Source organism: Chroicocephalus ridibundus, chromosome 14 (genome assembly GCF_963924245.1).
Source record: "Chroicocephalus ridibundus chromosome 14, bChrRid1.1, whole genome shotgun sequence".
NCBI classification, from domain to species: domain Eukaryota; kingdom Metazoa; phylum Chordata; class Aves; order Charadriiformes; family Laridae; genus Chroicocephalus; species Chroicocephalus ridibundus.
In genome coordinates, this window is record NC_086297.1 from 11468156 (window position 1) to 11538987 (window position 70832).

General features: G+C 48.9%; 3 long non-coding RNA genes across 3 annotated transcripts; 2 read left to right on the top strand and 1 right to left on the bottom strand.

The window, feature by feature from the left end:
* Positions 1-18664: 18664 nt before the first annotated feature.
* Positions 18665-27677, bottom strand: LOC134523416 (uncharacterized). The gene is made up of 3 exons (XR_010073318.1): positions 27554-27677; positions 21277-25338; positions 18665-21160 (listed from the first exon to the last, which is right to left on the bottom strand). It is a non-coding gene; the product is annotated as an uncharacterized LOC134523416 (long non-coding RNA).
* Positions 27678-27942: 265 nt separating this feature from the next.
* LOC134523418 (uncharacterized) lies at positions 27943-36081 on the top strand. Its single transcript, XR_010073319.1, has 3 exons — positions 27943-28066; positions 29430-29562; positions 35916-36081. It is a non-coding gene; the product is annotated as an uncharacterized LOC134523418 (long non-coding RNA).
* A 1534-nt stretch (positions 36082-37615) lies between these two features.
* Positions 37616-46072, top strand: LOC134523415 (uncharacterized). Its single transcript, XR_010073317.1, has 4 exons — positions 37616-38214; positions 40837-41031; positions 41497-41574; positions 43024-46072. It is a non-coding gene; the product is annotated as an uncharacterized LOC134523415 (long non-coding RNA).
* Positions 46073-70832: the final 24760 nt, after the last annotated feature.

Here is a 70832-nt window from a genome sequence, read left to right on the forward strand (position 1 = left end):
TAGCTCTGCAGGGTCCTTGGACGAGCTGAGCACAGACCCATGGGGGCTGCATAAACTGGGAGAGTTACACCCATGGAACAACTGGCAGCAAAGACAACCGTGAACCAGAGCATCCCGTCCATCAGTAATTCCAGCTTTCTTTAAACATTGATAAAGGCTCTGGGTGGCTGCAGTAGCTGGGGCGACAGTCTGCGCTTGGCCTTTAACAAGAAGGTCTGTGTTCAAGGAAACAGCAGGAAGAGGGGTGTTGAGTTCCAAAGTGGAACTTGGGTGGCAAAGCCAAGGTGGGTCAGGAGTTGTAGGACTGGAAAGGGTCAGTGCCTTGGGTAAAATATGGGCTCTTCTGATTCCTTGGAGTGTAGTAGCAATTACAGACCCCGTGATGGGTCAGGGTATTGCTGTGCTGTGCTAACGCCTGTCCCCCATATTGCAGGTGTTTTCTGCTGAAAAGCTCATGCCTGCTTTACAGGATGGACATATCTAATTTTGTTCTTCCCCCTGGATTATGAAGGCGTTAGTGACAACTGGAGGATCAATCCTGTCCCAGACTGATGTCTCAAAGGCCTTCCTCTGTCCTTCAGCTGGACACAGTGGTATAGCCGGCACAGCCTGATGTGAATGTGACTTTGCTCCTATGCTCACCCAGGCTGTGACAGACCCCAGCACCGCTTGTTTTGGGCCAGGGAGCAATCCAGAGCCGAGCTGGGACCAGCTCTTCTCATGACTGTGGGGACCGAGATCCTCACTTGCCCTCCAACTTCAAAATGAAGCCTCTTTACCTGGGTCTCCCCAGGTTCTGGAGACATCCCAAACCCGCCTGGAGGCGTTCCTGTGCCACCTGCTCTGGGTGACCCTGCTCTGGCAGGGGGTTGGACTGGGTGATCTCCAGAGGGCCCTTCCAATCCCTGCTATTTGCTATTCTGTGGGTCAGAATAGGTAGTCTTGCCACAATGCTGAGCACAAATCCCACGTTGAAAACTGTTGGTGGTACAGATGCAACTTAGGTTTTCGACACTACAGTTTAATTTATTTAAATGCTATCGTAGATGTCCCTGCTGTGGTCTATCTAGCACCAGCAGCTCTGTAAAGACAAAGGCATCAAAAACCCCTGCGAATTCCTGTGACCAGTTATGCTTGGGGGAAGGCAGAAAAAGCGGAGAGAAACTGCAGAACTTAACCCAGGTTAACTAAACAGACTTTTAAACTCTGTTTCAACATAAGACTTCTAACATTACCTGCTTGGCATGTCGTAGCCAGGGATAAGAGCCACCACACAGCGCACAGTTAATCACAGAGCCAGCTGCCACCAGATACGCTGGGACATAAAGCTTGTGAGGGAGAGCGCTTTCTCTGACATCCTTCATGACACAAGCAGAAAAATGAATAAAGGATGGGAAATCTCAGATGACAGGGCATACGCCAGCCACTAAATGAGGCTGAAGTACAGATTCTCCTGCGGAATGGCATTGGTTTTGCCACCCTGACTTTCTATAAAAGTGAAAAGGGTAGTGGTGAACTTAGTCCTCAGTTCTTTTGATTCTGCTCAAGACAGGTCCCGCTGTCTTTTTAATATATCATTCTTTCTGGGGGGTGTGGAACTAAACTAAGCATCTTCTCCGTGCCCTTGTGCTGCCATTGACATGCTGAAGGCAGATCGATTGAGGCAGTTACATCCTCCCCTCCTGCCTCCGGTTGTTACCTGATTTTTTTTTTTTCCTTGCCCTTACTGCTTGCAGGGTGAATTCTTGACCACAGCACCCCACTTTTCTCTGCTGACATGGACACTGAGGATCAGCTCTGGGGCTGGGCCAGCCCTGCCTGCTCTCCTCTGAGATTTGAGCGTTCTTAGCAGTCAAGTCCAGACTTGGGACTTGTGGTGCCTGCTTTTGGACTTAGCTTTGGTCAAACTCCTGTTGTTTCCACCAGATCCCCTTTCATAAGTTCCTCCTGAAAACTGAGCATCTCTGAAACTCTGCAGTGATTCCTTAGAGCTCCCTTTTCTGGGTGTCTCTGTAGGGACCTGAATGAAACACTGGAGGAAATACAGAGTTTTTTTGGACAGCTTTGTGGTTAAATACACTTGACAGGGACTTGAGAGTGTTCTTTCCCCAGCTCTGTGTCCCTGACCTCCAACAGACCATTTTATCTTTCCGTTTCCTATCTGTGACAACGATAGAAATGTTCCCTTTCTTTCTCCCTTTGTCTGTCTTATCTATTTATATTTTAAGGTCTTTGGGGCAAGGACTGTCTCTTGACTGTACAAAGGCTGACAGACAAAGGCATTGACCTTTTCTTGGGATCTCTAAGTGTTAATGTGATAGCGGTACCAGAACAGTGGATGAGAGCAAAATAAGCAACGCAGTCTATTTTGGAACGGAAAGCAAAGCATTTTCCCTTCCTTGTAATAGCTTTTGGGATGCAAGAATTAAGGCACCAAACAGAAAGCACGTAGGACTGCGTGAAGAACTGCATGTTCTACACAGACGCTCTGAAAAAAAGAAAAAAAAGTTTTGTCAAAATTGAGGTTATCTGCCTAGACTTCCTGGGTTTGGGTTATTGGCTTGTTGGTTTGGGGTTTTTTTGACTTAAACCAAAACCCAACCCCTGAGAAGGGGAAGACCTGGGACATAATATGTTTGTAGCTTCCCAAAGCTTTTAGGTCACTTGGGGTGTTGGGGACTTGGGTAACAGCAGCTTTGACGCTGCTGAAAGTTGGTCCACGACCCCTTGCTCGAGCCAGCGCAACTGTGTGTGGGGCTGACTTATCTGGCACTAGTGAAATGTCCCAGACTATTTTTAACAGTACAACAAGGTTTTGGTGGAGTTCTGCCTCCCAAAAGAGGTTTTCTTTCTGTTGCAATGCGGAGGAAAAACTTGCAAATCTTGCTAGCAAATGGTGTTCTTCCCCTTGAGAAGGGGAATGTCCTCTCATCTCTGCAGGTAACCTGCCTTTTCACACAAGATGGGGGGAAAGTGTTAATATGCTGTTCGTTAGGAATCTGAAATTTCTGCTATAGCCTCCCGCATCCTAATCTAAACACATTTCATCTCTCCCTGATGCAGAGATTCAAACAAAAATAAAAATGCTGATTTTTTTTTTTTAAAGGTAAACTCAGCAGGAAAGCCTGTGTTCTCTCTTCAGTAGTAGATGTCTTTTTGACCTCTTAAGACGTGACTTTTTGTGTTAATTTAATACTAAACTCCCATTAGATTAAGCACAATCTGAAGACGCGATAGGAGAATGGCAGAGGAGGGGAATCCAAGCAGCACTTAATGTCGTCTTTACTTGTGTTTCATGCTGAAAGATCAGATCAGGTAGTGAATTATTAATGCCGCAGTCTGGCACAATCATAGGCGTGCAGCCTGCCAAAATGTAAAAAGTCCATTGCGAAGGCAGGATATTGGATCCCATCGGTGCAAACAGGCGTGCTTCCCTGTTTGAAAGTTCGCAGTGGGAGAATTCAAATCAACTTCTGAGATTGGCTGCAGATTAAACTCCTCCATTTTTAATTAGTTGCTGCACAGAGGACCTCATGTCAGGAAAAAGTAACACTAAACCCATGGAAATATCCATAATAATTGTCCTCCAGATTCAGTCATTGTTGGTGGGGTAAAACATTAACATCCTTTTATTGTGCTAAAGCATTTGCATGGTTTGGGTGTGGGGTTTTTTTTGTTTTTTTTTTATTTTTTTTCTGCAGTCCAACAACTTTAAAGCCTAATGAGTTAAGAATTGCCCAGGATGATAATGGAGCTACTAAGACTCTTTAATGATTGGCATTGGCTCAGGAAGGGGAGAAACAAAACTGAAGGAGGCTCCCTGGGGAAGGGTGTAAGGCCACAAAGGGTTGAGTGGGCAACTTGGAGAAAGGGGCCGTTGCTTTCACACAGTTAGGTGTTTAAAGGAAGACAAACCCTGGCCACAGCTGACTAATTTTGGCTAATTGGAACCTGCATGGGTCAAGGCCTGGAGGCCTCGCTGCTGTTAGGTCAGGGCAGCATCCATCACTGGCCTCTCCTCCGAACGGCAGCCCATCCGCAGCCTGCGACAACAGATACAAGATGGAAAATTGGCAGAAAACTGTTCCTTGGGGAAGATCACGTTGCAGCCATTTCTCTTGGTGCTGCTTTCCTCTAGCTGGGGTACACGATCAAGAAAGTGCCTGGGTGAAGGAATCTCATGGGATGTCCTCGCTTTTCCTCTTTCTTCAGGGACGATTTATCACCATGGAGCCTAATCTCTTTCCCTTCTCTGCTGACTGATTAGCTACTGTTCAACCACCGCCCATCTTCTAACTGAAATTCTAGTTAAAAAACTTTCAGCCTGATGCTGGTGGGTACGTGGGCTTTGATCCTTGGCAGGGGTAGCTCCAGTTTGGGGCTTTGCCATGGGAGCAGGTTCTGCAGCCGAGTGATTCGAATCGCCTGGTTGGATTTTTTGCTTGCAAACCCTGAATATAAAAGAGTCTTTCTTGTGTAGCAACACTTGCACAAATGTGGAACCCTTCTACAAAAGGATGGAGGCCTTTGTGGTGGGCGCGCGCAGGGATGTGTGGGCTGAGCTATGGTGAGAAGTGTGAGCTGATACCACGTCTGCTCACTCCTACCATCTACTGCAGCGTGGAGGGCTGGGCTGGTTTTGGGATTTGTCACTCAAATACATTCTGCCCAAAAACACTTCAGGCAAAAGCATAATTTTGATAACCTCTCTGCCCTTTTCCCTCCAAGAACCTGATCGCACTGAACACCTGTTTGACACAATTGTTATTCCTGGTAAACAAAATGCATTGACTTGGACACAAGGCTCTTTAAAGCCTGGTATGTATTTTTTTTTAAAAATAATAATATTATTTTGACTGAAGTGCAGGACGGGGGAGGAAGGATGGTTCAAGTGTTCCTAATATAAATCTCATGGTACCCTGAGAATTATGGTTAATAGAGAGTTTCAGCCTGTCTCTTTTTCAGTAGTACGGAAGGAGCAGCTGAAGAGGGTTTTTTAATTGTTGTTGGTAGGGGGTTTTTGGTTGTTTGCTTTGCTTTTTAAAAAGAAATGCCAGAGGGACCTGTGAATCTCTGCAACAAACTTTGAACCAAACTCAGTATTCCGCTCCGTTTATCGTACAACTCCAGAAAAGGGGGAGGCTATCTGATGCTCTGGGGCTCAAAATACGAGGGACATCTAAATCTGGTAGTTTCCACCAGCACCTTGCTGGCATTCAGTACAACGTGGGATTGGGTAGTGATGATAAATCAGCCTTTCTTCAAAATAAACATACATATGAGGTAAACCTAGAAGAATTTGGATGAAGGGTGTAAGACCTTTCGAGATTGTTGGTGCCCGCTGTTTCCCTTTTCTACACTTGGTTTCTGCTAGGGTGTTGTTGCCCTTTGACGTTTGCTAAAACCAGCAAGTGAAGGAAACGACACCATGGCATTTATTAACCTGCAGCGTGGCTGTTGAAGAGAAGAGGTTTCCCTGAGAGTGGGATATAGCTCTTCTGTGAGAAATAGCCCTCTAGAGCTTACCTGGATGTAAAATACTATAAACCAGGCTTATTATGAAAATAATACCGAGCTGCAATGCAGTTGTGATTACAACATACTACAGCAGGTCTTTAGCCATAAAAGTCTTGCACGCTCTGCAAGGCGAGGTCTGCTTTATTCAGGGTTTCAGCTGCAGCTATCTCATTTCCTTGCAGCTGACAACCAGCCTGTAGGTGAGGATCGTGGCTTCCAGCGCCAATCGCACAAGCAATCTGATGTCTTTGAAATGGGGTGGTCAAGGTGCACTTGTAAAGAGATATAGCTTTCCCTTGAGCTGAGCTTTACTCGGTGCTCTCCATTGCATGTTGGTTTTGTAATGCATTTCGTCCAAGATCAAAGCAGCAAAAGTGAAGGGGGAAACAGTTCTGGCTTCAGTTATGCATTTTAAAAATAAAACAAAATGCTTATATATCTTTTGGGAGCTAAGTCAATGGTGTCATTAAAAAGGAAGGAGAGGTGTGCTGCCTTTGGTGTACCAGCTCTTTGGATGTCCAAGACAAAAAAAGCATCAAGGTGGACCTGTTTCTCCTGTTCCTTTCTTTGAGGAGGACAGAGATAAATATGTTCCCATGGGATGCGCTACAGGAGAGGGCCAGGGTGGAGAAATACATTCATGTCTCTTTCTCCTCATCCTCTGGGCAGCGAGGTCCCACGCTGGGGAAGTTCTCGGTGCCAAAAAATGTCTGCAGCTGAGCACCTTCTGGGCAGCCTTTAGGCCATAGGACTGATGTCTGCCACGTGTGTTCTCTCATTCCCCTCCAAGTGTGAGACTTTGAGATTTTCAAACAATTGCCCTCTTCAATCGTACTAAGAAAAGTTAAAGAAACACACCTTATGCTTGAGGTGCAAGGGCTCCATGAAATCCTGCGCAGCCAGGACAGACCTGGAATCCCGTAAGCGTAAGGGTAGGATGATCCCAGGCGATGTCAGGGAGGTATTACATGTGAGAGTGATGCACGTGCTTCTCTTGTCTCATCCACCCGGCATGGTGAAGACCTGCAGGGAGACTGCCGGAGGAGGAAGCGGGAGGGAGCGGCAGTTTGCTTCATGGTGTTTCTGTTAAAAGACCTTTTCCTAGAGAAGTTTGTCCTCTGCAGAGCACCCTGGTAACTTGCAGGCAGGGACGGCACCGCTCACGTGCTGCCATCCAAACTGATGAGAATTTGAAATCCCAGTGGGCTTCTTGAACAGCATCAGCAGTTCCTGTGGGCTTTACAAATGAATATTTGTGCAGACTCGTGAGTTAATCTGGTTAATAGAGGTGTGAGAACAGCCTTTTTCACAAAGTGTGGAGGTCAGTAAAACAGCACATGGCAGGAATGAAGGGCTCAGTTCTCCAGAAATACAGGCTGGATTCCTCCCCCTCTCCCAGGCCAAAACATTACTTTTGGTTTGCAGTTTGGTCTATTAATTCCCTTTCTCCTCTTAAGCTGATTTTTTTTTTTTTCCTTTATTTGTTTTCAAGACTACTTTTGCACTTGACATTTAATAAAGCTTGGGTTTTTTTTTTTCCTGTGTTACCTATCCTTTTGGTCATTATTAGTTTTGTATGTATGTAAGCCGAACACAAAAAGTATTTCATACTTCTTGAGCGTGTAGTCACTCATGGAATACATATATAATATATGAACTGCTGCTTATGACATTGATGTATGGGAATAGGGATGTATGATGTATGGGAATAGGAAGGGGACTGATCACTTAAAAGGAAATTTGAACGAAGTTTCAACTTTTCTTGAGGTTCAAAAAAAAAAGTCAGTCAATTTTAAAGCTGCCTGTTGCTCGTGTCACTGCACTTTTCCTTTCTTTGAGGGGAGAACAACTGGATGCTCCAGCGCTTGTGGTGGGCACATCCACCTTGTGCAATGCAGCATGGGGCTGGGGTCGATGAGAAGGACCAAACTGTCTCTGGGATTGGAAAGAACACAGTAGCAGGAGGATCCTCCTGTGTCTGGATGACTTCATGGTGCTGAGAAGAGGGGCTTCTTCATGTGCAAGAGCAATCATAGAATCATTTAGGTTGGAAAAGACCCTTGGGATCATCGAGTCCAACCATCATCTCCACTCTACAAAGTTCTCCCTTACACCATATCCCCCAACACCACATCTAAATGAGTCTTAAACACATTCAGGGATGGTGACTCCACCACCTCCCTGGGCAGCCTATTCCAGTGTCCGACCACTCTTTCTGTGAAGAATTTTTTCCTAATGTCCAGCCTAAACCTCTCCTGCTGCAGCTTGAAGCCATTCCCTCTTGTTCTATCGCTAATGACCTGTGAGAAGAGACCAGCACCAACCTCTCTACAAGTTCCTTTCAATGTTGTGTTAAGGAAACTTTATTGCGTTTGGGACCTGAATTGGGCTCCTTGAGCTCCTTGCTCTGCACACCGAGCTTGTACCAGCACAGCTCTCATGGTGCTTTGTCCACCGTGCAACAAGCTTGCCCAAATTGCACTTTGACCTGGCTCATTCGTTATATCTAGTCCTGTAATTAAGTAAAAATAATCCTCTGACGACTGTAGTATAGCTGGAGAAAGCATTGCACCAAACGGGGATGGAAAAGCTGCTTTCTGTGGCCGTGGCTCTTCAGTCTGGAGATGAAAAAGTGGAGATGCAGTATGGGAGAGGTTTGCAAAATGACAGAGGTGGTGAGTCAGCAGGTTCAAAGGGGGATTTTACAAAGTCATAGTAACGGACAGTAAAATGACGGGGCAGGGATGTAACTCTAGTATCCTGTGTTCAGCAGATGTGGATGCTTGATGGGTACTAAAGGAAGGAGCTGCAGAAAGTGGCCAAGCTCATGTCCTCTCTCTAAATAGCAACTCCTGCTGCCAGAGTCGGGGACAGACAACCAGCCAGGACAAGACCGCTTGAGCCAGCAGAGCGTTTTTACGTGTTCTAAAGCAGCTTCGAGAGTTGCGGAGAAGCAAAACAGGTCTGCAGTTAGGACCTGTGCTAGGGGCAAGGGCTTTGCTGGCAAATCTAGTTTAGCTCAGCCCAAACTCCTTGGCTACAGAGCCGGCAGGTAGATCTCTTTTCCATATGGAGAGCTGGAGGGAAAGGGCAGATGTCATGCTGGTGTCAACTGTTTTATACATTTGGAAACATTCAGGGTTTATATTGAATCAGAACTTTAATTGGCTGGTTTTTAATCACGCCGCACACTTGGAAAAATTCACCTTTTTATTAGGTTGGCTTTTGTAATTTCTCAGCCCTAGTTGAGGTAGGGGAACCTGTAGCATTGCTTTAGTCTTTCAAATTCCCTGGCTCTTCTCACACAGCCAGAAAATGTGTGTTCCGTATTTGCTGATTGAGGAGTTGCAGTGGCTAGCAGAGGAAGAGAGCAAAACAAAGCAGAGCCTCAAGGTTCATCATTTATCTGAAGAGATGCACATTTATCTCTTTGCTAGAAGTAGCAGTATTTTAAAAGACTCGGAGCATGAAATGATTAATCAAACAGAAAGAAAAGGGTGTTCCAGAGAGTTTGGCAAGACACAGTTGAGAAACGATGCTTTCCATCCCATTGAAATGCAAATACTCCCAAACGCAATCCCTTCAAAAGCCCAGCATTATTTGTTTCTGGGGACCCCTGTTATGTGCTTATTACCTTTTTTTCCTACGATAGGGAGTGTTTCTGCCTAAGCCTTGGCAGTAAGAGAATTAAACTGATGTCCCACAACCAACGACACTGTGGCTCAATTTACAAACGATTTGCCCCCTTATCGTTGGGGATTTTTATGTTATGTCTCTTTCTGCAGACCCCGCCTTCTGACACCGAAGTGGCAAAATCTGTTTCAAATGTGACAGCCGTAAACAGCCTGGAGTCAAAATGATTTCATTTTGTAGAAACACTTAAAAATTTGGGGCTGGGGGAAAAAAAGGGGAAGAAAAAAAAAAAGCTCAAAGCGTAGTTATGATATACTTATGTTCCCCATCCTTGAGCCGTGGTCTGCTGAGTGTTAGGAAAGGTTTGCCCCGGGTGCTGGTTCAATGGGCTGGGCTTTTGCTGGCTCCACGGTGGCTTCCAGGGAAGCCCAGCTGTTGGCACATCCGCGGGTCCTGCCGAAGCCGGGTTCTGGAGGTGTAAGAGCAGGGCGGGTGGTCAAGAGCAGGGCTAATGGGCCAGAAAGGCTTTTAGAACAAATATCAGCCCCTTGGAGAGTGGTCGTGTTTGTCGCAGCAGGGGTTAAATTAGCTCGGAGTAAAATCCTGGGTTCCCCAAAAACTCAGGGCCAAGTGTGTTTTGGACAACGTGGTGCCAGAGAGGAGGACACGGGAGCCGTTGTCTCTCTGCTCTTGGTGGAGGAGAGACATAGGGTTTTAGGGGATCTCGGCTGAGTCCCCTCGTACATGCCAGGTCTGGCCCACAGCTCCGTCAGCGGGGTGGGGACCGGGGAGCTGGTTCCTGGGGTTTTCTGTTGGAAACTGGATGTTTGCACGGCCTTGCACCGCCGTCCGTGCCCCCTGATCTCACCGGGGTTTGTTTTTAGTGGGACTCGCTGAAGCTGGATTGGATGGATCTGAAATTTTGGGGGGCATGGAAAGAGGGAAACGAAGGCGATGGGTTTGATTTGGGTTTTTTTGGTTTTTCCATTTGACCATCTGGTCCTGAGTCAGTCAGAAAATATTCTGTTGGCTTTAAGTTCTTAATTCTTTCTAGAAATTAAGTTTGTTCTCCCTGCAAAAATAAGGACGTTACTTCAAAGTAAAGCTCAAGTATTTTGCTTTGAAAACACCAATATTTTTATGTTATGGATTTTTATTTTTTTTTTTTGCAACCAAACTTCAAATTTATTTCAAATTTAAACAATTTGAGTTTGCAGAAAAGTGTGCTTTTTGATGGACGATGCGTCCATTTGAAATGCTTGCCCAGCTCCAGATGGCAAATAACACCTCTGGGAGGTAGCTACGATGATATACCTTGAAATCACCCACAGAGCTGGCTGGGGGAAGCTGGGGGACGTTCAGGGCAAGAGCTTGGGTTCACCCGAGCCCTGTTAACCAGCGCTGAGAGTTAACATATGGACAGGAGACTGGAGGGGCCAGATGCAGAGACGCGTAATTTACTGCCTTGCCTGGGGAGATCGGCCTAACGGGGACTGTGGTTGTACAGCAGGGGCCAAATTAAAATCTTTTGTGATGAGAAGTCTGAATTTGATGCGAGGGAGCAGCAGATCCCCATTTTCGCCCCTGGCTCCGAGCTGCCTTTTTTTCCCTCCCCTGATTGAAGCTCGTAGCCTGTCTACGTGTGGGTAGGCTTTAGTCCCAAGCAGGCTTTTATTTCTTTGGGTAAAAGGCCAAAATTAATACCGTTTTGTAATAATTTACAGGGACCCGGGGAGGTCTGTCATGCCAAAGGCAACAGCGTTCACCCCCTAACCACCGCGAGTGAGATCCCGGCCCCGCCAATGGGAACGGCAGCAGTTCTGTAACTTTTATGGCGTTGGGCTTTCACCCTCCGCCTCCGTGGATGGAGCTCGGGCATCTGCATAGGAGCTGGTTCTGGGATTAGCACCAAAACTTTTGGGTCCTCCTCCCTGTACTAGTTAGGAAACTTTGATTTGGAAGTCCATCGGTGACTGTTCTTAGCAGAAAGGCTCAAACATTTCTCGCTGGTTGGAACGGTAGTTAGCTCCTTCTTTGTTTCTTTGGTTTTTTTGTCTTTCTTCCCCGTTAGGAAAAAAAGCAACTGTATAAACTCTGCACAGTTAGAAATCTTCCCATGAGCAAAGCCCTGAAGCGGACTTTATGGTTTTGATCAGGAATAAATTGCATATAAAAAGGCTGGTAATCCAGAGATCTGGGTGATAATCCTAATTCTCTTGTAGGATTTCTGTGTGATATTTTAGATAAATCGCGTAATGACTCTCCGCCTCCCTTTCCCCGGCTGCGAAACTGCGATGAATAATACTCAGCCCATCCACGCAAGGCTGGCGAGGCTTAGCCGTGTAACATTTGCTAACGTGAAATGGTACGTAAGTGCTCGAACAGCTTTGCCTGTGTAAAGAGCTCTGGGCGACGGATGCTGGCAAAGCAAGAGGTTAATATAGCGCTGTGCGGCTGCAGAGAGGAGGAGGACGGGGTTCAGCAGGCAGGTTGGGTCATTTTCGGGACTTGTTTGGATGGGCTTGTGTTTAGCTTTGTCTGGGGCCGGAGGGGGCTCTTCTTCCTCTCGCGCGGCGTAAGATCAGCGTTTGTGCTGCCTTTCTCCACGGGGTAACGCTCAGAGGCGAGGTGACATTAGCAAAACCTGCGCCTGGTCCTGCCGCGCCGGCGGGGAGCTCGTGTCCATAGTCTCACTTTCACAGTGATGCTCAGTCCTTGCAAACAGAGCCGGGAACGCAATAACAGCAAAACATGCTCCTTTAACCTGCTCGGCACCAGCGTGTAAAATAATACCCCAGATAGGTACTCGGAATGCTTTTATAATTTATTCATTCAACAATTTCTTTTGATGTAGTTAATGTTGTATTTCCCTGGCCGGGGCTGGCACATGAAGCGTGAGAAATCCTTATGGACAGATTGCTTTGCCTTTCCGAAAACAAACTCGTGTTGTCTGCCGAGTGGCCTAAATGAGCCAAATCCTCTGGGACGTGGTGCTGGGCGGCGGGGGGATGCCCCGGCTGCCTGCCGGAGTGCGTTTAACCGGGGAAGGGGTAAAAGAGAGGCCAGCATCCAGGGGATCCTCATCAGTTTTATTCAGGCCAGTCAGCACCTGGAGCGTTTTCCTTCTCTCCTCCCGGGTTTTGAATTTATGTAAATATCAACAAATGAGGGGAGGAAAAAAAAAAACAAAACAAAAAGGCATGATCGATGCACAAGTCTTCGCTAGGTTGTATCCGTGAAAACCTTCCTGTGTTCTTCCACCTATTTACCCCGCTAAGAGACATCGCTTCCTTGCACAAAACTTCACTTCTGTCCTTCATCGCGGTTTGTGCCTGCGTTAGTCCTCCTGCAACAGCGAAGATGCAGCAACGGGCGGTTTCCTCCAGTTAAATCTGATGAACTAGACTTTCACGATTTGGGCCAAATCCTGAAAGTGCCAAGCTAGAGGAAACAAAAGGGATGAAAGTAAGTCAATGTTTTTGCTTTTCGAGGGAGATTTTTATTCTTTGACTTTTCATGGCCTGGAGATCTCAAATTCCCAATTCACCCCAGCCCACTGAAGAAACTCGAGGTGGTTTTAAACAGAGGGGTCCCTGAAGCTATATTTTACCCCCAGGCTGAGAACTCCGAGGGCAAGTGTTAATCTCAATCTGATTTCATGTGCAAAACAGCTGCTTGGATCTCTCGCCTTGCATCTGTCTCAGACGGGGCTGTTTTCTACCACTCTGTTTAGCGCAGCCAGAAAGTTAATTTAGTGCATATTGGGAAATTCCTCAAACGCCATGAGACTTAACACCATTTTTTTCCATCAAACCCTTGGAGTTTGTGTTGATATTTAGAGGTGTGAGACTGCAGCGCTGGGGAGTGGAATGTTTCACTAATTTATTGTAGGGAGCTGATCTGGGGTGTTATCTCCATAGACCGAGCTGTGATTGTTTCACTTACGGGCTAAGTGCAATATAACTCAAAGTCACAATGCATTCCCTGTAACGCGAAACCCATAATACTCTCCCGTGGCTGACACCTGAAGTAAAGTATGTGTCTGCCAGCCTCCTTGAATAATTTGCCAGTGTATTCTAATTGGGTTTATATAAGGCCCAAGTTTATTTATAGATGCGCTTTTAAGCGCGTTATCCAGTGGTGAGGGTGCGAGTTTGGGAATCGTGGCATGTGAGCTCCTGTGCGGACTTTGCTCCTGCCTCTGCCGGGATTTTGGGCGAGTCTTTGAGGGCAGAAGCGCCTGTGGGTCGAGCAGCCCAGCATTACCCAGCACGGTCCCCATCGCAGCGGGTGGGATATGCCAGCCGGTTTAAACGCGAGTAACATAATCAGAATTACGGAAACACCAACGTTCCTTCAAGTGCAAGGTCTGGGAAGTCTGGCGGTGAGAGAATCGCTCTCTTCGGCTCAGCAGAGGAAACGAGGGTCAAAAAGCACAGAGCTGTTGCTTTTTGGGTTTCCGGGGCTCCGTGCAGGGGAGGTTTCCAGGAGGAAAGCGGGAGAGCTCAGCGGAAGGGAGAGGACACAGCTGGCCCCCTGCGAAAGAACGGCTCGTCGGTAGGAAGGGATTAGGGTTGAGTTTAGCACAGTGCGGGGAGCTGTGCGCCATCTCAGTATCCCTGAGCGAGTACTTGAGGGAGACGTCACGCGAGCTCAGGTTATCTCCTGCCAGCCCCGGGGCTCCCCATCACACCCAGTTTTGGGGCACAGGCTGGGTCTGCATCAGAAAGCGCCACAGAAAATGCGCAACTGGAGCGACAGCCCGTAACGGGGCTTCGGAGCTCGGTGCACATCGGTGTCTCCATTATGGCTAACCCATGCAAAAAAATACGGCTAGTGCAGAAATGGAGAAAACTGGGTAGGAGGTAGCCCAGGGGAGACGGCAGATGGGAAAGCAGCAGGAAAAGGGGCAGCCTTCGAGCGTTCAGATGTGCTCGGTGCGGGCACATCTGCCGGGCAGGGTCCAGAGTCTGGTACTTAGCGCAGCTTTGGCTCCTCTCCAGTGGGTTTGCAGGTGATTGAGAAATGTTCCTGTGATAAACGGTCACGTCAAGGCCCTAAACAGTCAAGTACTGGGTGGCTGGCGGAGGGCAGGGAAGGGCTAAGGGGTTATGTCCACCCTCCCACCTTGCTGCTGGCCCAGTCAGCAGCTGCGCGGTGCCCCGATAGCACCCGTATCATTGAACCCCTCCAACCGCCGTGGGCTGGAAGAAGGTCAAGTTTTGACCTCGAGGTTGTTAACTAGGATATCTCCTGCCAGCGGATGAGCTGCAGCATAACGACACGTACACGTGGGTTGTGTTTTCTCCCTCCTTCTTCCCTTGTCATAGGATGGCTTTGCTTTTTTTTTTTTTTTTTAATAAAAAAAACCCCAAAACAACAACAAACCCTGACTTGTTTCCTCATTGGCCCCCCAGGGCAGCATGGAGCGGGTGTAATGCACCCAAAGGTGGGTGGGCTTGGGTGTTCCAGGGGTCTGATTGCTCCTTGCCCTACACTGCAAGATCTCAGACCCCTTTGTCTTGGGACCCAAAAGCTGTTTGAGGGCTCGGTCCCACTGAAACTCTGCTCTGAGGATGGCTGAGAGCAAGGCAGACAAGATGTGGGGACACGAAAGGGAACCTCAAGATGGCACATAAACCAGATCTTATTTTAAAAGAAGAAAAAAAAAAAAAAAGCTCGATCCCGCTTCCTGCTTTTTATGGGAATGGAGGAGGTTATTCAGTAACCTGCGTGTTCACAAAGGCACTTTTGTTCCTAATAGGCCCTGAAATGTTACGACCTAATGTGTAACTTCATCGTTTACCCGTGTAGCAGCATCGAGGTTACTGTGTAAGGACACGAAATAGCTGCTTCTTAATGACGCTGCAAACCAGCGGCCCCGGCACCTGCAGCGGGGAGGAGCCGACGTGCCAACCTGAGCGTGGAAGCGGCGGCTCCGCCGAGCTCGGGGCAGGGCGGAATCGAGCGTCGTGCTTGTCGTCGGGGAGGGCTGGCTCGGGAAAAACATCCTCTTGCGCGGTGGGCTGGGACGGAAGCGTTCAGCACCCAAAAAGCTGTGATGAAGCCGCCTGAAGGCGCCTGGGAGGTGCTGGAATTGGACTGTCCCCGCGGCCGGAGGTGTTGGCCTCTTCAGAAAAATGCAGGCTCCTTAAAGTGCTTTATATTTTTTAAGGTGCTTTCTATTTTTTTATTTTTTTTTTAAGGTGCTTTGTATTTTCTAAGCAGTCGGCTTTAAGCGAAGGAGAGGCATCCCTGTTAGAGAAAGGCTTCCTCTACACTGTAGGGGAAACACGATGGGCAAAATAAACCCGTCCGTGGGAAAAGACGCAAGCAAAACTAATGCTTTGTCTCCTTCCCCAGCCAGCCTCTGGCAGCATCGCTTGAGCCCTCCTTATTACCTGAAGTTGTGAGCGTCGCTGATACTGAGATACTGTTTGCTTTTCTAATCCCAGCAGGAGATTAGTTTGAAGCAGGAGGACCGGGAGCCTCCATAATACTAGACCGAGGCAGCGAAACTGCAGCTGATGCTGTTATTCAACTCGGTAACCGAGTCTTTGAGGAATTATTCTGCATTATTTGCTTCTCTTGTATCGCATGGCGGGAAGCGCCACAGGATAATTACTCACATTAGAAATGCTTCCTTTGGTCTGTTTTGAACATTTCGCGTTTCATCTTCCCGGGTGCCCTGTGTCGGAGGAGCGTCCCGTGGACTGCAGGGCTCTTGCGGGGTGTTAGCAGGGAGGGGTGTCCCGGAAAGAGCCGAGATAACCCCAAAATGCTGGTGACAACAGGGCAAAGACCACTAAAGATGGACACAAGATGACGCCGTCTGGTCTATTGCAGGGTTTTGTGCTTCCTTGTATTTTACGGAAAATGTTTAATAATGGCCGGACTCTTGGTGTAAAATTTATTTTCTTAAAGAAGGTGAATTAGGATATAAATGAAACAGGGACAGGGCAGGGCACAAAACTGCGGGGGAAAAAAATAATTTGGGGGGCATTGTTTTCTTTCTTTTCCCGGACATACTTTCAATGCTTTTTATGATTTTTATTTTACCAAATCCGAGTTTAGAGGAACCGCGTATTCTCTTAGCTCATTTCCACTCCTGCCCATCCAAAGGGGGCCGCGCGGGCCGGCCTGGCCTGGCGACGGGTGGTCACGTAGCGCCCGTCCAGTGCCCTGGGTGTCTGGAGACCTTGTGTTAATTCAACATGAGTTTGCTCATCCCTAAGGCAAATTGCTGAATAACAGCAAGCGGCGATTTAACCCCAAGTGCAAACTCCAGCAAATGGGATGAGGTGAAACATCCCCTTTTTGGCAGCAGCAGCAGTTTTCCAGCCGCGTGTTTCATGGGTTTGTTTCACACGGACGCTGCTGACCTTGTTTACTTTTCCCTTTATCTGCCCGGCCTTTCCGCAAATATTCTTGCGTTTGTCAGAACAGGCCAATTAAGTGGCCCAAGCCCTTAATGAAAACCTTGACTTTTCTTTAACCTTCCTGGGGAATTGCTCGTTAGCGGGAAACGGTGCCGCTGGCTTGTACAGGCAGGCAGGAACTCCCCCAAAACCACGGTCGGGTGGGACGGTCCCAGCAGTGGGAATCACACTTGTCCCTTTCTTACGGAGGCTGATACCTCAGAAATGGCAAAAATAGACCTTTGGCGCCCTGCAAATGATGTACACCTGTGAGATCTTTCTAAGAAATAGCTTAAAATAAGTCCTTTGCTGAGCAATGGCATCCCTGGGTTTCAGTCCTTTAGCGATAAAGGGATCTCAGTGATGCACAGGGAAAGGGGGGAAAAAAACCCTTTTGCTTCTCCCCCTTCCTCCCGCTCTGCACCTCAGTGCGAAAACGGGTCGTTTTGTCCTGTGCCACCTGTGAAATGATAAGAAAAGCCATTTTTTTTTTTCTGCTGCCCAATTTTAGGCTTGGTAGTGCCTTGAACATGAGTTTCCTTTACCCTCCGCATCCCCAGTTGCTTTAATTCCTCACACGGGCAGAGGGCTCGCGCTCTCTCTCTCCCCCCCTCCCAGTGGCGCTATCACCAAAATCACCAGATTTCAGCTATTTCTAGCCCCACCCCAACCAAAGGCATGAGGAGCAATGGCAAAACTCAGCCCCCACGCGGCAGGTCTTGCCATGCTGCGTTGTGTTGGTGGCACCCGTGGCACCGGGGGGCAATGAGGCACGGCTACCGCTCTGAGATAACGCGTGGTCCAGCCAGCTGGTTTTTTTTAGGAAAAAGTGGTATCCAAGCACACGCGCGCCCACTCCGGTGCCTTTCTGTGCTCTTACCCTCGGTGTCCTTCGCACGTTCCCTCTGCCGTGAGGTCCAGCCCTGTGTAATACCTGGAATACGCTGACTCTTTAGGCCTGTCTTTAGCAGACTTGGATTCTGCCGATATTTACGTGTGTGTGGATGCGCCTGCGCCCAGCGCCGAGCCTGCGCCTGGCTGACGCCGCCACCAGGATCTCCGGCTCTAAGATCGTAACTCCTCCTTGGCGCCTACAGGAAAGCTGGAGAGGGACTTTCTATAAGGGCATGAAGTGAGAGGATGAGGTGTAATGGCTTCAAACTGGAAGAGGGGAGATTTAGATGAGATATTGGAAAGAAATTTATCACTGTGAGGGGGGTGAGCCCCTGGCCCAGGGTGCCCAGAGAAGCTGTGGCTGCCCCATCCCTGGAGGGGTTCAAGGCCAGGTTGGACGGGGCTTGGAGCAACCTGGGCTGGTGGGAGGTGTCCCTGCCCAGGGCAGGGGGTGGACCTGGGTGGGCTTTAAGGTCCCTTCCAACCCGAACCATTCCATGATTCTTTTTGGTACCCGGGTTTGTGTAACACTGGCCACTCGCAGCCCCTGAGTTTGATTGTCATTGCATTATTTACCAAAAAAAGTAATTACAACCCACACACACACATCTCACTAGAGTCTAAGCGTCTGCGTGAGGATCCTGGAAGTGCTTCTGACTAAGTACTGTTTGTAGTGCTGAGTTTTTAAAATGAAGCTTTTTATTTAAAAAAAAAAAATAAAAATTCATTAATACTTGAGAAAATATTTCTCATCTTCCAAATTGTTTTGATATCGTTCGAAAACAAATGGGTTTGCAAACCTATGGAAGACAAGCCTTGGAATAATTAGAATAAATGGAACTGAAGCACACAGCTTCATAAGGCTTTTTCTTTTCTTTTTTTCCTTCCTTTCTCTCCTTATGCTCTACACAGCAATTGTTCCAGTGGGAAACAGGTGGAAGAAAAATTGAGTTTTCACTGCATTCATTTCTAATTATTGCTTTTTATCTCTAATGGGCGTGGAACACTTAATCTTTGAACTAGAGTGTCAAAATATATTTGTAAGATAGAACAAATTAAAATAATCCCTCCCCTTTTTTTTCTTCCAGCATCGTAATTGCTCTGTTTTATTTTTATATCACGAGCAGATTAACATTTAACCTCTTGTGTTGCATTCACATCCCAAATGACCGTGCGCTGGGTAGGAGGAGGGGATGAAGCAGTGGAAGGTGTGTTGCGTTTCTGGGTTTGGTGACGCTCTCCGGTACCTGCAAGAGATGACGAATGAGCGGTGTGGGCCGGGTTGACCGTACTGACGTTTGCTGGGTGCTCCGCTCACATAGCGCCGCTGCCTTACGTGGCGTCAAACAAAAAACCGATGTCACCGGGGGGGGCGGATTTTGTTAACAGACAAACTGCAAACTTGAAACACCGCCAGAATTGGCCCAAACTCTGTTACTGAGGTGCAGGGTGCTGCTAATAACTGGAGACGGACCCAAAAAATGTACATGTTAACCTTTACCGTCTGATTTATTGGCATTCACGTCTGGGATCTCAGTTCAAATCTTACATGGGAATAAGCCAAAGTCAAATCTAGGTGTGGTCTCGAGTTGGACCTTAAACGTTTAGATCAAATTCAGAGACAGGTGCCTGGACCATGGGACAGTGTTTAAGCACAGTTACAAGCAAAAAGCGGAGGTTTAAGAGGTTTGCTTGTAAGACTGGTACAGTCTTGGCCTGACCGTGCCCTTCCCAAGAGCCCAGTGGCCCAGGCAGGACACGGCTTTGGAAATTAAAATATTTTTTCATGCGAGGTGGGGGCTGTGTTGAGGGACAGTAGATCTCCTGTGAGCTTGGTTTTCTGGATGTAGATCCAAAGAGCCTCCTTCTCCATTTCTCTTTCCTAGAACCTTTTTGGGTTTTCTTGATTTAATTTCTGGGGCTCTGACCTGCTGCTTTCAGGCTGCGTTTGGGATGTCTCCTAGGTGTTTCTCTGAGAAGATTGGCTTTTTATTTCCTGTTCCAGCCCCAAAGGGAGCATTTGGTCAAAGGGCCCAAGAAGTGTCCACCCTCTGTTACTGCTGCCCTCCAAGGCCCCTCAGTAACCACTGCCAGAGAAAGCTGGCCCCCAAGGCTTGAATTACAGTGAAGCCATGGATAGAAAATACACCATGAAATTTTATGGCTCCTGCAAAGGGGCTGCCATCTGCTTTTTCTTTTTTCCCCTTTCTTTTTTTTTTTTTTTTTTTTTTTATAGCCATTCCACAGTCTATTAAACCATTACTGTCTGCTCCCCCACTTCCCGCCAAGGTCTGTGTCCATTTCAAAATACAACACGTTGGGTTTCAAAGCAGCCCTTGGGAATTCCCCAGACCATTCATGCCCACAGACCTTTAGCGATCCTATTTTCTTATTTTTTTTTCGTTGAAATCTATTTGCTCACATACGTGGGGACACGTTGCTCTCAGCCCCCTTGGCCCCTCCCCTCTGCTTGCAGTTTCTTCATGGAAAAAATGAAGAATGTTGCTGAGATGAGTCTAAGCAAGGATCACTGTGTCTGATTGTGCCTTGCTGGTCCTTCATGGAGAGACAGTCTGAAGTTGCAGCCTGAACGATGCTCGTCGCTGCTATGGGAGGCGAAGGCTGCGGGCACTGGGCTGCTTTGCAAAATAACCTGCAAGGTTAAGAGCTCTTTCCACCCGAAGACTTTGCTGGCCCCAAACATCAAGCGCGAGCCCCGCGTCCTCTGTCTCCTCTTGCTTTCCCGTGCTGCTGCTCTTGTATCCCCTCGCTGTCGTCGTATAAAAAGGGAACTGGATTCCACTTGTTTCTGGAAATCGCTTTTGCACATGTTGCGAGGCTTGCCATTTCTTGTGACGGGAGGGGTTTTTCCTTTCCTTTAAACATTTGGGTAGGTTTCATATCTCCCTTCCCCCCAGTTTTTTGTTGTTTTTTTTTCTTGCTGGAAGGTGGAACAAAACCCCTTCAGCTGTGGCAGGTGGGCCCGCCAGCCACGAACGCACGGAGACCGCCGGGTGCCCGGCATCGCTCTGCAGGGACCGTGTGGGGCCGCATCCTGCCGCAAGGCGACGCTGAGAGTTCCCTCCTTAAACCGATCCATCTCGAAACCAAAACAGCTTTCCATAGTGAATGCGTCTCTGCGACTTATGGATCTATTGCAAGGGGATTGCGGGTGCCAGGGCGTGTGACTTTTCGCCTTTGATTACAAAATAGCTCTCCTGTGGTCACTGACCAGCTGGTAAAAAGCAGGAATTTTTCTCAAGGTGATTTTTCACCCCACCCCTGTCTCCCTTTCCTGCTAGTCCTGTGTTGCACAATGAGCCGTAGGTGTCCGGCCAACCTGGAATGGCCCAGGGCAGCACCGATGCTGTGGCTACAACACGAGTAACGTTGCTGACTGCTCTGTAACGCGGCGCGGATGGCTCAGGGAATTACGCTCTGCGGTTGTTTCGAGGTGCTGCACGATGGTTTAGGGCCACCCGCGGCATCTCGGGGAGGAGGAGAGTTTCGGCGCTTAGCCAGCCAAATTGAAATGCTGCGAGCGTTTAATCTCCAAGCCCTGCACACAGGGCTCTGTACGAGCGTCTTCTTGCAAAACCCGCTTCCTCCGAGGCTCCTCCTTTCCATCCGCAATTCTTCTCCGAAAGCCTTTTTGCAGCACAGATCCCACGTCTAGGGTCCGGAGAGCTGAGTAACCGCTAGAGGGAGATGATAATGGCTCTTAATATTTGTAATTCTCATGTTATCTGTTAACAAATAACAATTAGCCTTTGCTGAAACAAGGCTAAAGTGGCTCTCCGGAACCTTGCCGTACCTGGAGAGAGGAGCTGAGCCAGCACTGCTGGGTCCTTGTTTTGGGGATCATCTTGGGGTTTTTATTAATAAAAATCACGCGGCCTCACTTATAGCACTCCGTGCTTGAACCCCAAATGCAAAACTTGTTTGATGCCTCCATTTAGACTAAATGGGAGTTTTCCATCTTGTCTTCTGAAAAGTTATAGGATAGATGGGACTAATTCGCTCTTCTTCAGCTTTTCCACCTGGGACAAAACCAGTTGTGGGGGCTTCTATAGTCACAGGCAGAGTACAAGGGTGTCTATGTTTCCTCATCCCTGATTCAAGCCAGAACTCAGGGTTTATCTGTAAGGTAAAGCCTAGTCTGTGACGCCAGTGGTTAACTGGTAATTTGAAAAGTTAAACTGGAATGGTAAACACTTCCCACCCCAAAATGTGGATCCTGCTTGGTAGTACACGGAAAACGCACACAAAATTGGTTTGAAATAAGTCCATATGATTAAATGAAGAAAATAATTGTTTCCAGCGTGTTGCGCTCAAAGGTATTTTTTCTTTTCTTTCCTTTTTTTCCATCTTTCTCCTGTGATTAAAAAAAAAAAGGGAAGGGATGAAAAGCTCAGAGCAACTGAATGTGTGTGCGTGTGAGGGAGGGATCGCTGAAAACTGAGACGCAGTTTCTTAGTTTGAAACAATGTGAGAATTTTCATTACTTGAATTGAAAAAAAAAACAAATTGAACAAAAAACCAAAAAAAAAAACCAACCAAAAAACCAAACCCAAACCCTGAGCAAACTGAAACCTCATGTGCGAACTGTCAGATTCTTTCAGAAGCTGTTTTTCACTTGAAAGCACTTGCTCAGAGAAAGCATTTTGCCCGGCCTTATTACGAACACAAAAGCTGCACCTAATTGGTTTATATGTTGACAGGCATCTTATTACCCAGAATAACAGTGCGTGCGCACCCCACCCTCGGCCGCGCGGGGACGGCCCCGGCCACCGTGCAGGAGGGAACCAATGGCCCCCGTCACCCACCAGCCGCGGGGATTCGCCGCTGGGAGAGGTGGCAGCAGCTTTGGTGGCTTCATTTCTCTTTTTTTTTTTTTTTCCATCGCAAATCGGCTGCTTGCAAACGTAACCTGGGTGCTGGGAAGTGCGACGTTCGTCTGGTGTGACGGTGGTTCGTGCCTGCGTCTTCAGGGATCGCGGTCCGGCTGGGACACCAGGTGTCCTGCTGGACACCGGACCTGTGAAACGGGGCAGGTTTGGGGCTGAACTGAGCCAAACTGGGGTTTGTTTTAGGAGCCCATCCTGGAGCTGTGGTCTGGAGGTGTGTAGAGCCCGGAGGCACCACGCTGCCCTCATGCTCCTGGCTTCCTCTCTCTTTAGGTGGTCAGAGTTGACACCTTGGATACTTCAATCCTCACTACAGATGGCATGTAATTGTGTTGACTGAGGGGAGCGTCTTTTTGTGCCGGCTGAGGTTTTACCTGGGGATCTCAGGAGACACCAAAGGAAGGTTTCTTGCTCACCAAGCACCGGCATGTAGCTCACGCACTTAATTAAACATTAAGGGGGATTTCTAGAAGTGCCCGCGTAAGGAAGGCAGCTGAGATCTCAACAGCTTTGGTGTTTTCAAAAGCCTCTTGGCACCTCTGTGAATCCCTGCTCTCTGCTGGGGTCTGGCAACCCCCACTTGGTGGCCACCTGGTGGCCCAGTGCAACCTCCAGCTCAGAGTAAATTAGAGCTGGTGTAAACCCACGACAGAAATCACATGAGGGCTGGCTCGTGAGCACCAGGGCTCTTCTCCAAGGCCTTCAAAGGACTTGCTCCCTGGAGGGTTTTGCTGGCCACGCGAGCCTCCTCTGCCAGCTCCGTGCCTTTCCAGCTGGTGCAGAATTGCTGCCTCCTGGTTCACCTCGTGTCCCCCCCCCAGCTCCAAATGATGAACACCTTGGGGGGAAATGGAGGGCTACATGGTAGTTAACAGCATCAACAGCCCATTGAGTGGCTGAGAGGTGGATGACAAATGTGTTTGTGCCAAATGTTATTGCCATTGCACAGTTCTCCTTCTTGGGCCCTATTTCCAGAATCCCAAGAGCTGCTGCGGATTTAATGTACACGGGAAATCTGAAAAACCAGAGACCAATGTAGAGTCAGTTGCGGGAGTTACAGATAAACTCGGGGCCTTCTTTGCACTGGAGATTTGCTCCAACCTTGACTCCTGGCACGTGAAAGCCTCAGGGGTAGGAAAGGAAAAGTAAAGGTTACACCAATCAAGCTTGCCCTTGCTAGAAGCTGTAGTGTAAACTATGCATTCGGGTTAATCTCAAAGTGATGGAAAAAGGAATTCGGAGTCTGTTCATTAGCCAGAGGGATTGGGCATTTTTAATTAAAACCTGGTATCTGATTTTTCACTGTGAGGGTGGTGAGCCCCTGGCCCAGGTTGCCCAGAGAAGCTGTGGCTGCCCCATCCTTGGAGGGGTTCAAGGCCAGGTTGGCCAGGGCTTGGAGCAACCTGGTCTGGTGGGAGGTGTCCCTGCCCGGGGCAGGGGGTGGCACTGGGTGGCCTTTAAGGTCCCTTCCATCCCAAACCATTCTATGATTCTATGGTATGAGACAAAGCCTTTGATGTTTCTTTGGTGGAGAAAAATGCCTGGCATTGATGGTGAGCCGTGGCAGCAGGGCGTCTCGGTGAGTTAACGAACCGGCTGTGCCTGCGCTGCCCGTGGGAATGGCCACCAAACCTGCACGGCTGGGACAAAGCCAAGTGACTTTTTTGGCTGAGCCCCCCGCCCTGCTCGCAGGGCCGGAGCTCAAGGGTGGGCTGAGCTGGTCCCCCATGTGGGTGGGTTTCCCCACCGGGGGAGCTGGAGGCTGGTTCTCTTCAGACAAGGCTCAGCAGGTCTGAGTTTCCATCAGGGCACAGATAGAGCCGTGACGCAGAGCCCTGCTCCGGCCCCTCCTTCGGCTCCTCGGCTCTCTGAAGTCGGCAGATGCAGAGCTCTCTCCTCTGCACCTCGCATCTGCCCACGTTGCTGTTTCCACGGCTGGGTTGCATGTTACTAACATCTGTCAACCCCGGTTAGTCTTTAATTGCTCTTGGGGCTCTGTGTCGGAAGGAAAAACACGGCGAAATGGCATGTGAAGTGACTGCGGGGCTGAGCAGGGGAGTCGACTCACTCCAAGATAAAGGAGCTGAGCTTTGCGGCTGGGAGGAACGCTCCAACTCCTTCTCTCTTATAGAGAATTTAGCAGGTAGTAGGTTCCTAGGTTATATTCCTTCTTGCTCAGTCTTGCTCCTTTGGCCCGGATGCCCGGGGTGGTCCCCCCTGCACAGACTGGGAATGTTACAGGGCAAAGCCAAATCCCTTGTTTAGGCACTGGTTTTTCTTTTTTTTTTTTCCTTTTCTTTTAAACCGAAGCATCTGTCTCTTTTCGTGATGTCCTGCCCCGTTAATACCATCCAGAACTGACACTGAAAATCTGCAGCCCCACCAGGCACTAAGGAACAAACGGGTTGTGTGAGAAGAGGGACCGAAGCCACCAAAGGATTGTCACGTTCCCCCGAGAGCTCGGGCAAAACGCGGGGCTTTCTAGCAAAGCTGGGGGGTGCTGGGAAAGCCTCCTGCTTTGCGAAAGAAAACTTGCCCCATCTCCTAATGTGGGAGAGGGAAATGTCTCCTAGGGCAGAGAGGAATGACTTTCTGAAAGCAAAAAATAAAAAAAAAAACAAAAAAAAGGGATTTATTTAGAAAGGGCTGGAAAATGTCACAAGACATAACAGTATTTACAGCCGGGAAGTTCTCAGCTTCCCAAGACCAGGGACTGGAGGCAGATGAATTAAGATGCTCTGTGCGTGGCCGTCTTTGCTGTGTTTGTAAATGAGAGGAATCGGCAGAGAATCTTACCTGGAAGCGTGCGCTGGCACGGCCTGAAGCCCCCGATGCGAAATTCAGATGAGCAGCGGAAGGGGCTGTCGAAACACGTAGGTGTTTCTGCATCTTGGTGAAGACTGACATTGTCCAGCTCCAAAGCCAAAACCCATCCAGGGGGGCCGTGAACCTACGACCGCCTGGACTTTCTGCAACGTGGAGACTCTTTTTGTGCAAAAAACATGCCTTTTGTTTGTAAAATATATATATATACACACACATATGCTGGCATATGCTCCGCTGCGCAACGAAGATGTGTTGTGCTACTTACGTCTATTATCCTTTAAGCCCCCGAGCGTGGCCACTGCCAGTCACACATCTCTCCGAGCAGGAGCGAACACGGGCTGGCAGAGCACTTACAATTTAATAAAGCGATGCGTTTTTCGCACCGGGCTCACACGCGCTTGTCAGCCTTTCCGCAGCGCTGGAGCGCGCGCGTGCCTGGTGCTGCGAATGCCATGTGGCGTTCCCAAGGCTGTGGCATCTTTTCAAATCAGTCAAACGTGGCCTTGATATAATAGCCAGCAGCGACGCTTGCCAAGGATTTTGCTGCTGAAGGGGTTTCAGTAGGAAAAAAAAAAAACACAAAAAACCCCCCCAAAACCCCACGCTTCCCACAAAACCAGAACTTTGATTAAAAAACAGATTCCCGCCGGGAAAAACATACCGGCGTCTTTCACTCGGGGTTTAGGGAAACATTTCGTTTCTCAAATGGAATGGCAACACTTTGTTTCAAGCGTAGCCCACGTTTACCGCCTGCGAGCTGCCCCCTGACCTGAAATACGTCCCTGAGGCCGTGCCTTGGCTGCGCTGCCGAGAGAGCGGCCGGGGCACGGCCCGGGCAGGACACCCGGCTCGAGGAGGACGCGACACAGGAGGCACCATCACCTGTATGAGCGCAATTCCAGGCCGAACTGGACCGAAACAGGCAGCGAAATGGAAATTCGGATTTTTTGAGCAGGCTCCGGGGTCAGCAAAGCCTCAAACACATTTGCAGCAGAGTAATAATTTCAGACTCCCAGGCGGAGAAGCTGGTGTTGAATTAGAATTATTTGCTCGCAGAGGTGGGTGCGTGTGTGTGCGGGCATGAGTTTATGGTGGTAAAGAGAGCCCTTAACGCCGCAGGAGAGCTACGCTACAAGGGCCTTGCAGTCTCTGGTAGGATTTCTCACCTAACGCTAACCTCTAGGACTGAAACAAGAGGATGTTTTCCTTCAGGCTGCTAAGGGGAACGCTACCCTGGAAAATTTTTAATTTTAGGTGTTGAAATTCAGCTATTTCCTGCGCTATACATTTGTGTGACACACACATGACATAATTGAAACTTCTGGAAACTCTTATAAAATTAACCCCCCCTCCCCCCGATGTCAAGCAAATTGGAAAGCTGTTTGGAAAGCGGTTTTAAATAGCGTGTGGGATGTGAGAATAATGTATGCGCGTATAAAATCCTTGTCGGGGAAGCCGAGGGGTTAGGTGTTCCTTGGCTTGGCTGTTTCTTGCTATGGTCAAATACTGCTTTACACCAAGGCCCTATTTGTGTGGCTCAGACCTTGCCTATAAATCAGCAATAAAACAAGGCCTTTGCTGCAAACGAGCGTTTCTTCTTTGCTCGTTCCTGCTGACGAAATATTCGCTGCAATTCTTGCCTGACTGTGCTCTCCAATTAGCCTGCTAATTAGAGCCCCGGTATCTGTTTAGATTATTAATGGAGCCGAAAGACTTTTTAAAGGAACATTAGATATAGCTGAAAAGATAGCTCTGAGGGGGATGGAAGATCCTGTAAGCGTGGGTCACGTTTTCTGCTTTGCTGGGATGAGTTGTGGAGATATTTGTTCAGAAATCTGCTGTGCCGGGGGTCTGGTGGGGTGAAACGACTCCCCAGGTGCATGGTACTGGTGCTGGTGGGAGGGGGATTTGATGGGAGACGTAGTTTTTGGGGGGGATCAGTCCTAGTTGGAAAAGAGGAGCACGTGGGAGAAGGAACGTTCCATTAGGTAATACGCTAACAAGGAAACGGAGCTGGATTCTTTTATTTTTTTATTATTTTTTTTTAGAGCCCCGTTTTAAAATAGAACATTTCAGGTAATTCCAACAAAATGAAGCATTCCTTTTTGGCTTAAACTAGTCCAAAAGGAAATGTTTCGTTTTGATTTGCTGGATGCAAAATTCAATTTGGTTGGGGGCGGGGGGGGGGGAGGGGAGGAAAGAGAGCGTTTCTCATGACGTAGTTTAGCTTTGTAGAAATGTTACTTTCTATCAGGGAAAAAACCCAAACCCAACGCCAGTAGAAAGTTTCCGGGTGTAACCTGTTCTGGCTGCTGGGGAGGATCAGCGGGACTGGCTTTCGCATCGTTCAAGGCTTACCCTTTCCCTTTGATCAACGCTGATTCACTTCCTACCAGTGGGTGCTCTGCCGCCCGGAACGCTCAATTCTATGCGCTTTCACTCGTCGCCGCTTTTTGTTTTGGGGGAAGTTGCTGTAAGCTGTGAGCATCCCAGTGGGCATGGAGAAAAGCTCTTTTTACAGCTTCCCGCTTGGCCTGAAACAAGCCTGCCTCTTCTTTTACAGGGGCTCACCCCGAAGGAAAAAAATACAGCGTTTTGTGACCTGATGCCCCCGGAGTTATCTTTGTTTGGACTGCACAGTGTGCCTTTATCAGGCTTCGGGCAGACTGTGCCACCCCTGCTCGCGCACGTGACACCGGGCAGCGGGAGGCACATTCTGTGCTGAGCAAGGACAAACTGCCTGTTCATCGCCAACAAAAAAGGACCTTCTTTCTCAGTGACCCTTAAAGAAAAACATGGCTTTACCCCTGGTACAGCTGCCACGTGGGTGGCATTTTCTCTCAGCACCCTGGGGCTGCCATGGGATCTCAGGTGGGTTTGGGTGGTGGGCACCACGCTCACAGGCAGTAGAAGAAAGGGGTTGGACATCAGCAGAAAGTCTTCGGCATGTTTGCCCAGAGAAGCTGTGGTTGCCCCATCCCTGGAGGGGTTCAAGGCCAGGTTGGACGGGGCTTGGAGCAACCTGGGCTGGTGGGAGGTGTCCCTGCCCAGGGCAGGGGGTGGCACGGGGTGGGATGGAACTTTAAGGTCCCTTCCAACTCTAACCATTCTATGATTCTCTGATTCTATGTTTGACACCTGCCACTGCCTTGTCTTGTTCATGTCTTCATGTGCTTGCGCTTGCGATGGGTGCAAGCACCTGTACCCTCACGCTGTGGTGGGTGCAGACCAAAGTCAATCACAGCCCCCAGCTTCGGGCTCCACCATGAAGACCCCACAGCCCTATGCTGTAGTTGTGGAGGTTGTCTTCAAAGGTCCTTTTGGAAGCAAATGGCCAAATGGGTTCTGCCCAGCCCATAGCTATGGACATCAGCGGGTTGGCAGAGCAAGCAGTAACCTGGGTCCAGTGCTGGAGTGAGAAGCGAGTCGGCAGCTGGAGCAATGGTGTGGATGACAAACACATGATCTTGCCCAGCATAAGACCTCTCTCAAGGCAGCATTGGCAGCCCAGCAGGAATATTTAAGGTCCATAGGGTACCGCTGGCTCTCCACAGCCCCATAAACATGGCACAGGGATAACGGGGGATGCGTTGGGCGCAGTTCTAAGCTACATTTAGCAAGTTGTCTGCGGCTTTTCTAACTGAGGGGTCCAAACCATGTGGATGCAATCCCAAATTGAGCAACAAAGGAAAACGTAGCAAAGGCTCTTTTCAATGGTTCCCAGTGACAGGACAAGGGGCAATGGGCACAAGCTAGAACATAGGAAGTTCTGTTCAAATACACGGAAAAACTTCTTTACAGTGAGGGTGACAGAGCACTGGAACAGGCTGCCCAGGGAGGGTGTGGAGTCCCCTTCTCTGGAGATTTTCAAGACCCGCCTGGATGCAGCCCTGAGGGATGTGCTTTAGGCAATCCTGCTCTAGCAGGGGAGTTGGACTAGATGATCTCTAGAGGTCCCTTCCAACTCTGAAGATTCCGTGATTCCGTGATAAAGGCTGGAAAATTTCAATCCAGCCTTGTTGGTTTGCTTTAATAACAAAACCCCCAAATCTTCTTATCAGCAGGTCTCACATTTTCTTCCCAAACTTACGTTTTTCACCTACAGTGATGAGGTTTTGTTAAAAGAGAAAGAATATGTTTTTGTTTTGGGGCAATGAGGAACTGGGCTTTTGGTGTTTCGGGTTTTTTTTTCTTTCTTTGCTTAAAATCGCAATATTCTGGGGACCCGCTGCAGAGCGAACCCCAAATAGCACCGGATTTAGGCGAGGTTTGGAGAGTGCCAAGATCCCTGAAGGAGCGCGAGATATTTCAGCGTTCAAATCTGAAGAGAAGTCCCGTCTTGGCTCCTCAGGCCTTCACTTTCATTAGTAAGTATACTTTTTGTTTACTCTTATTAGTAACACTTATCTGCGCTTATAATGAAGAAAAATTGAGCAGGTTTTCTGGGGGCAGGAGGGGGCGAAGATATTAATAGGAATGTGGCTTTGGTCTGGCACAACGCGCTGCTTATTGTGAACTGTCTTGAGCCCTAATAGGAAATAAATTGCTTATCGGGCTGCTGCTGAGGGCTAACAGGAGGCCTGGCTGTTTACGAGACCGATGGGACGGTCCCAAGGGCAGCCCTTATCAGGAAGGGGAGGCTGTTACCGCAAACACTGGGTGTCTTGTCAGTCCAGAGTGCACGTCCCTTGCAGCAAAATTAACAGTACAAATTGTCCTGGTCATGCATTGAAGGACACTGACCTGGGAGGTGGCGTTTACAGTACACGGCATCTCTCCAAGGCCTCGCTGATAGAGATGTTGAGGCTTGTTTTGTCTGTGACTAACTAGCTTTCTCCTCTTTGACCCATTCCTGAGAGTCCAGCAGCTTCACCCCGACTTCTCTCTGACTTTATTTTTTTTCGGTTCAGAAATGCCTGCCTCTGACCCCTTTCTATCAGGGATAATTTCCCCCCGGGTTGTTCTGCGTTGGCCAAGAACCGCACAACTCATCTCTGAACCGGCAGCGATGGCCAAAACACTGATTTAAACTCACATGTTTCCAAAACAGTCTTTTTGTTTATCTCACCTCTGTGGTGCCTGTGTTACCCTCTTGTTCACAACTGTAAGGCTTCCTGCCAAAACCCCTTGAGCAACTTGCTTTACGAAACGTTGCCTTTTAGAACTAAGGCGTGATCTTAAGCGAACAAAAGGCAGATCTCATTCACATTCGGGCTGACATCTTTTACTGTAAATAAGCGCCATTTAAAATTGAAATTGGTTTTGGTGAAAAAGTTATCAGTGGCAAGTTGAAAGAAATAAAGTTGAGTATCAAAAAACCCCAGCAGTTTTGTTTGGCAACGTCTAATCAAACCTGCACTTCGCCCCAGCTCTCCCAGGGCAGCCTGGGGATGGACTTCAACCTGCAAAGACAGTCCTGTGGTCACCGCTTTTAGTTCCTGTATTTTAAACTTGAAAAATAGGTTTAATTTGCAGGAAACGTGCTGACATTTCAGCACTTATTTTACTTGATGGGCCCCTCAGTCAGCGTTAGGGAGAATACAGGCGGTGAACTAGAGCTTCAGTGAACTTCCAAGTTTTTTTGGTGTTTTCCCTGCTAAAAGGAGTTTTTGTGGAGAGCTGGAATTGCTTCTCTGAGCCGGGTTGAAGACGGTTGATTTCCCTGACCAGTGCCATACAATGAAGGTAGCGTTTGTGTCCTTCTACCTTAGATTCCCCTGCCTAAGTTACAAGAAGGTGGCCTTGGGCATGAGCTCAGGTCTCAGATTGGTGAGCCCGCATCCCTAGATGCAGGTTGTAACTGCTCCGCTTCCTCCGTTCAATGCCTAGGCAAAAACCCCATGAAACATCTCCAGGCACGAACCTTACTGCATCGAAGAGTCAAAGCAACAAGCTCTTGTGTTTGCGGAGCCTTTTGCCGAGCCTGGCAGCCCTTGCCCCCAGCAAGCGCTGGTGCAATGGCAGGAGCTCCGTGTGGCCCGTCTCGCCCTCCCTTCCACCCGTGCGTTGCCGAGTTTCGTGCAAAACCTCCTTTGCCCCGCGGTGAAGAACACCCACAGCAAAAGCCGGGCACGCAGGAGGGAGCAGGGCACGGCTCTGCCCCGGCATCTTTCACTTGAGCGCGGGCTGCGGTGTGGCACGTCGCTGCCACAAAGCTGGCGTCGCCGGGGCCACACATGGAGCAGGGAGGAGGTAGGGCTGCCGCGGCTGCTGCGTCCCTTGGCAGAGGCGCTGCCTGTTTGTTTGTCCTCCCTATTGTTTGTGCACAGGAACCGCACAAGGAGCCACAGGGCTGAGCTGGGGAGAGCTGCCCTCCTCCAGCCCTGGGTGCATAAATCAGCTGCGGGGATGCTGCATCTGGGCTCTCCCGGCATGGCGTGGGCATTGCTTCAGGCCGCCCCTTCCACGCTGCAAAGGACATTTGCAGCTCTTGATGATCGTGATCAGATGGAGACCTGGTGGAAACATGCAGAGCTCACGTGGTGAGGGCTGTGTTTGTTTACTCCGAGGCTGAATTCAGCCCTCAGCTGCTTGTTCCTCCTGTTGAACAGGATTGCAGTGCTTTCCCCAAACACTGTAACTAGGTCAGCCTGAGGAGAGGGCCTTGTTCAGCACTCCAGATGTCTATCTGTCTTTTTCTGCTTTGCTTTCTTTCTTTTTCCAAATCCGAATCCTTTATTTAAGCTCTCCCTAGAAGCCTGGAAAAAACGAAGACCTGGATGTGTTTCACAAACTCTAGTCCTTTGCCTAAACACCTTTCAGTCGCATATTATAAACAGGTCACCTCTGTGGTTAAGAAGAAATGTCTCTTTTTCAGTGTTGCCTTGAGCAGAGGTACGCAGGGAGATGGTGGGGGTCCAGGCCATGAATGGTGAGCAGGCTGCAGTCCCACATGAAGAATTTGGGTACGAAATCAATTTCTTGCAAATCACTTAAGATGCCATTCCTCCTGTTTGGATGGATCTTGGGGTCTGGATCTGGGGATCGTCCTCCCATCCCCGACTCTTTTGCTGTCCCTGGCGGTACATCTGGTTTCTGCATTGGTGTGGGAGCATGAAATGATTGGAGTGTAGGGATAGGACCTCAATTCAAAACCTGACCTCCGATGCTTCTCTAAATGTAATCTCTCAAACCCTAAGTGCCTCTGGTTGCATGTTGATGAGAAAACCCTAAATCCCAGAGCCGGGGGCTGAAAAAGGTGGAGGTCAGGGATGGGAGCAGGGTGGTGGTGGTGGATGAGCGAGGATGTTATGAAGCACATTCTTATAGCATAATCTGGCCAGTCAGAGGGAGAATGAATCAATGTCACCTTGAGTAAGCATGGAGATCAGCCTGGCCACATTCCTGAGATAGCTGTGTGAAGATCTGACACTGTTATTCAGGGGAGACTTAAAACAGAGTCCAGAACCAAGGGTGTAACCCAACCTCAGGAGCAGTGGGAACACGAATGAGATCAAGGTCATCTCAGGAGGTTGCAAAAGAGAAGGTCAGATCAGGTTCAGCAAGTGCAGAGCAGGTCAGGTTAACTCCTCTGTCATGTCCATGTCTGTGAAAGCAACTCCCGTTGCTCAACCTTGGCAGCGCGGTCTGCCCTGCAGAGTGGAGTCCCCTTTTCTCCAGAGAACATCTGCTGGAAGCTGGGCATGAGACGAGCAGGATCTGCAGTAACTCAGGGAAAGAATTAGTCTCTTTGTGCTCTTTGCACGGTGCCAAGCACTTGCTCTGCAGCTAAACCTTCACGCCGCCGTTTTACTGGAGAACACCTCAGATAGCTTTGAACTGGAGCTCTCATGCGGCTTTAAAAGGATCAGGATTCCCCCCATCTCTGATAGGTGTCTAGGAAAGCCCCAGCCAAACGGCCATGGGGACTGACTACTCCGCAATTTCTTAAATTTTGGGTCTTTCTGTGTAACATTTTCTGCCAGGAATGCGTCTTGGAGGGGAGATACCGAGGGTGGGGGAGATCCCCAAGCTGGGTCCTAGGAGCTACTTTGGAGCTCTCGGGTCCATTGGTCCTGCTTAGGATGGGATGGCTCGGGCAACCGCCTCCACATGGGTCCCTCCACATCCCCTCCGTGAGGGCTATCAGTTAAAGCTCATGGTTCAGTCCCGGTGGAAAGGGCTGATAAACACCCTTTGCTCTGCTAATACAATGGAGCCCTCTCAGCCCCACTAAATGCTTCCAGAGTGCTTTGTTACTTATGGGGGTGGGGGGAAAACCCAGCCCGTTTCTAATTGTCACGTTTGGGTCTTGTGCAGGGAGAGATGCATTCCATATGGCGACAGGATCCGAGCTGCCCGGCTTGGCACAGCCAGGCAGTTGATGGGAAAATGATACATTTAATTGTATGGATGTCATAGTGCTGGAGTCATTTTCTTAATCCCGGAGTTGGAAATAAATACAGAAAATAACGAATATACAGTTGGCTGGGGATGATTCAGAGTACTCATGCTTTCCTTCGCTGTAAGGAGTTGGAGGGCAAACATATGGAGGAGGTTCTTGTTTTCAGGCTGAACAGGACATATCTGAGCTGGTTGTAGGTTTGCTGGGTTGGGCTTACGGAGATTTCAGCCAGCTGAAAACTTGGCCCCACGTTATGAAATGGGATTCCAGTCTTCTTATTTTCAAGGAAGCACTTTTTGATGTGTGGAATTGGATTATAAAACCCAAGTGAGGGCCCTGGGCCAGGAGCTGATTCCTTCTTCTGCTCGTGGTCAACGCAATGTCTTTACTTTTCCTTGAAAATCTCATGTTTTGATCAGCTCCTGTTGGAAAATGGCTGCGGTGCGTCCCACGTAAGAGCCACATCTTTCTGTTTTGCAGGCTTCTCCTCATGCGCTCATGCCTGTGTTTGCTCCCGTCCCTCCGCACACAGCACCGTAGCACCCATCTGCTGGGGTTATTTGCTGGCAGGGCCTATCCTTGGAGGCAGAGGATGGCAGGACAGTCTCACCATGGAGGCAGCTATGCACAGGTGGAAACCAAAGTCCACATGGTGGGGCAGGCACGCTGCTGTACTGGTGGGCCATGAAGCAGCACTTTGTGAGGGTGCAGAGAAGAGTTTAGGCACGGGAACAGAGCCGTGAAACCCAGCATCTTACGTCTGGCTGCCAGTACCCAGCGCTGCTGCACATTTGTGGAGGGTTTCCTAGACAGATGTGAGCTGTGGGGCTCGTGTCCAGCCTTTCTGGAGGCTGACGCGTAGCCGGCACCGCTGTGATACACTTGTGGTGAGGCCAGCACTTCCCAGAAGTGTTGGATCTACCACAAACATACTGTCTGTTGGGTTTGCACACGCCTGGCTAGTCATCAGCCTGGCTGGAAACGCTACACATCTGCTCCGATCGGGAAGCCTGGGAAACCAGAAACACAGGTAACCCCCCAGATCTCTGAGGAGAAATGTCCAGGAAAACCCGAACAAATCAGTCTTCCCAAAACGACTGCCTCTGCCAGACAAAGAAGTAAAATTCCGCGTGAAAGCAGAAACGTGGTTATCTGTAACCCAGAGTAATTTCAGCTTGGTTCCTAATAGCAATTTGTTTGAGCTCGGAGTGTGAGGTTTAACTTTACTTCCAAGCTGTTTATTACACTAAATACTCCTGATATCTGTATCAACTTCCTACCCAGGTTTTCTTAGTCTGGAGACAATTAATAACCTCGGCTCTTGCCAGAAGCGATAATAGCAACGGCTCACTCTGACTTAAGGCTGATTACTCTCAGGTCACTCCAAAGCATCCTCTCTATCAGCAGTGGATCGGGAGCTTACGAAAAGACGGGGAGGGAGGTTAAACATGCATCTCGGCCTGTGCTTTATCTCCAGGAGTTTCACTCTTCATTACTCATATTCAGCCGCAGACCTCACCAATTTGTGGCCCAGAGAAGGTGCTCTGCACGTGCCCGGTCAAAATTCCGTCTAAATTTGGCACAGGGAGCGAGGCAGCCACTGCTGGGAGTGATTTGTCTCCTGTATGTCCCACTTTGCGAGGGGCCAGGGCTTCTGACAATAGTATCGGTGACCCACCTTCTCTTCTGCTTCATAGTCATCCACCTGGATTCATTCTGCTCCAGATCCTTGGGGCTGTTCCCTGGGAATAGTGAATGACATGGCTCTCATCCCTTCCCTTTCAGAAGCCCTCCCATTTGGTACCGACTCTATTTAATATTTCATTCTGCATTTTCATAGCTAGGCACTTATAGACATTAATTATTAAATGGCCACGTTTCTTGAAAGAAATGTATAGATAAAGACAGCTGCCAGTGGTTTCTAAAGGGGGTGTTCTTCCACCTATCTATCTATCTATCTATATATCTATATATGCTGTTCTTCCAACTTTCAAATAAAAATCTCAAAGGCCCCCTTTTTGTTCAGTATTTTCAAAGCCCCACTTTCTTGTTCAGTGCAGGACGGCACCTTCAAAAGCGCTCAGTGTTGATCTAACCTTGTTCTCACTGCAGTCCCTAAGAAAATAGGGTCGAGCCATTTCGAAAACCCACCCCTTGCCCCCCCCCAAATCCAGTCCTGTAGCAATATTCCCAAGCTGTTAACTGCAGCTACATCAGGCCAGCAGGAAAAATTGGCTTTTTAGCCTCATTTCTATTAATTTGGAGCAATTCTGTAGCCTCAGCGGAGGTGGTGCTCTGGAGGCACAAGGCGTATGAAGGCAAAGTATGATTTTCTCCAGCCAAGTAAAGATTTTGTCTTTGCCCCTCTGCCATCAGATGTCTCGGACCAGGCTCAGAACCCAGGTGACCGACGCGGGAGCGGGTGGTGGCACTGTTCAATGTGTGCACGAACGTGTTTTTCATGTAGATGGAGGATAAGAGGAGGCCTGGCGTGGAGGGGACTCGTCAGTGAGATGGGAAATCTCAGCGCGCCAGCATCAAAAGGCAGGTGATCTGAATATTGCTCTCTCAAACACAAATTCCCCACTTAATTTTTGTGACTGCTGTGATGTCTCTGTTTTGGGGGGGGTTGGGTGCGCGTTTGAGGCTCCTTCCTGTCTGGAGCGGTAGGACCGTGGCTCCCTCCATCATCAGTGGAGGGGGAGCTGCCCAAGCCAGCGCAGCAGACAGTCTGACGCGGCCCCGCAGCACCAGCTGCAGCGTATATGCCACATACCACCATTAAGATATTTTTGCTTTGAAGAAAAGCAGCTTCACTTCCTCTTAATAATTGATATTACTCAGATCTTTGAGACTGAAAGAAAGCAAGCCAGCCTGGTGAACCTGCCTCCTCTCTAAACTCAGTCTCCTCTCCTCCTGGTGACAATTCTCCTCAGTTCTCCATCCAGCCTCGCTGGATATTGCCTTTATAACTGGGGTTATCTCGTACCGTGCAGTTGGAAAGAATGTGCCTCTTTTGGGCGGGAATCGGGGCAGGTCCTGGTGGCTGGAGGAGACACCTCAAAAGCTTTCCTGGAATACCAATTTCACCAGGAGCAGCCAACCTCCCTTCATTAGTCCCAACAAGATCGAGCAGGACAGATTTGCTCATGGGTGGAGCTGGAAGAAAGTAATAAGCTCCTCTTAATGAAGAGAGCACTTTGGTTTGCTGCGTCTGGCAGACTGTTTTCATCTTTTGTACTTCTGGTGGTTGGCATCCCGGGCAAGACTGAGGGACTTCAGTTTGGGAGTGGTAGGCATGCACTCAATTTGCTGCCTACCCCTGGCAGAGGATCAAGGCTGGAATTTTCATTACACTTGCTTCGTCTGCCAGAAAGAAGCACTTTGATTTAATTCTGGTGGCTTCTTGTTCAATGCCAAGCTTGGAACGTGATGCTCTGATGTCTTCCAGCTTCTTAAAGTAACCACAATGTCCCGCCGAGGAAATATATATTTATACAACAGAGGAATTGCATTTAAGTATGGAGTCACTTTATTAACAGCAATTGCACGCCATGCTATAGGTGGATCCTATGGTTTGGAATATAAGACTGGCTCCTTTCGAAATCCTGTGTACCAAGCCCTGATACGATCAGAAATTCATGATTCCTCAATAACTATTCTTGGAAGGCTCATCTTGTCAAAAAGCAGTCACCATGGCGCTTATTCCTGGAAGAGGATAAGGGATGCTAACAGAGCTGATCAAATGCTTTCTGGCATAAACGTCCTTTAAGAGGGAAGACTGTGCTTTTGACAAGACGACATTTTCCTACAGAAAGCATCTGTGCGCCTCAAAATGTTGTTTTCTTGCCAAAAGACTACCTCAAGACCCAATTGTATTATTTTTTTTGGACAAAAATCCAAAAGCTTTGGGGGTTTGGCAACAGATTTTAAGGATTCGACTGAAAAAAAAAAGTTTTTGTTTTCCAAAAACCAAGAGGCCCAAACATATTTTTTTTTTCTTCTTAGTTGGGTTTAAAAATTAAGGAAAAATGTGACCGTATTTTCCATGTGATGGAGGGGACCCTCTGTCAAACCAGCTCTAGATGCTCACAAAAAATGAGTGCTAGTGGGTACTTAACTACAGCAAAGTTCTGCCATAAATCATGTGCAAAGGCAGTAGCTGTCGCCAGCAGGAGTTCAGTCAAAAATCAAACCGTTTTGCAGATTCATTGATTTTTGTTTTGGGTTAAAACTTTTCTGTTTCTGACGCCAGTACCTGAGCAGTCTCCTCTTCCTCTGGGTGTCATCAGCAGAGGAATGGATGTGGACCTTTGCGCTAGAAGGGCTGTGGTGGGCATGGCGGGCTGGAGGGACCATGGAGGAAAGGACCCCATCAACTTGGAGCCGAAAACGAGAGAAAGAGGATGTGAACAAGGATTTAAAACAAGACTGAGGACCCAGGTCTTCTGTCCAGATGTCTTCTGCCCTGGGATACGCGAGGGCAGATGGGAACCTGTACAGGCTGGGCAATTGCTAGAAGCCAACCTACAAGTTTTTCCTTCCTTGCGGATCTCTGTGAGACAGTTTGGGCCAATCCAACGCGGGAGGAACAGATGAAATAGGAGGCGGAAAGAAATTCTGAGAATGTTTGGGCCCAGGAGAAGTTTCAGTTTTGATAAGGCTCACGCTTCTGGTATGTGCACTGTCATTTCCATTCATTTTGTATTGACTGTTATATTACAGCACAATATTCATCTATTAATATATTCATAGAATGTCAACATTTATATATAATACAATTAGTGTTTTAATATAAAAGCCAAAATGAGATGAATCAACATGACATTTGAAACAAAATCTTTTGACGCTGTTGAAATGAAATAGCCTTACGGAGGAGACTTTACCCGTCCTGCTCCCCCTTCCCCTCCCGCTTGCTTGCCAGCTGTTTCACTCCAGATGTGGCGCTCATTTGGTGACTTCATTTGGTCCCATGGCCACACGTGGGGAGAAGGTCGGCTCGGTGCTGACCACATTTAAGTCACTGTAGTTAGAGAAGAACACGTAGCTTGAACTCGATCCCCACGCACTAAACAAATAGGTCAGAGATCAGGAGGTGGCTGTTTTTCCGTGTGTTTTCTCGGTTGCAGCAGGGCTCGCCCATACCTCAGACGGGAAAGCAGGTAGTGCCGGCACTTCTTCCTACTAAATGCTGATCCGAAAAGATCAAACACAACCTTATGCATGATTTCCTTTCTCTCCTGACCCTGTGACCCTAATTTCTACCCCAAAACTCCGTTCTTGGTTAATATATTTCCTATCTGTTGGTCTAGTCATATATTCCAAGCCCATCCTAAAGTGTGACTGTCCCCACCCCACGGTACGGACTCAGACTTTTGACATTTCAGCAGCTATGAAATCACATGCCCTAGGCAACCCATTAGCTCTGCTCTGTTCTTCCTTTCTTTTACTTTCTTTACTATTTGGACCATGACCTGAAGTTTGTATTAATTTGTTCTGGTTAATAGAAAATTGCATGCAGTCCAAACACGATTTTAGTTTGCAAATGGTTCTTCCTGGGAAATGCAAAATGGGAAAAGATAAAAAAAAAGGGGTCCGTCCCCCCCGCCCCGCCTCAACAAGCCAATGTGGAATATGTTACAATCTAGGCTTGCTGGATGGGAGGCTACAGAGCACAGAGAAAGAATTAAAGACCACTGTTTCATAGCAAAATAATAATATACATATATATATATTTATGGACATATATTTATGTATATGTGTATTTATCAGGAGACCAGCTCTCTTTTCATTTGCACCAGCTTTGTACCACCACAAGAGCCCATGGGAATAAATCCAGAGGTACCATGGTGTACAGGAGGAACTCTGGAGTTGGCATTCATTTCTGCTGACCATCCTGTAATTTCAACCGTTCTTCAGATTCCCCCCCCACACACACCTTATTTGGGGAGCTGGGAACTGCAGCCCTTTTTGGGACGTACCACAAAAGATTTGGGGTTATCACATTTCTGCATAACGGCAAATAGCTGCTACTCGCGTAGGGTCAACGGGGTCTAAGAGCGTACTTGAAAACAAGAGCGTTGCTCCTAACGCTGCCTGCTCTGCTTAGTCCCTGTTGATGTAATTTTCGCCAAACCCCAATTCAGCTGGACCCACCCTTAAAGTGTCCTTCGCATCACGCCCAGCACTTGAAAGACGTACTGGGCCTTACCTACGGAGCATGAGGTTCAGGCGCTTGGCTCCTGGGGCTGCACATCTGTAAAACAGCTGTGGCCACCCCTGCCCAGGTGGCTATGGCCATCCCTGCCCTGGGAGCTCTGCGGCCAGGCTGGGAGCCCCAAGTTGGGACTGGGAACTGCACCCAGTGGTGCTTGACACGTGGGAAGAGATACCGGTACGCCTGGGTATTCCAGTGCATGCAGGAAGCATTTAATTTAATCTTTAATTCTGGCTGGAGAGGTCACAGCCTGCAGCCAGATTTTCCTGGACGTGGCCTCTTCTCTTGGGCTGGGGACACCAGACCTTCAGCGCGTCGTCTTTAAGGTTGACAGCTCCTGTGCAAAACAGCCGTATAACACGGACACACATAGGTTACAGCCCATCCGTACAGAGTGGTTGTGATGCTTTTTGGAGGAGCCAGACTCATTGCCTGCAAGCTATACGGTGCAAGCACAGACAATTCCAGCCGGGAAACCCCAGACAGAAGTACGGTAACTGCTCGGGAGCACTCCCGCTCTGCTCCGCACCAGGAGCAAAATCCCTTTGGCATGGGCACGGTTTTCACTGAACTGTCCTATTTATTTGTATGAGGAGCACAAGTTCTTCTAAGTCAAAGCTATTTGAATGAATCCCCAAATTTGCACTGTTCAGCCCCCCAAATGATTATAATTACATTTGCATATATGATATACAGATATAGGCGGATTTAATCAAAACGTACCTGCCAAGTGGAGACCCAGTGAGTGTATGTTCATCAGAAAATCATTATTAAAGACCTTCCAGGTTGGCAAACTTCACTTCAGAATTAAAAGTGAGATTTTTCATTATCCCATTGAATATTTTCAGCTATTTCAGATGCAAGAGCCAAAAAAATAAATCAGTGCCAGCTTGCAGAAATATGAGTTGGTAGAATGGTTATTATTATTATTTATTGGATGGCAGGGAAGGATCTTGGGGGGTTTGTCTTGATGGGTGAGTTACAGAAACCTGAGCTCTGTAACGGGAGGGTGGAGGGAAAGGCATTCGCATTCAAGACACTGCTCCGCTTCCTCCACATCAGATTTAATTTCTGTTGCAGGAGAAATGGAGGAAAACCTGAAGAGATCTTTACAACTGCAGCTACAAACAGAGGGCCGTGGGTCAGATTCACTCTGTGGGGGGCTGGAGGAGGAAGAGAAAGACCTACTGAAGGTTGTACCAGCCCCTCAGCTCTCTGCTTGATCCCAGTTCCAGACTGGGAGGGGGTGGCTGACCCCCGCCTTGACTGTGGCAAGTAGGTGTTGATCCTCAGAAAATACGTGGGGCCCACTGCAGGTCAGGGAAGCTGTGGCTGCCCCATCCGTGGAGGGGTTCAAGGCCAGGTTGGCCGGGGCTTGGAGCAACCTGGGCTGGTGGGAGGTGTCCCTGCCCAGGGCAGGGGGTTGGAACGAGATGATCTTTAAGGTCCCTTCCAACCCGAACCATTCCATGATTCTGTGATTCTATAATTCCATGATTATGTCGTAACACAATATAGCAATTGCAGAGAGACAGATATGGTGTATCTCTTAACGTCCTTTTTTTTGGTTCAGCTATGCCATATCTGCAATACCCGGAAGAGTATTTCATGTCCTCACTGGGGGGACATCTAGGGCATCAGAGGGGTGGTGGTAAGCAAGCCCCTCGGTGCAACTAAATCGAGACAAGTCACATTTATGTTTTTGCTTAAAAGCTTTTTTTGCCAAATCTCTCTCGCTAGGGCCGCGTTCAAAGAGAGAGAGGAGAAAGAAATCCTGCAAAATGACCAGAGTTCTCCATGGGACAGGGAGGCAAATGGGTGAGTTTTGTACACACTCCGGCGTAGGTACGTCTATTTATTAGAGCTAATTGTGCAGAACTGAGGTTACGGCGATGGCATGACAGATGGTCGGGTGAATGTGCGGATGTATGTGCTTATCTGAACACGCTAACAACAGATACTTCACCCACAAACATGACTTGTGAATTCAGCCGTGGTGATTTTTTTAAAGAGTAACAAATAGTATTTCACAGACGAGATAGGGATGGAACACTCTGGTAGGGGAGGCTGTTGATCCCCTTCATGAAAGACAATGAAGGTCACAAGCACAAAAACAGTAAACTAAATACCAAATATGTAGAGCTGGCTCCAAACTAGATTGAGATTAGAGTTGTTTTGGTACAACGGAGCTCACACAGCAGCTAAAATGTCTGAGAAGCAAATATTTCTCCCTGGCAGTGGTAAATCTCGCGGCACCAGATTTTATGGGTACAAGAGGTCCATTACAAGTAACACAGAAAATCCATCTCCATAGCAAGCATTTCAGTGGCACCTTTTATGAAGTGAGATCCGGGAGGGCGTAGGCAGGAATAATAGATACCTGTCCTTGATGAAACTAAGGAGTCAGATGAGCCAAAAGGCACGAAACTCCTAATTCTGCAGTGCTGGAGGCTCCGGAGGGATTGCTTCACTTTGCTTCTCAATGTTTTTTATCCCTTCACAGTTCTTCCAGGGCCCTGCCCGGCCAACTTGAGACAATCTTGCTTAACTGATCTTAACTGTTAATCTTTAATTAAGCCATGGACTGTTTCGGTCATTAATGTAATGTAGCAGGCAAGGCATAAAACCTCGTAAAAACTCCATCGTAGCTCTGACGGATCATGCTGAACCTCAGGGGAGCGCTCGGGGAAATGGGTGCTCCATGGGAACACCCATGGGAACAAGATTTCTCCGGAGCCTGACCCACCGCCACGCTGTGGGTTTCCCACATCCCTCCTCAGGGAAGGGTTTCCAAGAGCCAGAGAGCAACTACTTGGGTCAATTTGTGATTATTCAAGTAGGAGGTTTGTTGGGTACCAGCCAAAAGCTTATTGAATAAGAACCGCCTCAGAGGATTGTGGGACAGACCCAAAGCTGAATGTAATTACGGGCTTATTTCTAAATTAATATTTTGTTAGGGGTTTGGGATAGAATTTACTTTCACCCACCTTCCCTCACCGCGCACACCACGGATCAGGGTTTGTTCAGCCTTGGAGCGTGCTTCAGGTTTTACTGCATGTGTCTGAGATTGTTAAGACCTGTGAAAGTTGGGACCGTTAAAAAAAAAAAAGGGGGGGAGGAAAAATAGCTGGGAATGGGTGGACGTCATATAAATAGCAGTAAAACTGTTAAATCTATTTGCATTTCACACCCAATAATTTCAGACTCCACCTCGAGAGCACTGCTTGAAAGTCAGCACTTTTAATTGTCCAGTAAATTTCCTTTCAGACAGCTGCTTCATAAACCGCCATTGCCTGCACGGTGAGGAAAAACAGATAACGGATTTATCTTAGGATGGAGACCAAAATGGCCATTCGCGTGGCGCTAGTTCCCCCCTCTGTTTCACTTAAATCAGCGCGGGAGGGCATTTGGTTACGGCTCTGCAACCTGTCCTCAGACGCTCAGCAGCACCGACCTGTACATCCGAGATGTCGCTTGAGCACCGTAACCCGGAGCGGTCCCCGGAAGGTCCACCCAGTTCCCTCACCCTGCCGTGAGCTCTCTGTGCCCGGCTACGCCGGTAAATCACCCTCTGCCGGGCAGGGAATATGCAGGCTTCGGAACACGCAGCCGTAAAGTAATGGCTTATAATTCCATTAGGGCTCAGGAAAATCTGCCGAGTTATGTCACATCTATTTAGCTTGATGTTGGTTTCTTGGAGGTCTAAGAACATGGCCAAAGGGGAATTGAGCTGCCTTTTTTTGTTTGTTTGTTTCAGGTTTTTTTTTTTTGGTTTGGTTTTTTTTGAGAACCGTCTTTTATTTAAAAAAAAAAAAAAAGGAGGACAAAATAAATTTGGGCCATAGTTTTTTATGGGATTGTTGCAGCAGTTGTGGAACTGTTCGATGTCCTCAAAAATGGGCACGGAAGGGACCAGTCTGGTTGGATTTGTACAACAGTTTCAAAGAAAGTCAACTCTGGCCACTGCTGCTTCTTATGTCCCATTTCAGACTCTTCACGGACTCCTATCTCTTGGTTTTGGAAAGCTCCATTTCTTCCTCATTCTTCCTCCTCCTTTTCCTTTCTGATTGTCTTGTCTGTCTCTGCCATCGCCATCTTTCCTCTGTCCCTCTTGAAGCCGACCTCTGCTGAGCAGCGCAGGGATGACGGCTTGTCCCACGTTCTCCACTGTTATCCAGCGACGGGCACTAATAACTGCAATTTCCAGCAAGGTAAAAATTAGATCTGATAAGCAAAAGGAAACATGATCAAATGCGGGAAATAATTTTTTAGCTTTTCCGGTGGGAGACGTTTCATTTGAAATCTCCATGACTTTCACGAAGATCTCAGGAAGCTCTCTATCTCCAGAATGTGGGGTTGTGTTTAGGCTTTTGTTTAATTCCCTCAAACTTTAAAGAAGATTCAAAAGAACAAATGGGAGCAGTAGCTTTGTATCAGACGTGGGATAAATTTCCTTGATGCCAAACCTTAACTCACTAAAAGCGATGGGAAACTAGGCCATCTCTAGCCCCAGGGGCTGAGGGCACTGTTTGGTGCTCCCATCCAGCTGCTCCGGCCTCACCTCTCCCCACCCAGCACCCAACCACAACCACGGCTGCTGGTTTTATTCCAAGTTGTTGTAGCTTTGGGCTAGTGGGGACGGAGGGTAAAACCTGCTGCCAGAAGACTCACGGCAAGGCGGAAAAGATCGCCCACCAGGGTCCAGGAGGGGGGCGTGTAACGGTGCGTCAGGGCCAGCGTAAGTGACCTTCCCAAAGCGAAGTGAGAAGGTGAAGCAGAAGGAAGCAGTGGGATTGGGAGGCCAAAGGCTGGGAGGGAGATCCTGCAAGTCAGTCTGGTGACGAGAAAACCAAAGCGGGTTTTCTTTTTGTTGCTTTTTCTTCATTTATTGCAGTCAGAAAAAAAAAATAATGTTTTTTTATATACATATATATCTAAAAGGAAGGTACACCTTTTCAGTATGGTCATCCCGCTTCTCCTCAGAGGCTGGTTGGGTGGAAAATCAGTTAAAGAGAAAAAAAAAAGCAAAAAAAAAAGCAGCTTACGGATACTCATATTCTTGCTAAAAACATCTTGTACGGTCTCCTCTGGGCGTCTCTCCCTGCTGCTGGCGATAAGAGCTCGCTCCCCGTATAAAGCCGTAAGCGCACGCATACCCGCACGCCTCTGAAGGAGGCCACGGGGACTCCGAGCAGGTCTGCGGGCAGTTTGCTTGCAATCTGTGCGTCTGACCCGCCTTTGCCCTGCAGTCGTGGGCGCAACCGCCAAATATGTGTGTGTGTGTGGTGTGCGTGTATCCCTGTGTGTGTGCGTGCACACGGCGGTACTGCTTGGCGAGCGGGTTTGTTTTTTAACCCGCTGCTTAATAATTACTGCTTCCTTATTCATTTTAAAAGCTCCTATGTGATCACAAAGAGATTTATTTACCAGACACTGTTTAGATAGGTTCAGTAAAGTAACCATCAGCCTCATCTATTGATGCGTGTGCTTTATCATGCATTTAATAGTCTTATTTCTCCATAATGAATGAGTCCTCCAGTGGGAAATAAATTGAAATGCCAGTTTGGGGATCAATCAGTGCTCATACGCAGCCCCTATAATGGGAAGTTCATGTTCTGTAGTGCAGGTATTTTTCTGGAATGGCTTGGCTGCACTTTGTTACCCCAGGTTTCGACTTTGTTAAGGTACATGTCTGGAAGAAATGGATTCATAGAAAAACATTAGAGAAAACTCAATAAAAATATGCATGGCCCTGGATGATAAAGGTGCGGTTTCCCATTGCCCTGCATTTGTGAGGCATTTCCTTCAGGGAAAAATAACTGAAATGCAGCGCTAAAAGTGGAGCCTCATCTGCCTTCAAATAAGAGGAGTCCTGGTCGAGGCTCAGTACTGAGGTCTACGGAGTCCACTGAAGCACTCCGTGTGCTTTCAACCGAGCAGTTGGCCGGACATCTGCAGGACCAGACCACGTTTCCAGAATAGCAATTAAACCAAAATCAGAGGATGGGACTTCAAGACCTGTTGGATGAGCAGCAGATGAGAACTTACTGCAGGCTGGAGGTCATGATGAATCCCCCGTCCTCCCCTGGGCCGGCTGAGAGGCTGCACTGGGTAGGGCTGGGGGAACGTGCCTTTATTTCCAGGGTGCTCTGTAGGCCTGACCCGAAGCGCGTTTGAATTGGTGAGGTTTCCTTTTCGTCTTCCTCGACTTGCATCAGAGATCCAGTAGGAGCAGGGCTAAAGATGCCCCGTACCAACGGGCCAGAGGGCGCTTCAGTTTGAGTTTGGGTGCCTTTGCCTTCCCTGGGGCAGAGGCTTGTCCTTGGGGTAGGGTTCATCTACCCCAAGGTAGACGGGGTAGGTGAAGGGTGGGAAGGGGGTGGGTTAGATGAACTAACCTCACCTACTCTGGGCTTCCTCTGGGATCAACAAAGAGAGATGAGCAAAAGGAGAGGGCAATTCACCCCTCCAGATGATCCTAAATCCCTTCCAATGCCTCGGACGTGCTGCCGGCCCTCGTCCAGTACCACCCTGGCAGCTGGTGAGCAGCATAGATATTATTGCAAGTGGCAGCTGCGAATGTGATCTTAATATAAGGAGGGAAAGAATATGTTAAAAGTTAATTTGCCATAAAATATGTCCAAGTCCTTTTTTTGCTTTTACAAGGGGTTTTTGACTGGGTAGGTTGAAGTGGTTTGCGGCAATAACGGGTCTGTCGGAGGGGTGATAGATATCGCTTTACTGATGGTAAAACGATATGAATCAGGCTTGTCTGCCAGCGTGATTACCTAATTGTAGCGGGAGGGTTCAGCAAGGCCACGGCAGTCGCTGTGATTAGACGGAGTCTGTGGGTTATTCCGCTCCTGAGCCTTATCACTCAGGTTTTCAAGGCTTGGGAGAAATATGTCAGGGCAGCTGTTGGGGATTGAACGAACCGTCCCCGGCGGTGGGCGATTCTCCTCCCCGTGCTGAGGCGAATACCCTTGAAAAGAGATGGCGTATTAAAAAGCGCGGTGCCTGGGAAAAGGAGGGGCGGGAGGAGGATGAATGGTAAGAGCTCTTATTGCGGCTTTGGTAATATTGATCTTGTCATTAATAATGCGACGAACCTTAAGTGAAATTCAAGTGTCAGTGCCAAGGCAGGTTATTTCTGTCATAAACGGCACATCAGGCAACTTGAGAGCAGCGGCGTTAAGAGGGATGGAGAGGAGAAGGGGAGAAGGAGGAGGCGTTTCTCGGGAGCCTGTGCTTTGCGGGCGAGAGGGAGATGGTTTCACCTCGGGGCAGGGGTTCAGGGGAAGTTCAGTGTTTCTCCAAACCGGAGAACTCTCAATGAAACACCCTACAAATTCAGCGAGGCCCCTCACTTTCCAACAAGTGATTGCAGCGTCTCTTGCCAGGCTGCGCGTTGACCTCTCCCTCCCGTTTACCCACGTCCTGGGAGTCTCAGGCAGCCTTCCCCACTTCTTTCCATTTTCAACATTTCTCGCTTTTATAGTTGTTTTCCCCGACTCCTGGGAGTTATTTTCAGATATTACGGAATTGAGATTTTTTTTTTTTTTTTTTACAGCCCTGAAAAAAATGCAGGTTTCCTTCGCTCTTGAAAAAGAACCTCACGTGTCTTTTGAAAGCGGTTATTTTTTTTGTCAACCTATTTCTCTGCGCAGTAGACTGCTGTGTTCCCACAGTACTAGGTGACATTTCTCCGGTCAGGGCCCTCGCTAAAAGGAAAACTGTGAGTCCTAAATGGAGATGAGACCTGCCTGGCTAGCAGGGCTGTAAGTCCTCCAGGTCTTCGTGCCTGTTGGGATCACTGGGGGAACAGGGTCTGCCTGGCAGTAGCTTGGAGTAGGGGCGAGCCTAGGGTTCTCCAGTGAAGGACTTGAAGATCTTCCCTCCTCATGCCCACAAAAACCAAATTGTCTTCCATTGCATTTCAGATTCCTGGTTTTTAGCTGTTTAATTTTAGCTTTTATTGGCTGGAAGGCATTTTTTAGCCCAGGTTTGGGAAGCGGACAATGCAATGAGTTATTTGCTCTAAACGGCTGCGCTGCTTAACACTTTTGCTGATTTGGGATGTCTTAAAGCGCATTTGTGGTGTTTATAGCCATGCCTCCAGCAGCCAGCTGGGGACGTGACCTCAGGTTATGGGCATCTCTTCCTCATCTCCCACAAAATTCTCACTGGCCTTGACAGTATCCTGTTAGAATATTTCGTCCCCTTCCTCTCAAAATCAAGCTTTGTTGGTCAAAAGATAAGGAACTGGGCATCAGCAGTTGGGTAGTTAAGAAGACCCAGAGTGGATTCGGTACCTCGGGATACCTCGGGCACTGCTGGTGGCTGGTTACATGAAGGGTTACATGAATTCTTTCTCGGTATTTTGCTGTTTGCTGAAAAACGCGTACGGGTCATTGCCATCCCAAATCTTCTGTTTAATCTTTTTTTTTTTCCATTGCAAACCTTCCTAAAGGCCTTTGCTATGAAGCATTTTATCTCGCCTCTTAAGGGTTTTGGAGGACATGGGAGACCGCTAACATTTCAGATGCTTTAAAAATGCACTCTGTACCATGCCGATTACAACCTTAAAACTTCCTTATTTTTTTGGCATTCAATGAAGCTACTCAGCTTGCTTTTTTTCCAGTCTGAACGGGACACAGAGAAATGTAGATATGTGCGGCAGATTAGATGCTGACACAATGCAAAAACACACTACAGAGGAAATCCTGGCGGGGTCGGGTTCCCTCCTCGGATTGTATCTTTGCAGAGGGGTTGCTCCGTGTGGTAACTCAATCTTATTTAAGAGTTCCCTTCCAACCAAGGTGATGCTGTTTTGCAAAGCATTAAAAAGCTGAAGCCAATTCCATCTTTATTTCATTAAACATCCAGAACGTCGCACACGTTTCAGGAAATGGCATGACCTGATTTTACAAACATATCACCATACGTGCAGTGTCCGTGAAAGCAATTTCAGAAACATTTCTTTGCTGCTTCCAGCTCACTGCCTGTATTTGCAGCAGGGCTTGGTGAAAAGACGCTACCACAAAACTATCCTTCGTGCTGTTTTCCTCCGGAAAAGCCAAGCAGTCCTAGAAATCTGTCTCTCGGAGAACAGGTCTCTTTAGAGAGCTTTGAGACCAGCAGCCCTGGAGAGGTTTGATGTGGAACCTGGCTGGAGAGTATCTGCCAGCGAGGAGGGAAGAGATCTCAGAAGAACGGTCTGGGCATGGGACGGAGAGGGACCGTTTCACAGCTGGATGTTGTCCTCTGGGATATGGGGAGAAGAACAGCAACCCACACGTTACTGTCGGGCAGGAGGGATGTGGTGGGGGAGGAACAGGGGAGAGCAGGGAGCTATACAAAATGAAGCGGCTGTCTCAGCACCAGGGCTGTCCCTGAGCGGCACAAAGAGACTGACATCAACAAAATGATGCACAAAGCATCTCTAGAAGCCTAAACTCCTGTTAGGAGGCATCACAGCCCCCTGGTCAGGACAGCAGTGTATGATTCAGACAGTTTCTCGCCCAGATGACCCAGTCTCTGTCTCCTTACCTAAACAGGGAGTATCAAAACAGACCTCAACAGCAAGTGGTCCAAACTGCCATCGCTTCTGTCCATTCAAGGTACTGGAAGCTGGCAGCTCCGGATAACAGTTGGGGTGACTTGGCCATCACCGTCCTGAACGCGGGTGTCAGCCTGTGTGGTGTGAACATGGCATAGAACTGCTAAATTTGGACAATCTGCTTCACGACCCAAAGTCTTACCGTTGTGTGATGGAGTAAACGCTCCGGGAAGGCTAGTGGTGTCTCACTTGGGTGGCCTTCTCAGGGAAGTCCCCTGCCAGGCACTGAGAGGGACTAAAAGGAAGAGGTAGATATGTGTCTGCTCAAGCAGATCCGCAAAGGATACGTATCTGCTTGAAGTCCCTAGTTAGGAGTTTTTTATAGCCCCTCTTACAGGCTGAGACTGATCACTTCATGGTCTCAATACTGGCCCCACTGGCCTAAACCCTGTGTGTTTCAGCTTTGGTTCTTGTGTTCTGGTGGGATTTGGGAGGGCACCCATCGCACCCCTCCCCTTGCCCTGGGACGGGGTGCTGGTGAGGTGCATTGCCTCCTCTTCCTCCTCCTCCTCCTCCCGGCGAGGCTGCAGGCTCCAGATGTTTGGAGCTGGGCTTGCTCGGCAGCCTCCTTCAGCGCCGCAATCATTAGCGGTGAAATTAACCCGCCACTAGAGACATAAGCGAATGCAATCAAATAAATAATATTCCCTTTCTCCCTCGTGTGCCTCCTCTTACAAGAAAAGCCACCACCCTAACAATAAAAAAAATAAAAAAATCATATCGGCTGCTCTCTCCAAGCAAAGCTGGTGTTTATTGCCTGGCCAAGGTTGACAAAACCCTTCCCTTTTTTTTTTTAATCAACATGAAAAACGCCCCTACCCTACCCACCAGCTCAGCCTCCCGGCCGTGGCAGCCCCCTTCCCGCTCCCAAACAGGCAACAGCTTTCAATTTAGCTGTGAGCGAGGGAAGCTCAATTGGGTTATTAAATTTCACACACTAATTGACACGCCTGCCGTAAAATATAACTTGCACAAACACAATTTATCCTAATGACACGAGGGGTGAAGCTTTCTGCTTCCAGTGCCCCTCTCCTTCCCCCTCTCCCCCAGCTCCCATGGGAACGCGGCTTAATTGCACCTCCAGCGCAGGGGCGGTTAGCAGGGCTGGGAGGTTAAAGAGAAATAAATACTGAAACGCTGATGGGATGTTTCCTGTCTCGGCAGCGAGGGGTGTGCAAGCGACGGGGTGTGCAGGTTTCGGAGCCTGCTCCTCTTCCCGGTGCCTCCTCCCCAAGCACGCCACGCTTCGACTTTATAAATCCTTAATGGCAACGGATTAACCTCAGCCGGGTGCCCCGGCACGAGTTAACCGCTGATGGCTTACAGGTAGGTTTCTCTTTGGAGATCTTCATTTCCCTGTGACAGAGAGGCCGGCAGCCGCCCATCACCATCCGAATGGTCACCCTCCACCTCCTGGTCCTGCTGGGGAAAACCCTGCGACCAACAGGTTCACACCCGGGAGTTTCCCTCCTCCTTGCTCCATCGCAGAGCTTCGGACGCAAAACTCCCAGCACGTTTTTTTTTTTTTTCTTCCAGTTTTCCCCCCTCCCCATAACAGCTAACCGGATAAAAGCAATTCAGCCCAAGCGGGCAGGGGCAGACGCCGATGAGGCTCCCGGGAGCAGGAGTGCTGGCTCCGCGGCTTCCCCAAAATTGCTTTCCCTGCGAAACTTAAAGCAGTCACTTTTTTTTTTTTTTAAAAAAATTTCTTCTGGAAGATGGTTTTAAATAATTGATGACAATCTTAGCAATGCCTAGCAGTTTCGCTGATTCTGTTCTGTAGCTGCCCTAACCACTTACAACAGACACGCCTTTTTAAAAATAAATAAATAAACAAATAAATTCAGCTTTTGCCAAACATTTCCGAAATATTCTCACATTTTAAACTCCCTTCTCCAAGCGCAGGGTCCTGCTGGGCAACAAGGAATGGAGCTGGCATCCTCAGTAAGGAGATGCTATTATATTCCATATTCCAGTAAGTGATGGGGCTGCGCAGCTCATTTGAGATATATGTTGGAGCTGCAGCTACAGGATGACATCTTTGCATAAGTCACACCATCCTTCTGAAGTAAAAATCAAGTGCCTTGCACAGCCACGGTCTAATTTTAGCTATGTCTGAATCACGATCTCGGAATGCAAAATTTGTTGCACGTGTCAGTGACTAGGAAAAAACGGAGTCACTTTAGCGTCTTTCTCCTGCGTGTCTTTTCATGCGAAGATTTTTCTGAATATCTACAGAAATAAGAGTTTGGAGGGCCGGGGAAGGTACAGGCATACCTCCATGCTCTTTGCGTCTTCTTATTCCTGAGCCAAGAGAAGCCAGGGAATTACAGGGGTTGAATAATCCAAAATATCCAGGCTGGACCTAGCAGTGATTTTAAACGTGAAACTTGTACTCAAGAAGAAGAAAAAAAAAATATTGGAGTTCTTCATGGTATGAGGCAATATCTGAGGGACACAAATCCCTTGGACTGGAGGATGAACATCTCACCGTTCCTGTACTGCCACGTGCCCCTTCACAGCTGCCGACCTGGGGCTGGTCCAGTAGCAAACCCCAAACCTGGGTGGGCACTGGGTGCTGCCTGGCCTGGGCATGGCCCCATTTTCTGGAGGGAACGACTGAATTCAGCCAGACGCCATCCCTTTTGCCCATCCCGGCAGAAGACAAAGCTTAAACCCCGCAAGGCTCGGACCCCACTGCCTCGGCCGCTCATTAATGCAGAGCATGGATTTCATTACACTGATTGCTCAATTCTGTTATTAACAAAGCATAAATCTCTGCGTTAGTCGCTCTCAGCCTTCAGGTCACAACCCCGGGAGAGGTTGGCAGTGGATGCCCAGCCCAGGCCATGGCCCTCAACCCATTACCTGTCCCGTCAGCTGGGGCTGCAGAGATGAGCTGCAGAGATGAGCCGGGGGCCAAATACTGGGGCTGGCAACCCCCTTTACACCCATTTCCAGCTTTTCCTTAAGACATGACTCTGCTGGAGCTTTTTTAGACCTTTCCCAGGCATGACTGTGACCCTGGAGTACCGACACCGCAGCCCTGAGCAGGGTCGCAGGGGTGGGTGCACAGAAATGTGGCCAGCAGGTGGAGGGAGGTCACCCTCCCCCTCTGCTCGGCCCTGGGGAGGGCACATCTGGAGCGCTGGGTCCAGTTCTGGGCTCCCCGGTTCCAGAAGGACAGGGAACTGCTGGAGAGGGGACAGCAAAGGGCTACCAAGAGGATGAGGGGACTGGAACACCTCTCTTGTGAAGAAAGGCTGAGGGATTTGGGTCTCTTCAGGCTGGAAAAAAGACGCCTGAGGGGGCACCTTATCAACGCTTATCAATACTGAAAGGGGGGGTGTCAGGAGGATGGGGCCAGGCTCTTTTCAGTGGTGCCCGGGGACAGGACAAGGGGTAACGGGCACAAACTTGACCATAGGGAGTTCCACCTAAACACGAGGAGGAACTTCTTTGCTGTGAGGGTGGCAGAGCCCTGGCACAGGCTGCCCTGAGAGGTGGGGGAGTCTCCGTCTCTGGAGACATCCCAAACCCGCCTGGAGGCGTTCCTGTGCCACCTGCTGTGGGTGACCCTGCTCTGGCAGGGGGTTGGACTGGGTGGTCCCTGCCAACCCCCCGCCATTGTGTGGTTCTGTGATTCTGTGAAATGGGTCTGGCCACCTTCACCAAAATGATGCCTCCCACCCTCAGGGCCTCCCGAAACCTCACTGCTCCTGCAGTGCCCCAGAAGAAATGGGAATTAATACAGAGAGAGGCAACAGGTACCTGCCACCAGCCTGTTTCTCCCTCTTGGTTTTCCTACCACCTTCCTTCTTCCCTGTTGCTTTTTCTCCCCTCTCTTTTTCTCTGAACCTGGCACTGGATCAAGTTATTTGAGGTCCCCCACCGATTTTATTATCAGAGGAGACAGCAAACATCTGTTGAACTTCATGTGCTGCTCGTACTCCCCCTCCAGTCACGTCCCTCCCAGGCTGAAGAGTCCCCAGCTGCCAGCACACCCCGCAAGCTCGCACCTCTGCTCGTTTCACACCTTGGTGCCTCCTTGCTGCCAGTACAGACCAGTCCGAGGAGGACCTTGCACTGCAGCCCTTAAGAGGGGAAAATATTCGGGGCTAGAAAAGACCCGTTTCCTGCTGCATCGACTCTTTCAGCAGGTAGATGGGGGCGTGCCGTGTCAATGGCAATGTTGGTGGCTATCCCGGAGAGCAAACAAGGACACGTGCAATTGCCACGTCGGGTAACGGCATGTTGTCGGGTCACAGCTTTGAACGGCTCCACGGCGCCCTGGGGTCAGAGTCCCCCCGTTAGCAGGGCTGCCGCAGGGCATCGCGGCTCGCACCAAGCACAAAAGCTCTACCCCACACCAACTCCCCTTTGCCTTTGCAGTTTATTTGGCACCCGGTGGGGGAGGAAGGGTAGGGGGACCAGGTGGCATCCATCCAAAATCGGCAAGCATTTCATTTTTGCCTTTATGGGCATTTCGTCAAGCATAACTGCAGACGGTGACTCCACAAACAGTAATTAACCACAAGCTGTGGGCGATGTTAAAGTGCCTGCCCCCGAACCTGCTGGTACACAGGAAACCCGAGATGCTGCTAATAGGTTTTCAGCAGCTTGAGTCCATTTCTGGCCCACATCTATTTGGTATGGCTCTCAGATAACGCTGTTGATTATTTTCCCGAGCACTCACCGAATGCTTCCTGTTGTGTGAGTCCCGACTGCAAGAATAAACAAACAGAAAGACGGGCCGGGAGCTGGTGAAATCGATACCCCGTCCCGTCAGCAGGCGCTGGTGTCAACTGGAAACGTAGCTATGAAGCAGCGTAATTAATTAGCTAAAATGCAAGGCAAGCTGACAGTCCTAATTAAGATGGGGAGTGACAGTCTGGAGGTCCCTGGACTGCCCACTCCATTTTCTCAGGGCTTGTGAAATATGGCGGGGGGGGATCGTCCCTCCCGCCTTCCAGGTGGCCAGATGGGAGAGCCAGGGCTCCCCGGATCAATAGCTCATCCCAGCCCTGCAGCAGCTGCTCCGGAGGAAGGAGAGGCAGGACCGGGTGGTTACAGCAACAACGTCCTCCCTCCCCTGCTCCATCCACAAGGAATTTTCCTCCTTCCTCCCCCAGAGTGAAATTTTGGTTCACGGGCACAAAGTGAGAGGATCCAGCAGCCTTTCCGAAGAGGTCGTCTTCCAAGCCATCCCTCTCTTCTATCTCTGGGGGCTTAAGTTACTCCTAAAAGGGGCCATCAGATTTTGTCGCACGGTGCTTTCGGTCCTACCTTGTAGCTGTGAGTACCACAGGGAAACTCTTTCCCGGGAAAGCGCCTGGCCAACGGTTCATTCTCCAAATTGAGACTCTCCATCTGTGTGCTGGGATGAGCTATTGATGAGCCTGGGCAAGGTGTTGCGCTGGTGGGGATTGCCGGGATACGGAGCATCTTGGCCAGATCCCTCCCAGCCCACAGTCAGGGTACGCCAGTGCCTGAGGTGGAGCCGAACTGACGCTCTGACCTTGCCCGGGTCGCTTTGTGGCTCTCGCCCTTCACACCTGATCCTGCCCCACCAAAGCTGCCAGGAGCATCACGTAGAGGGGCTTCACCACTGACTCCTTCGGGCGCAGGATCAGTCCCAGGAGGGGGATGCTTGGCATTTCTTTTTGACAGTCAAATATGTTGTCTGCGCCGGTCCTCTTTCACGCTTTCCTTTTAAATACCTTTTTTTTTTTTTTTTTTTTTTTTTTTTTTAAGGTTGCATTTCAAGGGATTACCCTCCGGAGCTGACAGACAGACAGGTCTGTCGGTCTGTCTGCTTAGCACTCCATCTTTTCTGCAAATACCCTTGCTCTATAGCATGTGAGCCCAGGATTAAATGCACAGAAAGAAACAATTCACTGTGACTTGGCCTGTAAAGTCTTTTGAAAGTTAAGTTATGGCTGTTAAGTGTTAACACCATATAATGCCTGTCTTTATCGTATCTTTGCAATAAAGTGATGACATGGCTCTATTATGAGCTAGTCACATAGAAGCTCCCAAACCTACAGTATTGTAACGGCATTTAATCTCCTTTCCAAGTGCCTGAGATTTTCACACAGGCTTTGTCTGCAGCGGTTCTCTGGGATCGCCGAGCGCTCGCACTAAGGCGAGGACATTTTAAAGAGAAAAGACGAAATCATCAAGTCCACCCCCAGCTGTGCGAGGCCTGGGAAACCTCGCGCTTTCCCTCGGCCCGCCACAATGCCGCGCCGGCCTCGCCGCTGCCGCCCTACCTGTCCTCCTCCCGTCCTCAAGGACAACCGCAAAGTTGCTTATCAGCCTCTAAATCAGCCGCGGCAATAAAACGCTGGCATCCCGAGCAATAGCTTTTGTACTAATGTACTACTTTGCAATTGCTGTGCATATCCAACACATTAATGACACAAATTCATTACAACAAATGAAGACACCGGCTGGCTGGGGGCCAGCGTCGACTATGGACACACACACACATACACACACATACACCAAAAAAAAAAAGAAAAAAAGAAAGTTGCTTTTACTCCTGCCAGTTGGCAAGTTGGCGACGCGAAGCTGAATGTGGTGGATATAGAGAGCTTTTGGCGCGCGATGGGAAGAAGCGGCGGCTAACCGTAGCAGTAATGGCGCCGGGGGATGTGGGGAGTGGGAAGGGAGGCTGCTTCCCCTGCCGCCAGGGAGCGGACGGGATTTCCAGGTGAAATTAAGGAGGCAAATGGCTTCAGCAGCAGCACGACGGATTATGTAAACCGGCTCCCAGTTTTCAGGTAAGAAAAAAACTGTTCGCTAACGTGAAGGACTCATTACAACCTGGAGAAGGGGGATTTTGTCGATCTGTCGATTTATCTGTTGTTCCCTTTGTTTGTCTCTCTACTTTTGGATCCGTCTCTCTCCGTTTCCTGATCTAACGGAGCCTCGGTCTCTCCATGTGCTGCCCCTTCTCCTGGTGGTCCATTGATCTCATGTATTGACAGCGGATACGGAAATCATCGAATACCCCGGATACTTTATTGGGAGAGACTTCAAAATCTTCATGTTTAGTTTAGCAAAGGAAAGTGCAGTGCATTATGTACCAAGATCAAAGACAAGACACTCGATACCAGCGGACTGTTTAATTTAGTAACAAGAGCCAATGCCTTCTAATTAAAATTAGAGCTATTCAAATGAGAAATAGGGCCTACATTTTTAAGGATGGGGAAAATTAACCGTTGGAACAAGCGATCAAGTGAACTGATGGGTTCTGTTGCTTGCAAACAAAAATCTTCATAATTCTGCAAGTGAAATTATAATCAGCCCCGTGTTATTAGGGTAAAAGTTGAAGTTGGTTGATATTTCATGCCCCTTGTTCTACCAGGGTCATCTCAGGTGGTGTAACCGCCTGGATGTGTGCTCTGCAACCAGCTGAATGCGGGCTGGTGAATCCAGCCCGAGTCCACTTATCCACGGAGCATCAGTCCCGGTTGTGTCTCGGCAATCAGGCGATGGTGTAAGAGAGACTCTGGTTTGGAAATGTACGGTTCGGACTTGGGGATGGGCAAAATGGACCCAGTTTGTGCCGCTCCCTCTTTTCTCTCTGGAAGCGTGGCACACGGAGGGTGCAGCGCGGTGACAGGAGGTGCTCACCCACCTGCGTCGCTCCAGCTCGCGCATGATTCCATGCTGACGAAAGAGAGGAAAATGAAACGAAGGCTTAATGAGGGACGTAAGGCAGCATTTTCAGAAGGAACCCTTCACGTGAGCAAAACTCAGGCTCCTGATGTTGCGTTAGAAAATTTCCCTACGCTGCTCGACGATACAGCAGAAACGTTTAGTTCTGCAACTTCTGGATTTGAATAACGTTGCGCAGGGGGATGGCAGAGGCAGGGACCGCACTGAACCTGTCCTCGCCTCACCTCCTCCTCCTGGACCAGCAGCCGCCTGAGGTGGGAACGCGGCAGCTGCAGGGCTCCGAGCTCCCCCTGTCCTTCCTGTGGATGCGCCGAAGGTCCTCATGGCAAAAACCTCCCGTCTTCAGGTACCGAGCTGCCCTCCAGCGCGCTGTGAGAGCAGTCCAGGGTGGGACACGTTTCTGAGCAGCAGGGCAGTGCGGGCTGACGAAAGCAGAAAACAGAAGTCACCCATCAGGGCAGGTTTGCCACGCCAGGAAGGGAGATTATCCCCAAGGCAGACTTGCAAATTCCTGCACGTTTCGAAGTTCTTCTGCAACCGTGCCTTTGTGTTGGTTTTTTTTTTTTTTTTACTATGGCTGCGGATAGGAGTCAAACTCCTTGGCTGTTTTTGTTAGGAAACACCTTTTTCACCACCTCCCTATCGCAGATTCTTTTCTTTTGCCGAGAGGAACATAAATAACACGTCCCACACTAGGGCAGATGTTGAGCTGTTCCCTGACACAGCTCTGCTGGGACCCCTGCGCCGCGCTCCCAAGCACCCATTCATTTAGATACCGCAAGGCGAGAGCGGTGGTAGGAGACAGAAACTTTCTGTTCAGACCCACGAGGCAACCGAAGGCCTTCCCTGCGCAAAACGCCAGCGCGCATTCACGCTTCAGAGGGGCTTCAGGGTTTGCTACAAATTTAGCGGCAAATCCCGCTAGAATGAAGGTTGATTAAAGCTGCCAGATAATTACTCGTTTAGCTGCAGAGCGTGCGCTCGAGGAGGAAGCGTTGCAAAGCTTTCTAAAGGCTGGAAAGCCCAACGCCTCAGCCGGCGCTGCCAAGTGAACGGATGTGCCAAGTGGAGCCCCGTAATGATATCAGTAACAGTAATTATACAGAGAGGGAAGCAAACACTTACCCCATACAACTGCAAATCTGCTCCAGCCTTGTGCAACTGTGTCTCTGTGCCTCTGCCTCTAATGGGAGCTTGGCGGCGGCTGAATTGACAAGTGGGCTCTTTCTTAGGCTCCTGTGTTTAAGTTTGCCATTCCCTCCGCCCCCCCGCCCCGCTCTCTTGGTTATTTAGCTCAGGGCTTACTGGCGGCGGAGTGAATCAAGGGTGGCTCTGCTGAAGGCAGCGGCGACCCCTCTCTCTGCGTGAGCTGAGCATCCCTCCCCAGGTGTTTCGGAAATAAAGCGCTCGTGTGCCCCGGGTGGGTTGAGAGCCGGGATGCTGCGACAGCTCCGCGGTGGGATGGGGCCCTGGCTGAGCGCCGGCCTCTCCTGCTGCCCTGGGCTTGGTGAGCTTGGTGGCGGCATCGGCTCTGACCCGGGGACCAAGCTCTTGGAAGGGCAATGCGAAATGCAGGGTTAATTTAGTGAGGAAACAGACTGCTCTGCACCCGGAGGAGTTCTCTGCACTCTGGAGCCCTCAGCTCACTTCACACAGTTTTGGTAGGGATGCTGAGACGCCGGCGAGTGTTCAGCTCCTACAAGCTGGGCTCAAACCAAGGGCTTCCCGGGCTGACAGTTCGGGCTCTCAGCAAAGAAACTGTGAGCAAGGAGGGGGCGCAGCTCAGACTGGCTCCAGGAGACATCTTGGCTCCATTTACAGCCCATTATTTTAAGAATCGCTTCTGATGTGGGGGGCAAAGCATCACTTACCTGCACTATTAAGGTGAGGGCTCCCAAACTAGCGTCCATGCCAACGGTTCCCGCATCTGCCATGGTTCAGAGCTTTGGCTCCCCAACGTGTTGGGCAAAACAGAGACTGATCTGGCTGCTGCAAGCACCCCCCTCCAGAAAAACACCCCCATGGCTACCATCCCAAAGGAAGAACTGCCCTGGTACTCTGGGATTAGATGGGTGGAGTGATTGTCCTAGGCACCGTGTCATTATCTACAATTTCCAGGCCATCACAAATAGCACTTAGGGTCATTTCTCTCCTATTAGAGCGGAGCTGGGGGGCGCAGGGGGCTAAGCCAAGCATCAGGCCACGCTCAGACCTCCGAGAGGGGCTGGCTCTATTAGCACCCAAATTGCAGGCTTTCAGAAGCTGTCTTCTGAAGGGCCCCTAAATACACTCAACTCTAACTAGGCAGTTAAAAATTTTAATCTAATTGTCACCCAGACAGGCTTGTTCGTATTATGTGAGTTGGTACCTAAGCTTGTCCACTCCTTAAGTCCCTCATTTGTCTAGAAGTCAAACACACGTCAGTTTTGACATTGTACGTCAAGCTATTTAATGTACGTCCTGCTATTTAATTTCCCTCTCCCTCCTCTAGCGCTCCCGGCTTTTGCTAAGCTCGGCCTCTCTCTAACTGAGGAGGTCTTTAATGCCATGCCCAACGCACGGGGGATATAAATGCCGCTAAAGTAAAAAGCAGATGAAGTTTCTGGTTATAGAAAAACTACCTGAACGTCATTACCTGCTAAGATAATGGGCTCCATTAGGTAATTTGGCTCCATTCACGGCCCATTATTTTAAGAAAAGCTCCTGATGTAGGGGGCAAAGTATCCTTTACCTGTGCTACTAAGGTGATGCTTTCTTAAAAATAGCTGGGGTGAAACAATGGAGTGAATATGCAGTGATTTGGGAGTGCAGGGGCCAAGTCCCTATGCTGAAAGGGTTGGTTTGGGTTTTTTTCCCCTAAAACCTGTGGGTAGTTTCAGAGCTGAAAAAGACATCTATTGTAGAGTACGCGAATCCTTTTTGGAGAGTTTCATCTCCCTTCCTTGACTGCAGGAAGCTGGGCGAGTCAGACAGATAAAATTAAGCGATGTTTTTGCTTGTGAGCAACTCTATACAACGCGGGGAGCTGCAGTACAGGCTGCGGGGTGCTCGCACGGGAAAAGGAAGGTGAGTCCCTGGTAAAGCTTCGGCTTTGGCTGATCGTTTGATTCAGTCACTTTTTGGGCACAAACCTACAACACAGGTGGAAGGGGATTTAATCGGGAAGAGGGGAAAGCCCAGCCAGGGCAGCCGTTGCTATCAACAGAGCCGTGGTGACTGAACTTTACTAATGACTGGGTTTTCCTCCCCAGGGCTTACCGGAGGCTTCTCAATGAGGCTTCTGTGCTTCCATCGGGCCTGGTTTTAGGCTTCCTGCAGAATAAAGGATGCCTTCCCCTGGTGTAATGAGTGTTTACCCGGGGGTGCTGATACCGCCAGAGTCTGTCACCGCAGGATCAAAACCAGAACTGCACAGCCTCTGATAAAAAGGCCAGATGTGCCACTTTAATTAATGCAATTTGCTAAACACTGGAACAATTAAGTGCAACGCGATAGCGCAGTAATCTTTGGGGCCAGGAAGTGCCGTCCCCAAGGCATCCCCAGCTGTTGCAGCTTTCTTTTCTACTCTGCCATCTTCATAAATTCGGAAACTTAAAGGATTTGCAGGGGAGCCACAACATCAAATAAAGGAGGAGACTGAAGGTGTGCAGGCGAACAGAAAAGGAGGGTGAGGGACCGAGCACCTGCGGGTGGTTTGGACTGGGATCTGTCGTGCCGACGGTGACGGTTGAGATACACCCAGGGGCACACGCACCCGTCCAGCCCAACCCAAATACAACCCCTCGCCAACACCGAGAGACACAAACAAACGCGTGTGTAGGAGCTGAGACTACCAAATACCCCAGACAGAGCGAACGCGCGCCCAGGGTGTTGCGCAGACACCCTGGGACACATTCCCACACCCCTCTGAGACCAAACCTCGGCGCTGGGCTGAGCGCACACCATCGCCCCGTCCCCTCCCGCCCAAACCCACGGGCTCGTCCCTCGCTGCCTGCTTCCCCGGGGACATTTCCCTGTGTAAGTTCATGCAAGAAACAGAAAAGCGCCAAAGTTTCCTCTTATAGACGTGTAAATCCTCCGGGACTTCCCTGCTTAAGAACTGGAGGCCGTAAAAAAAGCAACACAATAATGAGGGGAAAATGAAGAAGTCTCTTTAAAAGCCCACAGGTTTGAGGGAAAGTGATGGGAAATTAGAGACGTGTGATAAATGGGCTAATTTCCCTAACTGACAACCCAGACAGCTCGATGCAAAAAATAATGTTTGGGTTCGATTTGTGTTCCCCCCCCCGCACCGTACGTAAGCGTGGCGGGGGGGGAGTGTATGCACACTGGCGGTAGGGATGATGTTGCTTTTATATCGTAACGCACACACGTCTCTCTCTGCCATCCACGAACAAAACTGTCTGCAAAAGGGAAAATGCAATCAGAAAAAGTACTTTGAACAAACTTCTGGTTTTTTTTTTTTTCCCCAGGTTTACACTAGCCCAATTTTCCACCTCTCCCTGAATGCTCACACCATCCAGTTATCAAACGGGTGTCTTCCATTTTGGGGGGGGGGGGGAGCCCTTCTATGTCAGAAAAGCAAATAGCGGTGGGGAAAACGGGAGGGAAATGGTGGAAAAAGGGTTTTCCCCTAATTTCCACAATAACTGCAAGGCCAGCGCCTCTGGGGTGAGGCAGTCACAGAGACGGCTTGTGCCTGGGACCACCGAGGGCTTGGCTGATTTGGAGAAACAGTGAAAATGAGCAGCGCCCATCCGTGTCCCACCTCTGCTGCCCGGGGAGCGGGAAGGATAACAGCGGACTTCGGTGATATTTCTAAGGCAACGGATTTTTTTGACACCCTTCCCATAAAAAGAAAAAACCTGGCCAGCGAAGATGTTTTGCAAATTCACCTTGAAGGAACTTCATGAGATTCTATGGGTTGAAGATCCCGTTCCTTATCCCTGCACACATTTGCTGGGCTTTTCAGGCCTGTGCTTTCAGCGCGACAGGATTCAGTTTTTCAGTTCAAAATGGAATCTAATTTCCAAACTTACTTCAGTCCAGGTAACCAAGACCACCCAGATGTCCTAACTAAAACGGATTATTTTGCTTGCCTTGAACTTCTTCTTTTTCCCAGAAAACCGAATACAATAAATCTGCTACTTTATATAGGACGAGTGCAACATTTCACTGGCTCCATCAGAATGCCCAGTCAAGAAGCAAGAAGACTCCGAATTTGTGACACTTATTTAGAAAAATACTTACGCTTTTTGTTTGTTCGTTTGTCGTCTTCATCTTTTTGCAGCGTTTTCGATCTGAGGACAATTAAAAAACATCACAGCAAAGACAAGAGGGAGCGTTGCCCTCTTCCAGCCTGCTCAGAGGGGGGAAGGCTCTTGTGAACTTAAGTGAGTTTGACAACCTTTAATATAAACAGCAGAGAAATCTTGAAAAAAAAGAGGAGAAAATGGGAAGAAAAGTTCCCGAGAAGCTCTGCGAAGGATTGTCACCACTTCTTGCCCAGTACAAATGAGAAGGACGAAGGAGTGTCATTAGGTCTTGGGAAGCAGCATGGGCTGGCTGGGAGGCAGAACAGCACCGTGGCAGAATTTCCATTTCATGGAAAAATAAGGAAAAAAGCAAAATGGCTGTGGCCATTGTTCACCTGCAGAGAACGATTACTACCATCCTGAGAGAGCAACATCCTGGGAAGAGAGTGATGTTGAGATGGATAACCTGCCCCACGATCATGCCTTGCCCGTGAAGAAGAGCCATCACATGCCACCAGAGGGAAATGAAAGCATTAGGTGATGATTGATTTAGGGCATAGCTGTGCTCACCCCTGCGAGAAGACAGGGTCCTGTGAAGATCATACATCACTCAAGTCCTGCTTGATATCAAAGGCCTTGGGGGGGGTCACCCCAAAGCAGTGCCAAGGGCGAAAACAAGTTCACAGGGGACAACAGCGTCTGGTTGGCGGCATCTAGGCCTTAGGTGAGGCAATGGTTCCCAGCCTGGCTGGAGTCTGTGTTGTAGTCTTTTCACAGCCCATTTCCCAAAGTACGTGTGATTACACTGATGTGATCCTTTGAAATATTTGGATGCATGTCCCTCTCCCATGGGGGTGATGTGATAGAGAGCAGCCCTGCGGAAAAGGACTTGGGGTTACTGGTGGATGAAAAGCTGGACATGAGCCAACAATGTGCGCTGGCAGCCGAGAAGGCCAATAGATTCCTGGGCTGCATCAAAAGAAGCGTGGCCAGCAGATCCAGAGAGGGGATTCTGCCCCTCTGCTCTGCTCTGGTGAGACCCCACCTGGAGCACGGTGTGCAGCTCTGGAGCCCTCAGCACAAGAAGGACATGGAGCTGTTGGAGCGGGGCCAGAGGAGGCCACAAAGATGATCCAAGGGCTGGAGCCCCTCTGCTGTGAGGACAGGCTGAGAGAGCTGGGGGGGTTCAGCCTGGAGAAGAGAAGGCTCCAGGGAGACCTTAGAGCCCCTTCCAGTCCCTGAAGGGGGCCTACAGGAAGGATGGGGAGAGGCTGTTTGCAAGGGCATGTAGCGACAGGACAAGGGGCAATGGTTTAAACTAGAGCAGGGCGGGTTTAGATCAGACATTAGGCAGAAGTTCTTTACCCTGAGGGTGGTGAGACACTGGCCCAGGTTGCCCAGAGAGGTGGGGGAGGCCCCATCCCTGGAGACATTCAAGGCCAGGCTGGATGAGGCTCTGTGCAACCTGATCTAGTTGAAGATGTCCCTGCTGACTGCAGGGGGTTGGACTAGATGGCCTTGAGAGGTGCCTTCCAACCCAACACATTCCATCATTCTATATAAAAGACTCTGGATTAGATGCAGACAGATCCAGGGAGAGGTAAAGCTGTACCGTAGCCCTATAACTGCTCAGAAATGGGCTCTTTTGGGGTGAAAACAGTTCTGAGCATGTCCTTGAATTCTGAGTGGTACATTGGAGGCTGGGATTTATGAAGAATGAATTGATAAGTCAAGCTGGGTGATAGCTGTCACTTTATTACAAATGACGACACAGGTCTTATTGTTTCCCCAGTCCAGGGGAGACCATCCAGCTTGACCATCACTTTTAGGGTTCAAAGTCTGGGTTGTCCTTCCCCACCTCCCAGGAATGTCCATGGGACACAGCTCCAGAAGCCATCTAGCCTGGTGGTTTGGAGTCCCTCCAGGAGGATGGGCTTTGGAGGGAAAAACGGAAGCACAGGTGGGCATGTCCAGCCATGGGTGGATGTGCCCTCAGCTGGCCTGTTGGTTGGACCCAGCTGGAGGAGAGCCTTGCTTCTAGCTTCACAGCAGGGCTGGTCTTCAGAGAGGACCGAAGTAGCACTGTATGTGCCAAGAAACATGCCTTGATTGTACCAACTGCAAAAAAGGGTCCATGGAGCCAGCAGCAGGGACTGAGCAGAGGGGCTGGGATGCCACGTTGGATTTGGGTGTTGAAACTCCTCTGAGGCACCTCAATCCTCTTTTGCATACGGCTTTAAGCATCTTTGAAAGTAGGAGGTAAACTCCTAGGCCACTTACTTAGATTAAAAGGCCCTTTTGGACCAGAGCGATGGTTGACAGAAGGGTGCACATCTGTCTTGTGAAGGCGAGAGAGTGTGCGCGCACGTGCGCACGTGTGTGTCGCCGCATAACTCAGAGCCAAACCCCCAACCTGACTTTGAAAGTCTAAACCTGCAATTCCTTTCCTATACCACCCCACTGGTTTCAGGGAAATGCTACCTTTCAAGTAGGATAGGAAATTAAAGGAAATTAATATGCTACTCAGCAAGATTAATTAATTAGCTAATGTGCATACATCACTTAAGAACCGTAAAGCCCTAGATAACTTTTTATGTCTGAGGAAATATAGTCTAAAGTGGTTCAATTCCAGTCCGGTAAAGCTCACATCGATTAGGGAAGCTGATCTGGAGAGGAAGGTGCAGAGAGAGAAGCGGTGCCAGCGGCTACCTGGTAATCACGAGATGGAACAGAAAAGCTGCCGTCTCCCGGATGAAGGACTTGAGGTTACAAGATCATAAAACACGGGAGTCCATAAAGTTTCCGAGTTCTGAAGGCATGCCTTAAAAGTTAATATCGTGCAGTACCAGAGCCATAACAACAAGTCACCTAGAGCCATTTATTATTCATTGAGAGTCACCCTCACTACGCATACCCCAAAAGTCCTTTAACGTCTCAGGTACGTTCCTCTTATCTAAAGGAGATTTACGGGACTATTATTGCGTCTTAAGGAAATGCCAATCAATTATTTTAACATTAATTTCTGCCATTTGAATAACTCTCCCAAGACACAGACTGACCATATTTAACGGTGTAGCTGTTAAGCTGCAAGAGATGTCATTTCCCCCTTGGTAATTGGACATTGTGTCAGCCGTGCTGTCGATAACGGCTGTATAATACAATTATAGTTGTATGTTAAATTGCCATGTATTTCATATTATAGCCATGTGTTATGCCTCTAAACATCCTCTGGAAACCTTTTTACATGCTATTCTGGACAGAGGACTGGCCTGACATGAAATTCATCGTGTTTCAATTTTAACTAAAGGGAATTAGTTGCTGACACTCCCCTAAAGCACGATAGGGACTGGGTGCTCCATCGCTTTCAGCCCTGAAAAATCACTCTCCTCTTCAAAATGGATACATGGCTCTCAATGCTTTTAAATTACAGCTGACCGTCTTCTCTTGATTGTTTAAAACGGATTGGTTTCTTTTTTTCAAGCAAACCAATATATTATATTAAAAACCCCAAAGAAATTACCCCTGGGTGACTTTGACAATCCAACCCCGAATACAATCACGGTGATTCTTTAGGAGGCACCTTGTGTCTCTGAGATGTGCTTTACCGTTTGACTCTGAACAGTATCCATCTATCTCTACATTTATCTCATGCATCAATGGAACAGCTCTTTCCTTAACGACCACTTCTGCACGCTGCCTCCTCCAGCACCCCTTTGCAGCAGGACCTTCCCTTGTCATTCATTAACAAATTAATCCTGTTCTCCTGGATTTCATTCCTGGCACCACTGACCAGATGTAAAGTGACAAGTGGAGTGAATGGTGGCACCTCTCCTTCTCCTAATGTATTAGGTGCCCTTCAACGAAAATGCTCTTTAGAGCAAGGAAAAACTCTCCACCAGCCCTGTGACACTCATCTGTTCTGACGAGGAGACTCGGCAAGAGCACTCACCGCATCAGAACGGGCTGTGCAAGAAAGCCAGGCTGAGACACGGCAGTTGGGGGCTTCAAAAATGAGGTGGTGGGTTCCAATGCTACTGAAGTGAGGGACCATCAATGAGGGACACTTGCTGCCTTCCTCACAGGTCTGACCCATGCTCTCCTGCTCTTCTTGCTTTTTCTGACGCTCCAACCTTGATTTTTGCTGAAGTTTAAGGCCAGGGGCTTTCTCCTCCACGGGCAGAGGGTATGGACGATTTGCTACATCGTCTTCACATCTTCTCTCTTTCTTTATTTTAGGGCTGTGTTCTTTCTTTTCCAGAATGAGCAACTGCAGCCCATTCTTGTAGGTGAGGATTTCTGGGCCTCTAATGGCATTTACTTGTTGCTTTGAACCAGCACTCTTGCCCCAGACCTCGGTTTTGAGATGAAGTGCCCCAAACTGGAGACTCCCTGACCAGCCTGGAGCAGACTGGAGGCAGGCCCTGCTCCTTTGTGTGTGGGATACAGCGCCTAGCACGAACGGGAGCTCAGCCGGGGCTGGTGATCCTGCTTGTGCCCAGTGAATATCCCAAGGGGAGAAGAGTTAGCAAACAGCACCCAAACCTTTAGCGGTTCATACCCGTGGGATGGACGGTCTTCATTTCCAGGTCAAGCCTTGCAGAACCAGGGAAAATGCAACCAAAGCTAAGTGTAACGCTCCATTCAAACTGTGCAGCCGACTGCGTTTTACTGATACCTAAAACGACTGCGGGAAACGAACCTTACAGCTGTTTGCACAGTTGTAGATAAGGTGTCACTGCCTCCCTTCGAACCCAAAAGGTGTTTTTCCTGTGAGTTGTATCTAGTGAATAAAATGGTAAGAACAAGCACAAAGAGAAGGAGAGAAGCATCCGCCTTTGGAAGTTGCAGCGGTCTTTGGGCTGGATGCTTTGGGCCCTATAAAGTCGTGTCGCTCTGTTAACTTAAAAAAAAAAAAAAAAAGAAAAGAGCAGGTTGGTCTACCAGAGCTGAGCGTCTGAGCTTTCCGATGGAAAATAATCAGTGAGCGGGAGCTGCAGAGGCAGAGTTAGACGAGTTTGCTTTGCTAGCTGAGATTTTGCAGAATTCTTTTCAGCCCAGGAGGAATTAAAGCTGGACACCGAGGTCTTTCAAGTAAAATCTTACTGAGAGCAGAACCGGCGGTGCTTACCTTCCGCAACCGGCGTCCAGCTCCCCAGCACCCTCCTATCTGCACAGCCTTGCCGAACAGCAAAGCGAGGAAGACTTCTGCTCTTCAAAGGGCCCTTTCTTCTGCTTGATTCCGTACTTTTAAGGTGTGATTATAGTGTATCTCTATAGGCACCTTCCGCAATGTCAGAGTTTGATATTCAAAGGAGAATGGGTGCTGCCTTTCTCAGGCTTCCTGGGGTAGAAGGCATTGGCTTGGAAAACAGTGAGGGTGGAGGAAGGGTAAACAGTTTTTGGAAATTCCTCCCTAATTGTTTTTCTACTCAATCATTCAATATTTTGAAGGCAAAAGTGTTAAAATCAGAAGAAGAAAAAAAACCAAACCAAAAAAGAATCAGTCATATAGGGGGTGGAGGAGAGGTGTAATACTAACCACCAAAATTTGGACTTTCAAAACTTTGATGAAATGTAAAATGCGTGAGACACCTTCAACCAACTCTTATAATAGAAAGAACAGTAAAATCCCTTCTAGAATAGATGCAGATGGTATCTCACGGCTACTGCAACTGTTCTTTCCAGCGCCAGAAATTATTTGGATATGGAGTTTTTCTGTATTTTTCTGGATGTAGATTCTTATCTTTAGAATCCCACTCCAAATCTTGAGCTGGAAGGTCTCCCAAGGTGACCGAACCACACGTTCTGCTTGGAGAAATAAGAAACGAATGCTGCTTCTCCTCAGCCACAAGTCTCCATTAAAATGAGAGTATCAACTAAACTACAAAACCAGCCAGAATTTGCCAAATCAGTGGAAATTTTGCCATTTCCCTCATTTTCAGTGAGTTTAGACTTTCAGGAAAGCAGGAGACACTCCAACGCCATTCGACTTTGTTGTGAAATTTGTTGTACTCCTGAAACAAATCCTGCTGTACTCCGCAAATGACACGTTAGCTACTGGCCCGAGACCTTTCCTATCTCTCTCTGTTTAGTCCTGGCAAGCTGGCAAAGCTCGTGGTGTTCTTGAAAAGACATCGCAATTGCTGGAACGTATCAGGTGGGAAAAGTTCTTCCAGTACGGGGTAATTCTGCAACATCTACAGACACACAGATGAACGGACGCATGAACTCTGTGCGAATGTATTTGTTTGGTTTCCTTTCACTGTTCCTGGATTTGGAACCCCCATTTTTTGGATAAGTCTATGTATTGTGCCAAAGTCATGTCTCGCACTACTTACATTTCCCTGTAGAGAACGCCAGAGTCCTTGGAGCCTTCCCTCCTTCCTCCTCCTTCGGGAGGGTGCTCAGCTGGCAGGACCCAAACACTCTCCTCACTGATATAATCAAGATGTCGCAGTCACGCTGACACCGCGACACCTGAGATGATTATTCACATTTGCGTGATGTTATTAACTTATCCCACCGGCTGGAAATGCTCTGGAGAGCTCTGCACAGAGCTGGGTTTTGGTGAATGTCTGGGTTGTACGCTCAGCAGCTTATCTGCCAACCCAACACCCTTGTCAGTCCAGCTCATTCACTATCCTATGAACATTGGAAAGCGACTTTCCCTTTCAAAATGCAGAGATTGCCTGTAAACAGTCACAACGCAGCCATATTTGTGCCCTATTTACCCCTATTTGCTCAAAGTAGGTCTTGACTCCCATCAGCTAATCTAACCCATCCTTTCAAGCTCCCAGATGAGATGGGCATGGAGGGGAGATATCCCACAAACCAAGACGCTGCTAAACCAAACTATTGTCAGCGATGCCCTGGTTCACCCGTTGCATTGACCTGAGCGGAGTCATCCCGCACTTGTGCTGGTGTAACCGAGAGCAGGATATGACCCAGCGGGAGCGGCGCATGCTCTGCCAAGGGCATTGCTCAGCCGCCGACCTTGACGTGGGGTTTCTCTGTGCTTAGGGAGGCAGTCACATGTAAGAATCAGCAATGAATCTCCTTATTCTTTAACCAAATTAGTGTCAAAGAAATTGGGTTTTGGGGGGCCCCCTCCCAAGGTTTGCTAACCCCCCTCACCTCCGCCTTTGTTTGATACATCAAGGGCAGAAACAGGAGACCTGAAGAAACAGAAAATTTTAACTACTCTTTTTTTTCACTCGGTTTTCCTTTCTTCTTCCCCAAGGACGGTGTCTGGGACATTCTCTTCTTCATTTCTGTTTTACCTTCCCCTCTAGCCGTGGGAGGACAGATGCCCTTGGAAAGAATAAACAGGAAGGGCCAGACCTGCCTCTGGTGTTAACCACTGCTGTTCCCTGGAGTCAACAGTCACAAATCCTGGCCCATGTCTGCACAACAAGCCTTCAGGCAGAAGAAACAGCCTGAAACACAGTGAGCTGAAACACGCTCTGACACCCTCTGACCAGCCTGGCTGCAGACCAGCCGAAAAAGCCAAGGGTTTTTGTTAGGAGAATCTTAATTCAGCTTTCCTGGGACCATGGGAAAGGGCTGTCTCCTTGGGGCCAAACATGGGTGTCTTTTAGATCTGTGCTCCCAGCAAGAGGCTGGAATAATTCATTATTCAGCCTCAGCCTTCACGTTTTTCATGACCTAAGACCCAACAAGGCAACAAATGGTTTCCCCTTGGCTTGACCAGATGTAATGCACAGCCGGCATAGGGTCCTCTGAGGAAAGTGCTGCTGCTGAGTGGTGGGACCATCCACCATACAGCCAGGGTGAAGGACCATCCTCCTTACAGCCAGGATGGGAATTCTGCTTTACAACCTGTCAGCATTCAGATCTGGGCCCAAAAGGTACCAGGTGTGAAGTGCTCTTGAGCAAATACCAGCTTTATGTCTGAAAAATGGTTCTGGTTCATAAAGTTAGGAATGGTTTCCAATGAATCTAGGGCAGATTGATGGTTTCGGCATAAATTTATGTCCCTGAGCTATTTCAAGCAGCAGCTATTTTGGATTTTTCTCCTTCCAGCTGCGGCTGGAGGTGTTGGTTGAGCCCCGTTGCACCAGATGCCACCAAACAAACGTGAAGATGTGTGTGCAATCTGGGCTGAGCACATCCTTTCTTCAGAGGACTCAGAGACTCACCAGCAGCTCTGGGAGCACAAGACATGTCTCACACCACCCCATATCCAACCCCCCGCATGGTGCTGCCCTTCCCAAGCTTCTGACAACCGATCAAACCCTCTGGTCTTTGAAAATACAGGCATGCAGCTGCAGAGACTGGAAACCTAGTAGGTTGATTTTGGCTCTAGTGGCAACAGAGATGTCTCCACAACCTAAATGCCCAAAGAAACACAACTCCTCCTTGATACTTGCAGATGTGACCCAGCTCAGAGAATCACAGAACGGTTCGGGTTGGAAGGGACCTTAAAGATCACCTAGTTCCAACCCCCTGCCCTGGGCAGGGACACCTCCCACCAAACCAGGCTGCTCAAAGCCCCA